The 72,089-nt window shown below is 36.1% G+C and overlaps 1 long non-coding RNA gene across 1 annotated transcript; it reads left to right on the forward strand.

The window, feature by feature from the left end:
* The first annotated feature begins 29,459 nt into the window (after positions 1-29,459).
* Positions 29,460-37,269, forward strand: LOC131035142 (uncharacterized). The gene is made up of 3 exons (XR_009103916.2): positions 29,460-29,948; positions 30,135-30,205; positions 36,889-37,269. It is a non-coding gene; the product is annotated as an uncharacterized LOC131035142 (long non-coding RNA).
* Positions 37,270-72,089: the final 34,820 nt, after the last annotated feature.

Raw genomic sequence — 72,089 nt, forward strand, 5'->3', positions numbered from 1 at the left:
TCGCTCTGCACTTTCTATCAGGTCATCGGGGAAACTTCACAACCGAACTTTCAAAGGCCAATGACAACTTAGCATGGGAGTCGGTCTTATCGGGTTATCTGTGTAGGGTGAAAAGCCCTCTTGCCGATCTTCGATACTCCATCTAGCGAATGTGCTCCAAGCCAATTCTTTCTCATTGGGACATCGGGGTAGCTTGAAATGATTCCTCCCGATACCTGATAACAACTTTCCAAACACCAATGATTTTTTTGGGTCATCGGGGTAAGTGTGAACCACTCTTATCGATACTTGATACAACCACTCCAAACTCTGGGGACCTCATCGAGGTAAGACTTGCCAATCGGGGTAGGTCTTGCCAATAAGGAAAATTTCAGAAAACTGCAATTAAACAACCATACCAATGGACTAGATCTAGTCCTTATGTATTTACATGACCACTAGAAGGTCTCACAAGCCAAAATTGGTTAAGGGCATTTCAACCCTTAGGTTCTCCTACACCATACTCTGCCCAAAACAAAGAAGTCAAGTGACTGCACTCAGAAGCAAGGAAAGATGGATTCCCGACTTAACAAAGTCTGATTCAGGGACCCAGGTTGCTTTAGAAACAGGTTTATGCTTCCACTTGACCAAATGTTTCATGTAGACCTATTGTCTAGTCTTCTTGAGAACGCAGGAATCCAACACTTTCTCAGCATGAGGCATGGAAGAAGAAAGTAATGGTAGGTTGGCAATTGACTGTTGAACATCTAAAACTCGTGAATCCACCTCATTGAAAATGGGAGACAAAGCAATATCTGATGGCAAATCAATCTTATAGGCATTAGAGCCATACTTGGATAAAAATTTACATGGGCCTATTCAACTCATTTGTAGCTTTCTAGGAACCCATTTCTGAAGTCAAGCCTTGTTCAAATGTACTATCACCAAATCTCCAACTAAAAATTGCACATCTCTCTGTGTGGTATCAACTCTGGCTTTAACTTTTTGTGAAGAATCTTGGAGAGCCCCCCTGACTTGGTCATGAACCTCCTTCATAGATTGAGCGACATCATTAGCTTGACCACTTTTGTGCGATAGATTACCAAGATATTGCAATTCCATAACACCTCGTGGGTGCATACCATACACTATCTCAAAAGGACTCTTCCCAGTACACCTGTTGACACTGTCATTGTACACAAACTCTGCCTGATGAAGAACCTAATCCCAACTATATCCATATTCTTCTGTCAAGCACCTTTTGCAACAACTATGCATCTGCGAAGAATTGCAGGGCCACCTAGAATTAATTAACCTACCACTCGATAGTTGCTATTCGAATAGTTCATTAATATGTTTATTAATTAACTTGCTAGCCCTTCACAAAGATAGTAATGTCCGGAAATGCAATACAACATCATTTTCACTGTTTTTCCTATTTTCAAATAAATGAGCAGGGTGTGCCCCATTATTGAAATTTTTAGTTATGTGCCCTACTTTTTAAAATTTTGAAACTATCAGGATACATAAAATGTTTTTAAATTTTTACCTATTCATGGTTATTATCTAAATATTCTTTAAAAACAAATATCAATGTTTAAATGATATTTACTTCAAATTATTTACATGTGTTGAAATTAAAATGTCTCAACCTTAAAATCGAAACATGTTTCCCAATCGTTCCTACCATGCAATACAAAAGCGTAGTGCCTTGCATGGTTGGATGTGCTCTTAGATGCATGAAACAAATCCATTATCAGATACTTGGACGTGTTCTTGGATGCATGAAACAAATCCATTATGATATGAAAAGTTGTAAGTTGAAATGCATGAGGAATTCAAATAGTAATTTTCATATCCATAGTAAAATTTATAGGGTGATCATAAGCTAGAAAATAAATTTACAATTGCTTTTACCAGTTCCCCTCTCCTTTGAGAGCCTGTTGATAGGAATACAACCCTCTTTGGTACCATGGTCTATAGCCTAAGGTCTTGAAATATTTGACATGCCATGGTGCTTAACCAACAACCACTGTGATTTTTTGGTTTTCTAAAATGTAATTAAGAATTTAATTAGTAATGTAACTGGAAAAAGACTTACATGCAGGAATCTTAACAAATTAAATTTATCATTTGATCTTCCAGCTAAAATTACATGCAGGAATCTTAACAAATTAAATTTACAATTCACAAAATAGGAGGTGATATACTTTTAGCAAAGTGAAAGATGATTTCTTTTTAGCAGAGTTTTTAGGTTAAATTTTAAAAATTGTGTTTTCTTCAAAATTTTGACCAAATTATCCAAATTTTGGAAACGTTTTTGCTTATTGATTATATTCTTTTATTTAAGAAATGACTGCCACACAGATATTTTACCAGTAATCACTTCGGCAAATTGGCCTATGCAAAGTTTTAAGGAGGGCTCAAATGGCATTGTATGGGAAGAAAATTTAATACAACTTCAAAAAGAAGCTTGTAGTTTCGAGATAATAAATAAAATGAAAAAAACTTGAATGAAATTTTATCAACAAATAGATTAAATTGATTTTTTTTTATTTTTTTCATTATTTGTTGCATATTAAATTAGTTTTATAAAGTATTTGAGGAAGAACTAGTTTCAATATGTCTAAACTGCAATCAAGATAATTAAGTAACAGATGCAATTTATGCTTATTTTAAATTAATATCATCATGATCACAGTTGTTAATTATGTATAATTTTGGTATATCTTTTTATTTCAATGTCCATTTATTAATATTTATTAGCCTATAGGCTATCTATGTGGGCTTTTGCCTATCAAAGTGTTAGCGTTTCGACATTCATTTGTTTTTCGGCAACTTTTTGATCAAGCCCCGTTTCCCCGACTGATAAAAAGACAGGTTGAAGCACATTCTCTATTGATGCATTGGAGTGTGATGTGGAAGTGTCAGTCTTCTAACGATCATTTTATTTCAGGCAACTTTCTGGCTAAGCCCCATTTTACGGGTGAAGAAAAGACATGTGTTTGAGTGTGATGTGGCGGTGAAGTGACATGCCAACTACCACATCCTATATGGATGGTTTTGTTGGGGACGTGAAGAGCCTGCATTAAATGTGGCTAAAGATTTCGTTGTTTAAAGCGTGTTTCATGTCTTTGGCCAATGTGTCTGTGACTTCCATTATCACAAAATGAAGTTCACAATTAATTTGGGTTTTCATTCTTTGCATTTTAAATTCACTTGTCATAAAAATGAAGTTGACAATTAATTTTGGTTTTCATTGTTTGGATATCCTTTGTGCTTCTCAGTTTCTTTTATTGTGGTTCTCAACTTCTTCTCTGCGTTTTGTTCAAGGGGTGTTACTGGAGAAGTGGGGTAATTGTATCTTTCATCTTTCACCTGGACAACCAAGGTAGCTCTAACTATGATTTATCTTATTAGTTGGTGATTAAAAGTTCATTGTGTGGGTTCTTATTTTGTGTTTGCATTTTGAATATGTTTTAGTTGTACTGACTTTATAAGTTTGTTGTGTTTCTACTCTAAACATCACCATTATAAAAAAAGATAGAATATATTTATTGGATTTGATTGCATGCATTTTACTCATGTCTCTTTGTTACTCTGACACTTAATAAATTTATGGTTTAAATTGTTTGCATTTTTAGGGTTTCATTATCGTTGTTTTACTTGTGATTTTGGGTTATCCATTGACTAATTTAGGGTTTATTGTGTGCATTATGTGCATTTTAGATGTGTATTGGTTACTCTACCAGTTAATAAATTTAGGGTTTCCATTGTCCTTGTTTTCATTCTGTGTCTTGATTATTCTATTTGTTATTTAGCCCCCATTGCTTTGCCACTTAACAAATTTAGGGTTATTATTGTTTGTGTTTGCATTGTTCGTGTATATTACTATGCCACTTAATTAAATAGGGTTTGTGAATTTGAATAAACATATTTGGGCCGAAAAGGAAAAATTTAGACAAGTAGATGCGAATGATGCAATTTTTTTTGCTGAGTTGGGCATGTGAAAGGCGACCTCACTGACGTGGGAGGCTCGATACATGTTTTTGGTGGAGGAGGGGTCCCTCCTCCCCGAGGTTTGATCTTTATTTTCTCTGCTTTTATACTTATGCAACTTTAGTAGCATTTCCTTTCATTGCATTTAATTTTTGTTTCACCTGAAGCTTCATTACCTTGTCCATCAGTCCTGCGCTCGACTCCTTATGGAGTCGAAGTCTGATGGTGCATTAAATGCACCTCATTTAACCTAGCCAAACCCTGTTCCCGCTCCACCTCCGCATCCATCTCCACAACACAAGAAATATTTCTCTGAGACAGTGGCAAGCTCTGCGAATGGAGTGGCAAATGATGTAAATTTTTTTACAACACCCGGAAATGGACAACCCAATCCAGAAGGTAAGGATTCTAACTTTAATCTGGAATTTTGCTCCATTTCTCCCAATGAAGCCATGGTTAAAGAAATAGCTTTAGAAAAAGATAGGTTAAAATATTCTGCTATATTCTTTGCCTTTGTTGATTTGGAAAAGTTCCCTCCTCATAAGTTCATGGATGACTGGTTCTACAATTTCTGGAATTTAAAGCTAGGGTTTAGAATTTCGTTTTGTAGGCAAATACAAAAAGGACTCTTTGTTATTTTCTTCAACAATCATGAAACACAGGTCGAAGTCCTTAAGAAATAATATTGGGTTGTTGGTAGAACATCATATCTGGCCCTTGGATGGACACCTGAAGTGATAAACAAAGAAATATTGGCATTATCATGCCCTAGATGGATTGTACTAAAAAAATGTTCCCCCATTTCTGTGGCATTTTTTTACACCAAATGATGGAACCCATCGGTAAAATTATTCGCATGGATGAGTCCACTAGACTCATCCTGCACCTTGACGCTAGAATACTAATCTCAATAAAACCAGGAGTTGATATCTCAGCTACCCTGCATCTTAACATTGAAGGGGAAAATTTCTCCTTCCCTATAGAGGTGCTCAGTGGATTAAATGCTTGCTTTTTTGTGTAAAAAGGAAGGACACCATCATAAGGAATGTTGGATAACTAATAGGAAGAAGTCCAGATATGAGGCAAATCATGCAAAATCCTTTTCTAATAATGTCTCTACCAACCCTAAATTGGCTGAATCTTCGGTTTTGAATGTCACTATTGATGACAATGGTGCAAAAGCTAATCTTTCTAATTTTTTTGCCAACCCTAAAATGGTTGAATCCTCGACCCCTAATGCCCCTGTTGATAAGTCAAAAAATAACTTTGTCACCAACCACAATATAGGGCATCCTACCATTGAACAAACCAAATTAGGTTCACCTTACCATGATCTCCCTAAATCTGCCTCATCGACCATTGTGGCTGACCCGAAGCTTGGGCACCCTCGCAATGATCAAGCCATTCTAGGGGCTTCTAACCTTAAGCTTTCTTACTTTTCTCCCCCGACCATTCTGGCTGAAAACTTCAATAAGACCTTGATCTTCTTTGCTATGGAGATGATTGAAACATCAAAGAATGATAGCTTCCAATTGGTTACCCACAAAAGAGGAGACCTAAAAATGCCCAACAACTTTCTATTGATAAAATTAGATCTGTCAACCAGAGCATGATCATTAGGAATGAACCCTTCCCTATGGATGATGTTCAGTCGTCTTCTTTCCAAAACCTGAGTAATTCATTGGTCAAAACTATGATTAAGAACTTTGAAGGTTCTGATCGAGGCACCAGTGATTGCAATACTAGTAATGGCCCTACAAGGATGTCTCTCATATCTCATACCCCTAAGATATCTGTTGGGAAGGATTCTTGTTCAGGATGTCCCCCTAGTATCGTCACCACTACTCCCTTGACCATGAACCTATCTCCTAAATTGTTTAAAGAAATCGATGATAACTGCGTGATTGAAGTTATTCCTACTAACATTGTGGATATTAATAATACTTCAGGCTCCTCGCTCCCATGTTTTCCTGGGGCACAACTATCTTGGATGAGTAGTAGGGAAGTTGCAACTCATTTAGCTATTACTTCAGGAACTGAACATGAGTACCAACTTGAATCTAGTGAGGAAGAGGATGGTCTCATTGAGAACACTTCCAATTGCAAACAAAAAGGAAGACCTAAAGGGGCCAAAAATAAGGGTTCATTGAATAAAAAGAAGATGGGAGAGCAGAATGGTCTCCCAAGCGGTAACTTTTAACTATCTTGTTCCCCATGAAGTGCATCTTAGAACGTTAGAGGTCTGGACACACCAGACAGAAAACAGGTTCTTAAAAGGTTCCTTGACTCTCATAGGGACACATATTTTTTAATGTTGTAGGAGCTGAAAGTTGTCAACTTCGCTCTTGAGGTCACTCTTAACTTCATCTAGAAAGATGCTATCAAAATATGCTCAGACCACGCCAGAGCTAAGGGTGGGGTTGGCCTGCTTATTAATCCTAAATGGACTAATCACATAACTAACAAAGGGACCTCCCCGTGTAACAGAGCCATCTGGATTTTTGTTGACCTAAAAGGCACTCTTTTTGGCATTTGTTCTATATATGCTCCAAATGATTACAAGGATAGGATTACTCTCTGGACTTGGTTAGGGAACCTTCCTGATATACCCTGGATCATTGTTGGAGACTTTAATATGATTGAGAACAAGGATGATAAAATCAAGGGAATTCTATTTGAATGGAAGAGCTCTGAAAAGTTACATTGGGATAGAATGAAACACCAAAAATTTCTATTTGATCCTTTGGAGGGTACTAAAAATGATACTTCTGGCTTGGTACACCTGGTGCAACTACTAAAAGGGTGCTAATAGGATTTATTCTAGACTTGATCGCTTCTATTCCAACAAAGATTGCTTTTCCTTCTTGCTAAATGATTATGGTAATATTGTGGCTTTGTGTCCCATGACATTATCTGATCACCATCCCATAGTTGCTTACCTTAGCATTAGGAATTCCTTGGCTAATTACAGGACCAATAATAAAAAGTTTATTCTCAACACTAGCCTGTTGAAGGATCGAGATGCCTTGGTGGCTATAAATCTAGTTAGGTTGCTTAATATCCAATACAAACACCTCTCCTCCCACATTGACAAATAGAATTACAATGTTAATTCTTGGCAAAAAACCCTCCAGACTATTGGCCAAAAGAAATCCAAGGAATACAAGTTTTTAGAAAAAAAATTACCTAATCACCCGCATAAAGTTGATCAGGATGTCCAAGGCAACCCCTCCTCCATTTACCTTGCTACCCAAGTTTCCCAATCTCATGATTCCCTTAGGAAGCATCAACAGGTTAAAATCTGGGGGGCCATGATTAGGGCTCACACCCAATGGCTGAAATTTGGGGATAAAGGATCAAAGTTCTTTTTCAACTTGCTCAAACATAAATAAACTCAAGAAAAAATTGACAGTCTTGTTATGGATAACGAAGAAATTGTTGACCTGAATAATATTAGAGATGATTTTGAGATGTTTTATAAAGCCCTCTTCACCTCAGAGGATAAGGACTCGGCTAGAGACATGAGACATAAATATATATCTATCATCTCCTATAGAATCTTTGAACAAGACTCCCTCCTTCTTAAACAAAAAATTTCTCTGGAAGAGATTAAATATTCCATCAAAGCCCTTAAAAATGAAAAAACTTCGGGTCTAGATGGAATCGCTATTGAGTTTTACAAAGCCAACCTTTATTGGATTGTTAAGGACCTACAGGACATATACTCTAAAGCCTTTGACACTAGTACTCTGGGTGAATCCATTAATAAAGACATTATTTAACTTATTCCCAAGGATGGTGATAAGGCCCTCATTAAAAATTGGAGGCCCATCACCCTTCTGAATGTCTCCTACAAAATTCTTGCTAAAACCTTGTCCCACCGGCTTGAGAAAATCCTTCCTAAGTTCATATGCCCTATCCAATTCGGATTCATTAAAGGGAGATACATCCTTGAAAACCTTATAACTAGCTGGGAGGCCATGGAATGGTCTAAAATTTTTGGACAAGACTCTGCTATGTTCTTGTTAGACTTTGAGAAATCCTATGATAGAGTTGAGTGGGAATTCATCATTATGATGCTTGAAGCCTTTGGTTTCCCTGTTGAGTTTTGTAAATATGTCAAACTCCTTCTCAAAGATGCGTCTAGCCACATTGAAATCAATGGGACTCTTTCCCGACCTATTAAGCTTACTAGATCTATTAGGCAGGGTTGTGCCCTTGCCCCTGCCATGTTTGTTATTGCCTCAGATGCCTTATTCTATCTATTAAGAGATGACTTCCTATCGCCGAGTGTCCATGGTGTCCAAATCCATATTACTCAGTTGGGAAGATGAGCCCCCTGATTGGCTTAAACAGTTTGGTTATCAATGGGGAGGCCCCAACAAAATTGTTCGGTACCTTGGTATTCCCTTCTCCATTTCCCCCTCCCTTAAGGACATGTGGCTTTGGGTGAGGGAAAAGATCGATAAAAAACTTAATAGGTGGAATAATAGACACCTCTCCTTGGCTAGTAGATTACAAGTTTGCCAAAAATATTCTCTCCTCTTATAGTATCTACTACTCCTCAGCTTGGATGTTTAGTAATTATCAAATCCTTGACTTACAAAAGGCTATTAGACAGTTCCTCTGGTTTGATGGCAAAGGAAAAAAAAAATTGCATGTTGTTAAGTGGAAGTGGTGTCACATTGACAAAAATCTTGGTGGCCTTGGTTTGAAAGATCTTAAAATCCAAGGTATTGCCCTCACTGCAAAATGGATATTCCATGCGTTGGAGGGACAAGAACCTTGTAAGATCCTAGTTAGAAACAATATTCAGAATGTGGTTCCTAAGAAAGCTAAGTTGTGGAAGGGTCTTCCCTTTAGTGACCTTGTGGTTGGCACCTTCCTAATATTGGTCCAAGGTACTTGTGTCTTCAAATCTATCTAGAAAGCATGGGAGCATGTTAGGAGGCTTATTGTTAATACTAATGTTAACAACAATAATTTCTTGCATGGGGAAAAGTCAATTTGGTGGAACCTCTACCATACTTCTAAACCTCTAGCACTTACTCAAGGTTGTTCTACCAAATGTTTGGACAGCAAAGGCATAAAATACCTTATGGACATTCTTGAATGTAATGACTTAATAAGTTGGGAGGACCTCAGCTCTAAATTTGATCTTCCTGCTTCCCAAAAATGAACCTATAGCATGATCAAAAGCGCTTGTGTTGTCCTCTCCTTGCCTATTATTTCCCATGTGGATTCTCACATGTTTCTTTTCTTCAAGTGGTAGGATGACTCTCTCCTGACTAAAGTCAAGGCCAGCTCTATATACAATTTACTCACCTATGATGACTCCGCTGTTAAACATGCTAATATGATCTGATACTCTAATTTGAACAAATCTTCCTGGCAAAATTTTTTTGGCAGATTGTGGAAGAGCCCTATCCCTCCCAAAATCCAAAGCTTCAAATGGAAACTTATCTTAAATAGACTTCCAAATAAGAAGGTTACCAAGAGTATTGAACTCTTCTCTATCTGTAGAGTCCTCGAGACCAGTAGACAAATGTTTTTTGATTGCTCTGTGGCTAAAGAGGTCTGGTTAATTTTTGGTATATATATTCTTGTGACTGTGGATGTTTTATTTATTATTTCTGGTACTATCCATGGGCTCAAAAAAGATGCTAATTTATTTTGGTTTATTCTTTCAGCTCATACTCTGGTATATTTGGAAAATTAGAAATGAAGAAAATTTTTAGGGTAATGACAAAATCTTTACTGAGTCTTTCCGTAGGCTCACTTTTTATAATATTGTTGTGCAGATATGTTTTAATATGAATGTTGAAAGGAACAAGCTCCTTCGATTCCTTAGAGATGGCTACGACACTATGTTCATTTACGAGATGAAGGATGGCTATGAATGGAGAAGGATTTCGAAGAACCAGGCTGCCTTTGAACATGCTCTTTCCAAGCTACCGAAGGAGATAAAGAGAAACAAAGGACCCTCCTATGCTCATGTGGAGATGCTATTGCAGCTTTAGGTCCGCAAGAAGGTCGTCTGGATGGAGGGAGCGTAAGGTTGGACTGCATGGGTAGAGTCTCATGATGAGATCTTTCAATGAGCTATTTTTACTACAACACTATATCTTTTTTTATTATGTATGATACCTATGGATATTTGTGGTATAGCCGAGGTAGGCGTGTGATGTAACTATTTTGGCTCGGGCTTAACACTCTGACTCTCTTTTTTGGTTGAAGCCTGGCCTCCCCAGATGTACACTTTTCTTTAACTAACGATTTTAAATACAAAAAAAAAGGGTTTGTGTTGTTTTTGTTTTCATCCTATGTCTTCATTATTTATTTATTTTTGGGTAATTTAGAGGTTTCATTGTCTAAATTTCCTTTCCCTACTTCCATTGGTGTGTTGCTTAATTAATTGATGAATTTTCCTTGTCTATGTTTTACATATATATTATTTTAGATGTGTATCTATTCAGACACTTAATACATTTAGGGGTTTTATTGTCTGCTTTAATATGCTTTGTATGTGCACTATTGTGTGGGTTATTTAATTTTAGGGTTTTCATTTCAACTTCATCTTCATTCTATGTCTCAATTACTTTGTTGATTAGTTGGATTCGGTTATTCTACCACTTAACAAATTTAGGGATTTCATTGTTTGTGATTAATGTAACGCCCCATGAGGGAACCCAGATGACAACAAATAAAGGCAACAAAGAGACATAATTTTTTTTACTTTTTTATTTTTTTTATTTTTTTAAACACATTAGTAAGAACCATGATTCTCATTAACTAACATTACTAAAAATAATAATCAATGCTCCAATGAACATATAATCTTAAGTTACTAGAATTATTCGCAATGAAGTAAACATCAATAACTCATAAAGTAGCAGAGAAGATAATAGAACTTATCATTTACATGTTTTACACCTAAGTCCTCCTAGGTTCCCCAACATTGTTACTAGCAACAACCATCACAATAAAGGATTGCATTTCTTTTCCCAATAAATCTACTATATAAGGATAAACATATTTTTAGCCTAAGTGAGCAGTATCATGATCATTACATAGATCATTTTTTCCTTGTAGGGAAATGGGTTGAACAAGCCTTAATTTTTGAAGGTAGTATTTCTCAAGATCAGACCATTATCATAATTCTTTACTATTATAAAATGATTATATTCCCGTTATATGTCCATTTAAATTTGAAAAGATCTGGTTTCAAGTAGAAGGTCTTAGAGATCTTATTAATCAATGGTGGAAGAATGCTCACGTTAGGGAAGGTAACAAAACTTTTATCTTTTTTAATAAAATGCAATTTGTGAAGTTCAGCTTGAAGGGATGGAATGGAGTGCACTTCAAAGAGATTTTTGTTGAGAATTTTCTTATATAAAAAAGATTGGAAGATCTCACAAGAAGTTTATTAAAGATGGTAGAAGATAATATTAAAAGAAAATAGTAAGAAAAGAAAGATTTTAATTTAAAACATAATTATTCTATCATTATTAAAATTTTAATAAGATAAATAATTATAGATTAAATTATAATAATTTTTAATTACTATAAAAAGACATAAATAATTAAAATAAATTTTAAACTTAATGAAAAATTAACTCCTAATAAATGATTTTAAAATTTATATATTTTATTTTTTATTATAAAAGATCTCTTTTTTAAAATTAATAAAATTTAAGCGATTAATTCTATAGTCTTCATTCTTCTCCCCAATTTTAAACCATTGATTTCAATAAGTAGGTGGTTCACTTCATATAGGGAATGTTTCGACATAATAATTATAATATAATACAAATTTTATAGTGAAAAAACATATTTTTCTCAAGAGCATAATCTTTATTTAGTCTAAAAAAAATATACAATTATAATTATAATATTAAATTAATCTCAAATATAATTACTAATTTATAGTATATTATTATATTTTTTTGTATTTATGTAATATTAGTTATAATTAGTTTTAATAAAATAGCTATTAATAACTATAAAAGTGAAAATAGACATTTTTTTTAATAACTTAAAGAAAAATATTTAAATTTATGACTAAAAGTTATTAAATTATTTTATATATATTAAAATGATAAAAATATTTATGATTTTCAAAAATTATTAAAAAAAAAGAATGATTTCAAAATATATATATAGAATATAAGTATAAAGAATAATATAATAATTAGGTTTATTTTTTTAATAGAAATATTTGTATTTAATTTCATTTAAACTAAATGAAATCCTTATAATTGGTTTTATTATCTATATTTTGAGATAAAAAATAATTATTAAAATTTATATTTTTATTTAGAAAAAATATTTTATTTACAATATTATAAATGATTAAAAATTTCAAAAAATAATTTAAAACAGACATTTCAGTTTTTAAAATTAAAAAAATGCAAAAAAAACCTAAAAGATCTATCATCCCTAAAAATAATAATCACTTTTGATTGGTGCGTACTAATTGAATAAATCAGTTTCAGTGAATGCAATATTATTGCCTAAGGTTAGTACTAATAACAATGATTCAAAACATAGTCAATAGGTATTCTCCATATTTTCAACTCTCCTGCTCTGCAAGTTTTCAAATTTCAAACCCCTACCATTCATGGTGGACTCTGTTGGTGGGGATCTTCTCCCACCGCCTATGAACCCCGTTTTGGACTCTGCGATGCTGACACTATCTATCACATCCTCTCTTGGTCCCATAGTGGATCCTCCCTCCAGTCCGGCTGTGATTCAGCTTGACAGTTCTTCTTCGATGAGCTATCTGGCCATGCCCGTTGTTTCTAATCCTAAACCCAACGTGCCAGTTGTTCATGATAAACAAAATATCATGAAACCTCCTACTGTTAACACGAATCTCAAAGGCTGGAAAAATGTGTTGGTCAGAAGCACCAAGACTGTGGACCCCGACATCATCTCCGTCTACTTGCAAACTAAGGAGGGAACGTCTTTAGAGCTCCCTAATGTTGTTTTGGACCATATTTTGCAGAACATGGCTAATAATCTGGTGGGTAAATTATTCTCCTTGCACACCATGGTGGAGATGGTTAGAAAATGGGTCAAGGACAAATGGAAACTGAAAGGGATTTCTTATGTTAGTGCCATGCATGTAGCCCTCTTCCTCCTCAAATTCACTATTGAGGAGGATGACACTCTTGTCCTCTCTGGATGCCAGTCCTATGATCGAAACAATCTATCGCTTTGGCGTTGGAAGGTTGGTTTTGACCCAGCGACTGACTTACAGAAAACTGCTATGGTATGGGTTCGGCTCCTGTGGCTCCCCATTGAATACTGGGATGAGTTCATCTGTAAATGGACTGGGAATTTCTTTGCTCATTTTGTTGGTGTTGATGAATTCACTAGAACCAAATCGCACCTGGTCTATGCTCGTTTATGTGTTTAAGCTATTGTGAGCATGAATATCCCCAACTTTATAACCCTCAAATCCAGGCTTGGTAGCTAGACTCAAGCCCTAGTTTATGAAAATGCCACCCTCTTCTGCCAAAAATGCCCCAAATCTAGGCATATTATTTCTCAATGTAAAGCTCCATCTCCCTTGCCTCTTAAGCTTAAGGGGTCGACCTAGTTGAAGACCATGTGCCAAATGCTCCTCCTATTCATCAAGACCCAATTGCGGGGTGGTACAGGAGAACCTAAGGGTTGAAATGGCCTTAACCAATTTTGGCTTGTGATCTTCAACCTTCCAGTAGTCATGTAAATACATAAGGATTGGCTCTAGTCTATTTGTATGGTTGTTTAATTGCAGTTTTTAAAATTTCTCTTATCGGCAAGACCTACCCTCGATCGGCAAGTGTTACCCCGATGAGTTCACCAGAGTTTGGAGTCGTTGTATCCGGTATCAGAAGGAGTAGTTTCACGTTACCGCGATGATTAACTTGACCTGTATTTGGACAATGATCACGGATGATCCAACAGTTGTTGCTATACCACGATGGGAAGATGATCGCCAGATAATCCTCACAACTTGGCAAGAAAGCACGTGCAAAAAGAGACGAGTTAACGACTGTGCAGGTTGAAGGTGGATCAACAGTGGTCGCTATACCACAATGGAGAGATGCACGAAAGTTATTCCCCGTGACTTGGCGACCAAGTGGTGGGACCTGATAAGAGAGCAGCTCAGGCGAGTTAATGGGTAAGCAAGTTCGGGATGATCGAATGATTGTCGCTATACCGCATGATGAAGATACTCGCTAGTTATCCCCCATGACATAGCGACTGGTGAGGTGGCGGTCCAGTGGTAGGTTAGGTGGTGCCTCGCTGGATGCACGGACAAACTAGGAAATAACACCATGGCAAAAGAGAGAGTAGTTCAACGGAGATAAAGATCGAGCAGATCAAGGAAGATTGGACGATCGGGATGTCATCGGCTATCGGAGGAGTCGTCTACTAGTTCATCGGGATATCGAAGCAACGCATTTGTGGTCTAACCGATGATCAAAGGAGTAGAGATCGATTGCGGGTGTGCACTCGAACCGAAGTCCAAAAGGTAAACACTTGGACACAAAAGATGGTCTTGTCGGTGTTTATGAATACGAACTGACCCGACTTCTTGGTGCATGTGGGATATTGTGTTTCTCATGAATGTAGACTATCGCAGACGGTTAAATTTCAAACCACTGGTGCAGTTGCAAATGGAAACGGTTGGTAACAAGATTTATCTCGTCTAATAGGAGGAGTTCCAAACATAGGATGTATGTATAAAAAGACCCAACAGGCATGTGTAAGGGGCTAATGGTTAATCGTGGATCATTGATCATTGTTTATTGATTGCCTCATAGAACAAATTTTGTTTTTCTGAAATGCAATAGAGAAGTCCATTTTCTAGTTTTCAATTAGAGTTTCATTTCTATTCATTTCACATAAGCTATTAATGTAATTGTTTCATTTCTCTGTTTTGTAAGTTGCTAGTTTGAACTCGTGAATAAATTCAGGTTCTGTAAATAAAGCTTTCCTTTTTTAGTTTTTGTTCCCTGTTTGCAATAATCAAATGGCTCTGACTTGAAACTCCACAAGATCTTTGGAGATTGTCAAGCAGAGCCAGAAATGTACAATAGGTTTTCATTTGGAAGAGACCAAGAAATGGCCATCACCATTTCTACATACTAAGCCTAGGAAAGCTTGGTGATAGTCCGACGAGGTATCAGTAATTTGAAGGAGATAACTTGTAGGGGAAGAAAACTAGTGAGAACTAGGAAAAGATCCAGAAGGCTACAAGACAAAAAATGAGACATTGTGTAACCATAGGGAAAAGTTTGCTAAACCAAACAAGATGGGTGGTTTTGCAAAAAGAGAGTGAATGTGTGTGTGTCCTAAATCCCTTCAAGGATTTAGTGAACAAGATTACTTTGTGAACTTGAGGAAGGTGAGATAAGCAAACAAATGGTAGGGAAGCCCTTAGATGTCTAGAGGGGTAGACTTGGAACCCGGAAAGGGATAGAAGCAAACCATCAAAGAAACCAAATTGATGGCAAACTAGGTTACCATCCCTATCATATTGGTATCAGAGCAAGGTTAGACTTGGGATGAAAGTAGTTGATGTTAGGCACTGAATAATTAGGAGAAAATAGTCTCAGAATGGTGACCAATGCAGAGTTAGCCAAGAAAGTAGAAGATCAGGAGGAAGACAATAGACTCCTGAAAGAAAGATTGCTACAATTGGAGAGCAAACTAGACGCGGTTGAGGATAAAACTGAGAAGGTAACAATCCAAGTCAGTGAAGGGAAGGGTAAAGAATCAATGGAAGAGGATAGGATACCTACCCCAGACCCTGTCCTACCTGAAGAACCTTTCCTTAAAGCAATTAAAGCCTTAGGAGGAAAATCCCTAGAAGGAGTGCCACTTTTTTATGGCAAAATGGAGCCTGAAGTAGTTATGGAATGGATTGAAGGATTGGAGAATCACTTTGAGTGTGATAGAATTAGTGAAGCCCAAAAGGTGAAGGTAGCCAAGTCTAGATAGAGAGGAGGAGCCTTAACTTGGTGGAAATTTATCCAAGAAGAAAGGAAAAAAGAGGGTAAGAACCAAATAGCCAGTTGGAACAAAATGCTAGCCAAGGTAAGGGAAGCCTATATCCCTGAAGATTAAGAGATCCAACTACACCAAAGGAGACAAAACCTGAGACAAAACCTGAGACAAAGAGACTTGGATGTGAGCAACTACATTGAGGAATTTTAGAAGTTGTGTCTGAGATCCAAGGAAGTAGAGGATGAGAGCATCAAGGTAGCCAGATACTTGAATGGCTTGAGATGGAATATTGAAGAGGAGTTGAGTTTGTTATGTCCTAACACTGCGCACAAGTACTATCAATTGGCACTGAAGGTGGAGGAAAAGAGTAAAAAAAACAAAGAACAAAGCAACAGAGGAAGAGGCAAAGGAAAAGATGGTAGAGGCCAAAGAGGCAATTTTGGTGGAAGAGGAATAGATCAAAGGTCCCAAGGAGAGTCCAAACTTATAGAGAAAAATTTGGATTCACATAGCAAGAGAAGCTTAAGAGGAAGGGGATCATCTAGCAACCTAGGAAGAGGTAGATCTTTTGGACCGGGAAGAGGGTCCCACTTCTCCACCATGAAGTGTTACAATTACCAAAAGTTGGGTCACCCTGCCTATAGATGTCCAAAGAAATCCTCTTCATCTCAAGGAAGTGAATGAAGAGTGACATATGCGCAAGAAGATGTAGAAAGAATCAAGACACAAGGTGTGAGCTTAGCTCCTAAAGATGGAGAAAATTTAATGATGAGAAGAGCCTTGATTAAGGAACTAATCAAAGAAGAACCAACTCAAAGAAGAGCTTTGTTTAGAATCAAATGCAAGGTCCTTGGTAAGGTTTATAGAGTGGTGATAGACTCAGGGTCTAATGACAACATTATGTCAGAAGAAGCAGTAAGTAAACTGAAGTTGGAAAGGATTCCACATAGTAATCCATATAGGGTCACTTGTCTCAACAAGGAGAAACATGTGGTAGTGAATGAACAAACATGGGTTGAGTTCAACATAGGTAGTTATAAGGATAAAGTCTTGTGTGACATCCTGCCTATGGATGCTTGCCATCTACTTCTTGGTAGACCATGGCAGTTTGACAGAAAGGCCATTCACAACGAAGAGAAGAACTCTTATTCTTTTCAAAAGGATGGAGTTACATACCATATTCAGTCCCTAAGTGATGAAGGAGAGAGAAGAAAAACTAAAGGTCCAAATGTGTTACTAGTAGGTGAAAAGGAGTTCATCAACACTCTCAAGGAAGGAGAAGGAGTGGGGTTTGCTCTTATAGTGAAACCAAAGGAAGCAAGGCTAGAAAAGAAGGTTCAAATATCTCATGAAGTGCAACAGATACTAGACAATTTCAAAGAGATCATAAGTGATGGAGCACCAGCAACCCTGCCACCTATTAGAGCAATAAGCCATCAGATTGATTTAATTCTAGGATCATCATTACCCAACAAAGAAGCCTATAAGATGACTCCCGAATAGAACAAGGAAGTGGATAGACAATTTCAAGAATTGTTGGACCAAGGGTTGATAAAAAAGAGCATAAGTCCTTGTGTCGTACCTACAGTGTTAGCACCCAAGAAAGGAGGAACGTGGAGGCTATGCACAGATTCAAGAGCCATAAATAGAATCACTATGAAGTACAAATTTACTATCCCAAGAATTGAAGACTTGATGGATTGCTTGGGAGGTACATAGTACTTCACTAATATTGATCTCAAGAGTGGATACCACCATATTAGGATAAATGAAGGTGATGAATGGAAAACAACCTTCAAAACCAATGAAGGACTTTATGCGTGGCTTTTTATGCCATTCGATCTTAGTCATGCTCCCAGTACATTCATGAGACTCATGAATGAAGTGCTAAAAGATTTTATTGGTAAATTTGTTGTTGTATACCTAGACAATATCTTGATTTTCAGTAGAATTAAAGAGGAACATCTAGAGCATCTTAGTATTGTATTGTAAAAATTGTATGATGGGAAACTAATAGTAAACTTGGAGAAGTGTGAGTTTATGAAGCAGGAACTTGTCTATCTTGGATTTGTAGTTTCAGGAGGAGATTTGAAGATGGGCACATCAAAGGTGGAAGCCATCACAAATTGGCCAACACCAAAGACAACAAGTGGAGTAAGAAGTTTTAATGGCTTGGCATAGTTCTATAGGAAGTTTATTAGAGGGTTCAGTGAGATTTGTGCACCCATGCTGGATACCATCAAAGGAGGAGTTAAGACTAAGTTTCAGTGGACCAATGCAGTTAACAAAGGGTTTGAAATTTTGAAACAAAAGGCAGCTACACAACCAGTACTCATTCTTCCTAGTTTTGATAAGTTGTTCACAATTGAATGTGATGCAAGTAACATAGCAGTTGGTGTTGTTTTGAGTCAAGAGAATAGACTTGTAGCTTTCTTTAGTGAGAAGCTCAATGATGCCAAGAAGAAGTATTCATCCTATGATCTCTAGTTGTATGCTCTTGTCCAAGCTCTTAGGAAGTGGAGGCACTACTTGTTACCTAAGGAGTTTTTTGTTTACACAAATAATCAAGCTTTAAGTTTTTTGAATTCACAAGATAAGTTGAGTCATAGGCACGTTAAATGGGTTGAGTATTTGCAATCATATACTTTTTCTATTAAGCATAAGAAAGGATAGTGTAACAAAGTAGCAGATTCTTTGAGTAGAAGGATACTAACAGTGCAAGAAGTGCAGATTCAGAGTATTGGAGTTGATTACTTCAAGGATTTGTACCCCAATGATGAAGATTTTGCAGCCATTTACAAGGTTTGCTAAGAATTTCTGAATCACTTTCATAGTGAATATGTTGACTTTACTTTGCAGAATGGTTTGTTGTTTAAAGGTGGATAGCTGTGTGTTCCCAAAGGATCGATGAGGGAAAATTTGATCCAATAAAATCACAATGGATGTTTGAGTGGTCATTTTGGCCTTAATAAGACATTGGAACTTGTGCAAATATTCTACTATTAGCCCAAAATGTAGAGGGATATCCGAAGGTATGTTGAGTAGTGTATGGTTTGTCATAAAGCTAAAGGTACAACTACTAATGCTGGTCTTTATGAGTCATTACCTATTCCTATATGGCCATGTGAATGTGTAAGGATGGATTTTGTGGTTGGATTACCCAAAACAAAGCTTGGTTGTGATAGCATTTTTGTTGTTGTTGACAAATTTAGTAAGATGACACATTTTGTTCCTTGTAAAACTACCCATGATGCTAGTCACATTGCACACTTCTTTTTCAAAGAGGTTATAAGAATCCATGGTTTTCCGGTTAGTATTGTTTCAGATAGAGATGTCAAATTCCTTGGACATTTTTGGAAAACTCTTTGAAAAAGACTAGGAACTAACTTGTCTTTTGGTTCAGCTTATCATCCCCAAACGGATGGTCAAACAGAGGTGGTCAATAGGACACTTGGAAACCTTTTAAGGTGTTTGACAAAAGAATATGGACAAAGTTGGGATCAGGTTCTTCACCAGGCGGAGTTTTCCTACAATGACAGTGTCAACAAATCTAGTAGGAAGAGTCCCTTTCAGGCAGTGTATGGTATGCATCCACGAGGTGTTATGGAATTACGAGATCTTGGTAATCTGTCACATAGAAGTGGTCAAGCTGATGATGTCACTCAATCTATGAAGGAGGTTCATGACCAAGTCAGGCGAGCTCTCTAAGATTCTTCACAAAAAGTTAAAGCCCGAGTTGATACCACCTGGTGAGATGTGCAATTTTCAATTGGAGATTTGGTGATGGTACATTTGAACAAGGGTCGACTTTAGAAAGGGGTTCCCAACAAGCTACAAATGAGGAGAATAGGCCCTTGTAAATTTTTAGCCAAATATGGCTCTAATGCCTATAAGATTGATTTTCCATCTAATATTGCTTTGTCTCCCATTTTCAATGTCGCAAATTTGGTTGTCTACAAGGGACAACTTCCCAAGGAGGATGCACGATTTTCAGATGTTCAATAGTCACTTGCCAATCTGCCATTACTTTCTCCTTCCACAGCTCAGGTTGAGAAAGTGTTGGATTCCCGCTTTCTCAAGAAGACTAGACAATAGGTCTACATGGAACATTTGGTCAAGTGGATGCATAAACCTGATTTTGAAGCGACCTGGGTCCCTGAATCAGACTTTGTTAAGTTGGGAATTGATCTTTCCTTGTTGTCGAGTGCAGTCACTTGACTTCTTTGTTTTGGGGGGAGTATGGTGGAGGAGTACCTAAGGGTTGAAATTCCCTTAACCAATTTTGGCTTGTGAAACCTTTCAGTGGTCATGTAAATACTTAAGGACTGGCTCTAGTCCATTTGTATGGTTGTTTAATTGTAGTTTTTAAAATTTCTCTTATCGACAAGACCTACCCCCGATTGACAAGTCTTACCTCGATGCGTTCGCTAGAGTTTGGAGTGGTTGTGTCGGGTATCGAAAGGAGCGGTTTCACGTTACACCAATGAATAACTTGACCTGTATTCAGATGGTGATCGCGGATGATCCAACGAATGTCACTATACTGTGATGGCAAGATGATCGCCAGATAATCCTCACGACTTGGCGAAAAAGCATGTGCAAAAAGAGGCAAGTTAATGACCATGCAGGTTGAAGGTGGATCAATGACGGTCGCTATACCGCAACGGAGAGATGCACTAAAGTTATTCCCCATGACTTGGCGATCAAGTGGTGGGACCCAACAAGAGAGAAACTCAGGCGAGTTAACAGGTGAGAAAGTCTAGGATGATCGAATGATTGTCGCTATACCACATGATGAAGATACTCGCTAGTTATCCCCCACAACATAGCAACTGGTGAGGTGGCGGTCCAGTGGCAGGTTAGGTGGCACCCAGCTGGATGCACGGACAAACCAGGAAGTAACACCATGGAAAAAGAGAGGGTAGTTCAGCTGAGATAAAGATTGAGCAGAGCAAGGAAGATCGGATGATCGAGATGTCATTGACTATTGGAGGAGTCATCTACTAGTTCATCGGGAGATCGGAGCAACGCGTTTGTGGTCTTATCGATGGTCAAAGGAGTAGAGACTGACTGCGGGCGTGCACTCGAACTAGAGTCCAAAAGGTAAACACTTGGACACTAAAGATGGTCTTGTCGGTGTCTATGAATACGAACTGACCCGACTTCTTGGTGCATGTGGGATATTGTGTTTCTCATGAATGCAGACTGTTGCAGACAGTTAAATTTCAAGCCGTTGGTGCAGTTGCAAATGGAAACGATTGGTAACAAGATTTATCTCATCCAATAGGAGGAGTTCCAGACAAAGGATGTATGTATAAAAAGACCCAACGGGCATCTGTAAGGGGCTAATGGTTAATCATGGATCATTGATCGTTGTTTGTCGATTGCCTCAGAGAACACATTTTGTTTTTTTCTGAAATGCAATAGAGAAGTCCATTTTCTCGTTTTCAATTAGAGTTTCATTTATGTTCATTTCACGTAAGATGTTAATGTAATTGTTTCATTTCTCTGGTCTGTGAGTTGCTGGTTTGAACCCGTGAATAAATTCGGGATCTGTAAATAAAGCTTTCCTTTTTCAGTTTTTGTTCTTGTTTGCAATAATAAAATGGCACTGACTTGAAACTCAACAAGATCTTTGGAGATTGTCAAGCAGAGCCAGAAATGTACAGTAGGTTTTCATTTGAGAGAGACCAGGAAATGGCAATCACCATTTCTACACATTGAGCCTAGGCGAGCTTGGTGATAGTCCGGCTAGGTATCAGTAATTTGAAGGAGATAAATTGTAGGGGAAGGAAACTACTGAGAACTAGGAAAAGATCCAAAAGTCTACAAGCCTGAAAACGAGACATTGTGTAACCATAGGGAAAAGTTTGCTAAACCAAACAAGATGGGTTGTTTTGCAAAAAGATAGTGAATGTGTGTGTGTCCTAAACCCCTACAAGGATTTACTGAATAAGATTACTTTGTGAGCTTGAGGAAGGTGAGATAAGAAAAAAAATGGTAGGGAAGCCCTTAGAAGTCGAGAGGGGTAGACTTGGAACCCAGAAAGGGATAGAAGCAAACCATCAAAGAAACCAAATTAATGGCAAACTAGGTTACCCTCCCTATCATGGGGCTTGTTGTGACTCCTCCTCCTAGCTCGTACCTGCCTCCCCTGCAGTCGAGGATCTGGTTATGGAAGAATACCCCTTTGTTGAGAGTATTATTAGCCTTCTCAAATCTCCTGCAAAGCATGTGAACGAAGCCTCTAAAACAGCCCTGAAGGAACAATGCATCTTCTCGATGACCAATTCAGTTTCATTGGTTGATCAATTGGAAGATGACAAGATTGCGAGGGACCCCACTCTCACCTTGGAGACATCTTGCTCCCCGATGGTGTTTCTCACTCCGAACTATGGTATCCTCTCCCCTGGTGCTCCTAGTGCGTCATCCAGTGGTTGCATGACTCCTGTTGACAAGGGCTAGATTACTCAAAGATGCAAGATGAGGAATGCAAAGCCTGATGTGGGGACGAACCTTAAAGTGGGCCGACCATTGCAGAGAATATCGAGACAAAAGGAAGTAGAAAGGGATATTGCCAATGGCAGATAGTGGACCTTGGAGACGTCCATAAAAGGTAAGAAATGAAGGTCCTTTCATGGAAAATGAGGGGCCTCAAAAATCCCCAAAAGAAATATGCTCTTAAGAAGTGTATTTTAGAAAATATAATTATGGTCCTTCTCCAAGAAGTTAAGATGTCTATATCTTCCTTTTCCTTTGTTGCAGGGAAAATTTGGCCTGGTGCTAAGTTTGTTATTAGTGATGCTACTGGAGCCTCTGGTGGCTTGGTTACCATGTGGGACCCCTCCCATTTTTCTGGTAGTCTTCTCTCCTCCTCGACCAACCTTTTGGTCTCTAAACTCTCTTCCCCGACGGACTCCTGCCTTCTCGTTAATGTTTATCCCCCCAATGTTAGATCGGGAAGACTAAATATCTGGAACGCCATAACTTCTCTAATACAAAATAATGCTAATGCCCATTTGTTGATTGCGGGTGATTTCAACTCTCCTTTGATCCCCTCTGAGAAGTTGGGAGCCCCCCTAGAGTACTCTGACAACATGACTGATATTGCCGACTTCATTGGTAGGAATGGGTTGATGGATGTGGAACTAACTGGGCAAAAATTCACTTGGTCCAAACTTATGAAGGGAAAGGATCTTATTCAAGTCAGACTTGACAAATTTCTCATCTCGCGCAATTGGGTTGGTCCCTCCTTGAAGCTCACTGCCCTACCCAAAACGATCTATGACCAAAACCCCCTGCTCGTCTGGAATACCACAAATCGCTGCAAGGAAAAATCATCCTTTTCGGTATGAAATTATGTGGAACTCTCATCCAGAGTTCAAGGATTGCATTAAAAGATGGCGGAGCACCTGCATCCCTAGCATGCCTATGTTCTAGATTGCCTAGAAGCTTGATTTGGTCAAAAGAAATGTTTGGGGTTGGAATAAATACACATTCAGGGATATCTTCAGGCAAAAAAAGGAGCTCAATAGTAAATTGACTGCTATCCAAGAGTGCATCGATCAAGGTGACTCCCTTGAAGCTACCCATATGGAGGAGGCTGCTCTATGTAGAAAATGGAAGGAAAACTCCCACAAAGAAGAACTCTACTGGAAACAAAAATCCAGGGTTCAATGGCTCAAAGAGGGTGACAAGAATATGAATTTCTTTCACATATTTGCTATTATCCACAGGCATAGAAACCACATCTCCTCTATCTTGGATGATAACAATCAAGAGGTCAATGATGAGGATAATTTGAGTAGATTGATTACCAACTATTTTGCCACTTTGTTTAGGGAAGATGGTGACTCTGGGGCCCCTGCCGGGGAGGATCTTCTCAACTGCCTCCCACCACCCCTCTCGATGGATTTTTTCAGATCAGTAAGGCTTCTCAACAAACTCAATTATACCTTCATTGCCCTTGTCCCTAAAACTCAGGAGTCATCTAGTCTCAAGGACTTCTGCCCTATCAGTCTCTGCAACACTATTATAAAATCTTTAGCAAAATTCTTGTTAATAAGCTCAAACCTTTCTTGGATCCTCTGACTATCCCCTGCCAAAAGGGTTTTATCCCGGGGAGAGAGATTCTTGATGCAGTCATCTCTACTAATGAGAATATTCACTCCATGGATAAGTGTCCTCAGCCGGGGATGGTGCTCAAGCTTGACATCTCCAAGGCTTATGATAGAGTCAACTAGAACTTCCTTTTCAAAGTTCTCAAAGCTATGGGTTTTGGAGATAAACTTATCAAACTTATTGGGGAATGCATATCTATGGTCACCTACTCTATGCTTCTCAACGAGAGCCCCTTGGAGATGTTCAGGGCCTCCAAAGGACTGCGACAAGGGGATCCTCTCTCCCCTTACCTTTTCATCATCCTTGCTGAAGTGTTGGCTTCTAACTTGAACTCCATGGTTCGCAGGGGAGCTCTCCTGTGCATCAAACCTACCTCTACGACGCTTCCTAATGTTTTGCAGTAGTTCGTCAACGACACTATTCTTTTTGGTATCTCCTCTATGTGGGAAGCCAAGGCTTGGAAATCCTTTCTCAACTCCTATGCTTTGGCCTCTGGCCAACACATTAACTATGAGAAGAGTAACATTTACTTCTTTCACACTCATGTCCAACTCCAAGATAAAGTTTGCAAAATCCTTGGTTGTCAAATGGCCTCCCTCCCTGGCACCTACTTGGGCCTCCCCTTGATTGTTAAAGATGTCTCTAATTCCTTTTGGATCTCTATCCTCGAAAGAATGCAGAAGAAGCTGGCTAGTTGGAAAGCTAGATTCCTTAGTAGTGCTAGGAAATTGCAATTGCTCTCCTCCTCCCTCCAGGGGATCCCTGTGTATTTCCTCTTCCTTTTTAAGATTTCTGCGACTATGGCTGCTAAGTTGGAGAATATCCAAAAGAATTTCCTTTGGATGGGAATGAAAGAAAAGAAGAGGCTCACCTTGGTGGGCTGGGACAAAGTTTGTCTTTCGAAGGCCATGGGCAGGTTGGGAACTTGCAAGATCTCAAGGTTCAATAAGGCCCTTATGACCAAAATTGCCTGGAAGCTTTTGAATAAGGATACGGATTGGAGCAAGATCATCAGGGCCAAATACCTTGGTAATTGGGACTTTTCCTCTATTTTGAAAGAGGAGGGCCTTCCGAGGGGTTCCAAAATGTGGGATAACATCTTGAGCTATCGGGACACTTTATCTCATGGCTTGAGGTGGCTTATTGGAAATGGAAGGAATATTCTCTTCTGGGAGGATTGTTGGTTGGGAGAGAAACCCCTTTCTTCTTCCCCCTCCCTTGAAAGGCTCCAGGATACTACCAAAAGCTTCTTTGGAGAAAGGGTCAGTGATTATTTCAACAATTGCAATTGGAGGGCCTTGGAGGACTGATGCATTGATCATCCCTTCCTCCTCTTTGTTGCTAGAGAGCTCTAGAAGCTTTTGGTTGGTACGTTCCTCCCCCTTTTTCCCAAGGAAGATAGATTCATTTGGAAGTGGGACCCTTCTGGAGACTTCTCTATTAGAACTGCCTACACTAGCTTGCTAAGAGAACCTGCTTACACCTCTATTTGGAAAGAGGTCTAGAATCCCCAACTCATCCCCAAGGTTAATTTCTTTTGGTGGACTACTCTCCTCAACAAATTTTTGACCCAAGATAATTTGGTCAAGTGGAGATTCCAATTCCCTAACAGATGCATCCTCTGCAAAAATGGTGAGGAAAGTCTTGCTCATCTCTTCCTCTATTGTGCCTTTACTTAGGAGCTCTGGGGGATGGTCTACATCAAGCTCAATATTCCTTGGATTATGAATGATAAATTGTTAAATTTGTCCCAGGAGTTTCGGGCCCCCTCTTTCAACCCCCTTATCCAACAACTGTGGAAGCAGATCCCTCCTCATGTGAGCTGGAGTATTTAGAAGGAAAGGAATGACAGGATATTCAGAGACAAAGAGGCCTTTGTGGAAACTATGTTTTCTCGATTCCTTAAGTTGATTCTTGAGAATATCTTTGTTTCTAAAACCCGAATGACGTCCAAGCCCCCCTCTAACTAGGAATGGGAAATTGCTAGATGTTGGAACATTCCCTCCTCGTTCTCTCTTGTTGACTACTCTAAGAGACTCCTAAGGAAAAGCACGGTCTGGTTCCCTCCGACTATATATTTCAAACTCAATTTTGATGGGGTTGCCAGGGGGTCTGGCTACTGGTGGAGAGGTTATCAGATCCCATTTGGGGGCCCTTGTTGTTGCTTATGTAGGTAACCTGAATGGGCATTCCTCTAATCAGGCTAAAGCTATGGCCTTAGCTTGGGGAATTCGTGTCGCCCTCACCATGGGAATCAGGATTATGGACATTGAGGGTGACTCCAAGCTCATCATTGATGTTGTCAAAGGGCAGAATAAGCTTAATTGGACCATTGAGGGAACCATCAGGGACGCCCTGAGGCTCATCTCTGAGCTTGACTCATTTAAAATCATGCATGCCTTTAGGGAAGGCAATAGAGTGGTAGATGCTCTGGCAGCCATTGGACTAAATCTCTCAAGGTTGAGATGTTGGAGGAGTCACAATTCCCTCCTGGACCATGTTAACTTCCTTCTTCACGAAGAGAAATAAAAAATTCTTATTAATGATTGAGTTGTTGCCAAGTGTTTTCCCTACCCTCCTCTCTTCCCTTGGGGTAGTCTGGAGGTGTTGGTTTCATAATTCAAATTATGAGAATATCCCTTCGATCTTTTCTGATGTGGTTGTGACTCAATCGACCAATCTGGTGGTGATGGACGTGTTGCTTTGTTGGTAATTCCTTTGGGCTTACAAGGTCATGATGAGGTACGATTGGATTGTCAATGTGATGGTTGTCGTTGGTATTTGCTAGCTCTTCATGCCTTGTAACCAGGAAATCATTTCTAAAAGTGATTTCAATTTTTCCCATTCACCAAACTTCATGTCTCATTTATTGACGTTGGGCTTGCATACTTCCCGTTATCTTTTCTCGGCTTACTTCTCGAAAGGTCTCTGCAACTTTCTTTGCGAATTTTTTTTTCATAACTAAAGAAGATTTGTTGGCGGAGGATATGAGGGGTGACAGAGTTAGATGCAAACTAGATAATCTGGATGATTTTAGAAATGACCCCCTGGTCTGGAATTTCTATGTTGAAGGAGGGGTTGTCAATTTTTTAGAATGTCTATAGGGCCACGATGAGCATCTCTCGGTTGCTTTTGCCTCCTCCTGGTCTAGAAGGCGTGTCTCAGTGGGCGACATTTTCTTTGATGTATCTGAGGAGACTATTGCCTAGGCTACGAAGTTGACCCTTGACGGTCGATGCTGAAAGCGTACTGACCATGTTGCCAATAGCGAAGGTTTGAAACGATTCTTCCGCAACCGCGAAGAACTTGTCAAACTCCAGGGTGGGTTTGCTTGAGAGGAGCTCAAACACCCGTGGAACATGATTTGCCTTATGATCATGAAGTACTTCACTCTCAAGGGCAAGAACAAGGTATTCTACTACTATCATTTGCCCCTTCTCAATCATTTCCGCAATAATAATTTGCTTTGTCTGCCTTTTATTTACTGCACTCTATTGAAAGCTCTGTTAAAGACACCATGGATCCCAAACATGGGGATAAGTCACCCTACCTCCTTCACCAAGGCCTCATTTATAGGGTGTATAAATTCCATGAGGCCCTTTGCCCCCCCGGAACCTCTCGCTCTCTCAACCCCCAATGCCTACTCCTCAGCAGCTTGTCGCCCTATCTATGACCTTCCCTAGATTTTTCTAGTATCCTTCATGAAGGCTTTGCTACAACCACCATGTCTCTGTCTGCTTATGCCTCTGCTGTTTCTTTATTTGTGGTCTCCCCCAGTTTGAATTTGTCAGCCTCTCCCAGTGCTTCCCACTCCCTGTCCAAGGGAAAAGGAAAAACCCCTGTTAAATGCAAACGTATTGTCTTTGATGACAATTCATCCTCTGAGGATGCTGAGAATGACAAACCTTCCCACAATTCATCCTCTGAGGATGCTGAGAATGACAATCCTTCCCCTGATTCTGAGGTTAAAAGGAGATCCTCCAGACTGGCTTCCAAAAGCCGCAAGAACAAGACCTTGGTGATCGAAAATATTGACTCGGAGGAGGACCCCATTGGGGACAAGGAGGGAGAGGACCCTAATACTACTATGGGGGACACTAATGAGGATGTTGTGGATGTGGATATGACTAGGGACCCCATGGTTCCAACCACTGTTGGTGCCGCTGAAACGGGCAATTTTGGGATGCAAACCCAGGACCCTATTGATGTTAAGGATACATCCCCTATGAACATGGGCTTTGAGGGTGCCATGGGTGAGGAAATTTCTGATAACAAAGCCTTGGACTTTGGTAACTTGGACCTCGATTTAAAGATGGCAGAACGGGTGATGCAATCTCTCCCCCTAATGGGCCTGGGTAATGACATTGACAACCCCCCTGCTGAAGATGTGCCCAAGGAGATGGAAAAGACTACGTATGACATGGCTGTTGTGAACCCCCAAGGTGTCCCTAGTCTACAAAAAATGGAAAAGTTGCGCACAGTCGTGTTGGACATCACGGAGAGGATTGAAAACCTGGGCCCCATGCTTGAATTGCAAGCTATCATGGATGATGTCAACCGACTCAAGAGCAAGATGGAGGCCTGGGATGCCTAAATGATGGGCCTTAACAAATTTCATTTGTAGGTGTTACATAGCTCGACACTCACCCTCTCTCTGCTCAAGGAACGTACTGCAGACACGGAGGAGGATAAGTAAGAGGCTAGGGACCTTTACAAGTTCTTGTCCAATGAATGGAACAGTGCCATGGATGCCATTGGGGTGCGTAAGTACCCCTGTAGCTTGTTTTTGTGTTTTCTACTGCTGTTTCTGATTTCTAAAGACTTGGCCTCTTTTTGTTGTTAGTTGTTGTTAATGTTGTTATAGTGTCGTTTCTGCACTGTGGTTTCGTTAATAGTTATGCTATGTAAAGGGTCAGTGCCCTTGTTCTCACTGCTTTATTAATAAAAAACAATGATTCAATAATTAAAAATTAAAATAAATATTTTTATTACAACTCAAAATTATAATAATTTAAAATCAAAAAAAATATTTTTATTATAAGTAATGCCACTATATGACACTTGTTGTAAGATAGTCAAAAGAAATAATAAATGTTAAAAATAATAGTAATGGAAGAGGAGTCAATGCCATGCGATTAATTTCTATATGTAATCACCTTGACAAATAAATCACTTATCACTGAATTTTATAATTTTTTTTTGGGTTCAAACATGCCATTAAAACTAAATCTTAATTTTTCCAACTCACTTGTAACTAAATTATCAAAATAAAAAAAAAAAAAAATTGTTCAAACATGTCACCAAAAATCACACCCAGCAACAAAAAAAACACAATGATTAGAATTGAGAGCGGAGCGTTGGAGCCTAATGCCAACCTAGATGATTAGAATTGAGAGCTCAGTTTTTGTTTACACAACACACAGCTTTAATAAATTTTGTAGAATCGGCTTGAACGTTGGAAGAGCTTGTCGTTGGAACATTGGAGCCTAGCCGTTGGGAGATTGATGCTTGAACGTTGGAGCCTAAGGCCAGCTGGACTAGCCGTTGGAGATTCATGCATTTGAAGGCATGGTCTATAAAATCAGGGCAAGAGAGGGTAAGAGGATTTGTGGTAGGGACTGGTAGTGGGACTGAGATTCATACATTTGAAGCCATGGCCTATAAAATCAGGGCAAGAGAGGTAGAGATTCATACATTTGAAGCCATGCTCTGTAAAATCAGGGCAAGAGAGGGATAGAGGATTTGTGGCAGTGGGACTGAGCTTTGCATTTACATTGGAGTGTTGGGTCATTGGACAGAAGGTGCTTACGGAATTATTTGTCTCTTTGAAAGATTTAGAAACTGAGGTGTGTTAAAGTTTGTTAGCTCTATCCTCTCTTTCTCAATTTGCTAAACATTTTCCTTTCATGTAGTAAGGCATAGTTACCCTGCTTTCTTCAAATGTTGGTCAGTCATAATTTTGTAGGTTTTTCTTTTTCCCATCCCCTGTCTCTCATTTGTTTGAATAAAATGTTCCTTGTTTTGATTTACAGTCCCAACGTGCGACGAAACTCTCGGTTCATGGTTAAAAGGGCTTGACAGTGAGCTGGTTGTGATCGATCAGGTATGTCTCATGAGTCCAGACGACTTCTTTTTTAAAATTTAGCTATTTAGCTATTTAGCTATTTTGTAGAACCTGTTATTATTCTGTTCTTTATAAATTTAAATAGATTTTTCTTTTGTTAAATGAGCCAGTACTTACTAGTTTGATTTATATTTTTACTACTCTGTTAAATAAGCCTTCTCAAATAGGGTCACTCTATTCCATTGAATGCCCTTCTATGATGTAAAACCTTATTATATCATAAATAGGGCTTTATAGAACTCAAGGTTTACATAATTAAATTGACCCCACTCGCTGGATGTTTCCTTTGGAGAGATGTCCACTGCACTTAGAAATAGGTGCTACAGTTTGCTTAGATTTTGTAGCCAACTTGCAAACCCATGGCTCTGAAATCTTGTTGGATAATTGGAGAATGAAATCTGATTTACCCTGGAGCTGCTAAGGTGGTTTGCTGGTGTCATGCTATCAATGTGAGAAGCTGATGAACTGAAACTTTGATGTAATCTCCCTAGGTTTTTCTAAGAACACTGTTTAGTTTTCGAAACTCGGGATTGCAACTTTAGCAAGCAGAGATGATAATTTGAGATCTTCCATTGAAGTAGGCTTTTGCCTGTGTTAGTGCTCTATGATATGAACATTCATGAGGTAATAATCATTTTAACATTGCTGTTTCTAATAATGAATCTAGTCCCTGTTTTCCCTAGGCTTCCCTTGCAGGTCCTATTTAAATTGAGCTACCTTGCAAGTTCGCTAGCAATTTTTGATACTGTTTTCCCTTTAACACACCCAAACCAAACTATTACAAATGGACTTGCTTGCCTACTTTATTTGCATTGATTCTTCAAATATAACTGTAGGCTCGGCTTATTATTTCTCAAGATAGCTGGCCTGTTTGTAACTTCCATAGATTTCTTCTATTAGTTCTAGTATTTTGGTCCTCTTGACCGGAAGGTTTTTTTAATATCTTCTCCATGGTTATTTTTCCAAGACGAAACCATGGCTTTCTCTATTTGAGTTTTAGTATTTCATTGTTTCTTAGACCCAATTTTTTTCTCAGGCGATTGGTTTCCCTCATTATTTCCTCCTTTCTCATGATTGGAAGGAACACCCATTTCTTCTCTTTTTGGTTTAATAAAGAGGAGATATGATGCCCTTTGCTGGGGCCTCCCAGTCATATAATATAGATGTACCTGATGAATCTTTGCGGTATTTGAGATAATTGCTGCAGGGTTATCGGCAACATGATTTTATGTTGGTGCATGATGCAAGACAACTCCTCGTCTTACAAATTCAAATTTCAAAATACAAACATAGTCTCGCTGTTACAAATAAACTCAACACAATTTTTACTTTATTCATCGAATGCGTCTCAATATGCAAATCGTTCTATATACAATTGGACAACATCGACCTCTCTCAATAGGCTCTTCTCAATCTGCACAGACAAACACCCTCTGCTCAATATTCTTATTCTCTACGCACTCTTTTCATCTCCTCAGCGCAGGTCTTAACTATTTTTGTTTTAATGACCCCTTATCTCTGCTTTCTCCCTTGCTACATACTATTCCCCTTTCATGTGCTGCACAGCCCCCCCCACACCACTTGGGTCGATGCCACTCCTATTGGCCACACACCTCCACATCGTCTCTCTATTCTGACTTATATTGCATTTCTACATCTTGGTAATTCAAAGCCTGTTTCATATGGTTAGATGGTGTTTTTTCTTCTTCCTTTGAAACTCTTTATTTCTTCCAATGCCTCTATCCTTACTCAGCTGGCTGTGTAGCTTCTTGACCTTTCAATTTTGCTTATTCGGTCGACTTTACTTTATTCTCCACATTGCCCCTTCGCCTTTCCTGCAATCAATTTTCAGCCACATGATGTTTGGGCAATGAATCAACTTCCACACCTACCAGCGACAGTTTCTAAGCCCTTTCAACAAGTCCATTTTGGCCGTTCATATCCTGCATTCATTGAAATTCATTTCAATGAGACAATCATTCAATCAGTTCACATGTCACGTAGATGGTTCCATATTTCTCATACGTGTCCATGAAACTACATTTCGAATGAACCATTCTGTGAAATGGATCACATGGCCTGTATTTGCTTCCACATTTTGAGCACATGTCTACCAGGGTAACTGCGATTATCATATCTGACAAGAATCCTCTTAGTCGTTATGCTTTGATGGATATCAAAACTCTGTTTCAAAACTCCCATTTTCGCTTTTTATTAAACTGTGACCGTTGGCTTTCCAGATCTCATATTTTCAACTCGATGGAATATGCATTGAAAACTTTCCCCAAAACATAATTCATTTGCCCTTTTGTTTGGACCTTAACCCAATATGTGGCGAAAAAACATCTTGACTCGGTTTAATGATTCCTGATAGAGTTGAAGTGATCCCAAGATTTCATTTTTGAACTCATCCCTATTCGCAATATGAGCTACTAACCCCATTATGCCAAAAAAGCAGATAATATCAATGGCAAGCTGAATAACTGAAAAAGAAAGATGCCAAAACCAAACTGAAGAAGATCGCTTATCCATCTTCTGTGCTTCTGCACCAGTGCACCACCATCAGTCTATGCCGAACTTTCATATAGCTGTTAGCAGAATTATATGTTCTGAAGGTTGACTTTCCCTTGGAAGAATAGTACAGTTTACATGGGGAAACTTTATTTGTAAATTTTCTTGTATAATTGCTGCTGTTATCTGCAAATGTTTTCCAACTTAAATCTAATAGAAAGACATACACTCCAAGAACATGCCTAGTTTTTCTTGTGCATCCTCCAACTTCTCACATGTCGTACCATGCTTTGTTTCCTTAAGATACCTGTCTAGTCATTCACTAAACAAACTTTGTAGAATTTACTCAAGCTTGGATAAACAGCCCGCAGTTCACAATTCTGAAAGTAAGGAATTTTTATGCCTTATAGAACCTTTCTTGTCTGATAAAGATCTTGTTGTGATATCTCATCTACAAGTCCTGACCTCAAAATATTCGACAATCTTGTGAGAGTTGCGGCCTAATGGTTCATTGTAAACGATTTGTCCTTTTTCATCAAAAGTAACTGAATCCATTGTAGGTAGAAATTATTATCGGTCACTGAAACTAACGATATAAGATAGTCTCAACTAAGATATTCTCTCACCTCATCAAATACTTCAAAGATGTCAATTCTAGGCTAATGAACAGTACATACAATAGTTCTTCCAGCATCAACAATACTACAGAGTTCACATGTCAATTGCAGCAGCTCTTGTAGTCCAGAAATGGGTTCATCCATGAAAATTGTAGAGGGAATTGCAGCAATCTCTACAGCAATTCAACCTTTTTCTTTGTTCAGTTGATAATCCAGTGACACAATGCATCCCTTAAGTTGTCCAACTCCACATACTCCATGACCTAATGAAAAAATGCCGTGTAGGCCTAACAATGCATCTCTTAAGTTGTCCAACTCCACATACTCCATGACCTAATGAAAAAATGCCGTGTAGGCCTACCAATGCATACCTTAAGTTGTCCAACTCCACATACTCCATGACCTCGTGAGCAAATGCCTGCAAATTGGAATCTGCACATTTAGTAACATGGCACCGTACAGTTACACTATCTCAACACTAAAAAGAACCTAGTTGCCTATGAAAATATGTAGTTGTGAACTTCACAGTTTTAGTTACTGTTGCAACATCTTTTGCAAGACAGAGATATGTCGAATGTATTAATGATTCCCAGACAGAAATGGGTCTCAACTCTCCAACATTGGAAGGGATCTTGGCCAACGAAATCCAACTGATATCTAATGTTTTAAATATTCAAGTTTAAACAAAGAGGAATGGATCTCACTTGCCAAACCCAAATATAAGAAAGCCAGCTGTGTAACATGGTTACCTAATTCATATTTTGCCATGACTGTAAGCTGTTGTACTCACTTGTAATTTCATATTCTGGGTATGCAACTAAAAGACGAATAGAGTTTAGCCATATGACCAACAAAAAATTCATTTCATTTGGAAACCCAATCTAGCAATATGACGACAATTAGGAGCTTTTTAATCTGCTGTAATTGCTGAATAATAATGTTTATCTTTCTTTTAGCATCCCGATTATAATACTATGATGAATCATTGATACTGAAATCCATGTGGACTCAAAAATAGATTGTGAAATTCCTATGAAGTTCAAAATGGATTGAGAATCTAATCTTGATTTTCTTGGATCATTTGCCTTTTCTTGAAGAGAAGTCATCCCCATTTCATCGTGTTGTAGTTGTGGAAAATATTTTTGGAACTATTTAAGTATGGAGCACTTAGCCTGATCTCCATACTACTTCACCTTGACTCGGAGTGTGGAGTATCGAAGAAGAGACTCTATGAAACTAAAGAGCAGAAAACAAGTGTCAATAGAAGCTCTTAATCTATGAAACTAAAGAGTAGAAAACAAGTGTCAATAGAAGCTCTTAATTATTTAAGAGACACTATGACTTTGAATACACTTACATCCTACAAAAGAAACAAAGAATTGTTTTGGGAGTGCACCACAACGTTTTTGAGGTTCAAAACAGTTTTGTTAACAAAATACAAATGCAAGATTATATCAGCACAATAAATAACATATTCAGCAGTAAAAGCCCCAATGCTTTTTATAGGATACACTAATAGCTTTTAATCTTTGTAAATGAGGTCACTCAGAAACATACATATACTTGGAGTTTTCCAGATGGCCTCAAATAGGTGATTGGTAGCAAACATTCTATTTTCTGTTACTAACTAATGGCATTTCCTTCTTCAAGCAACTTAAGGCAGCAAGATTCTCTCTCCTCTACTTGTTTATTATACTATCATGACAGAAGCCCAATGAAAAACTTTTCAAGTGACACATGAGAGAGATCAAATAAATAGGATCAGGCCTCCTAACTCAATAATTTACAGATATATATCCCAGAGGAAGCTTTAGGATCAAATTTATCCTTACAATATGTAAACAAGTATCAGGATCAAAGTTATCCTTACAACATGTAAACACGTATCAGGACAATAGATACATTGCCATACAATTTATCTGACTTAATCCAACTTGGATAGTTATTGAATAGATAAGTTCAATCAATCCTCTAAATGATGCTGACAACCGGGTTAAATCTGTAATTTAACAGTGAAAGTTTGGATCAGCTGCCTAAAGGGACAGTTTTATAGTTATGTCTTTACAAGTTACTATGTCTTCATCATGATACGGAAAAATCCCTTACCTGTCCACAATTTTTTTTTGTTGCTAAAATTAAGACAAATAGGAATCACCTGCCTCTATATAATACTAAGAGGTTAACACAAACCATAAGAGGGCATACTTCCTACTCAGATTATGCTTATAGCGTTGAGCAATTCTCATCAAACTAAACACTTCTCAAAAAATTATCCTACATATTCCTCCACTATTCCACACAACCTTGGATGAACTAGACTACAACATTGTATCCCAGTTCGCATGAAGTTGTTTTTAAACTCAAGTAGATTATTATGTGCAATTTAATTACATTGAGTAGCAAATATCAGATTTTCACAATCCCTAGAGATACTGCGAAATTGTTTCTGGATTAGATAGTATTAAAAAAAAATTGCATCAATTTTTCAGATCACACTCAGATGATTTGAAACGAGGATCACAGTATGTAGTTTAGGATCAGCCAGGAGATGCAAATCATGCAGATTATGAATAAGTAGCTATTTACATACCCCCTTCCTACCAATATGATGTCCCAATGTAGTCTGAAAACTGGCCATCTTTTCTGATAACAAGGAAGCTTCTAACCAGCTTCCAAGCATGATCATGCAAATTGGTGTGCTTATGCAGAGATGGAAATGGACATGTGATCATGCAAATTGGTGTGCTCCACGGCCCACTGGCCATTATGCCCCCCATGGTTTTAAGTTTTAACTAATGTCTTCTTTACTGTTTTTCACTTTTCCTTTTTTATATGATTTGTCATTTGATGACGAAAAGTAAGATGAATATGGCAAAATATGGCAATGCATGCACTAGATTAGATCTCTCACAAGCTATATATATGTTTTACTGAATATGCTTCTGGTTTTGTAATCTTTTGGTGGGCTGAGGTGTCCTGGCCAAAACAGAACACAAACCTACTCAGAAATCATAAGTTTCCCATGCAAAGTGCTTCATCTTATTGAGTCCCGTGATACAAAAAATTTGAGAAGGCAGTAATCTAGATCAGTTCCAAAACCAAAGGATGTCACAATTTAAAAAAAAAAAAAAATTTGCTTAGAATTTTGGTCAGCCATAGCTCTGTAAGTTTTTTTTCCATCCCCTGTTTCTCATTTGTTTGAATAAAATGTTTGAAACATTGGCATGCGGTATGAGTTCTACATATTGGCATGCGGTATGAGTTCAACGAGTATTATGCAGAGGAATACAAATTGCACCTCAATGTTCTTCAATGCTCTGCACCTCCCATTTTGATTGGCACATTACAACATACAGTCAATGAAAATACAATTTGCAGAACCCAGGTTCTAGACATGCATATGTTTGACTAGTATACCCATATCATGACTGGATAATATCAATTAGGCATTTGCAAAGTATTCAGATTATAACTGAATGGAATTAATTTTTTTCTTCTTCTTCAACTGAATGGAATTTTGCTGGAAAAATACAGACATTAGCGAAGGCCAATTTTCATCTCTTAATTTACATGTTTTGCATGAGTGACAATTTAAAAGGAGGTTTGGACAAGTGAGACATTGAAGGATTTGTGCACAATGATGAAAGTTGAAAAGGGATCAATGTATAATATTGTTTAATAATGGAGTGGAAGAATAAAACATGCAAATTGATTATTATCATTATTTATTGTAAACATTCCTCAACAATTATAATCAATAAAGATATACCATTTTTTTTCGAGGAGGGGTAGAAATATCCCTCCAAAAACTCTCAAAGATGGCCATGGACATCTTTGAGAGTCTTTCTTGCTTCTCTACTAGTATTATCTTGTTTCATTTTGTTTTTGATTGTTTTAAATTGGTCAAAAATATGATTGCTGTAATTTTTTTAAATGGTAATAAGTTTTATGTTAACTAAACACAATCTTAAAAGTTAATACAAATAATTTGTTTATTTTCAATTAAAATGATTACTTTACATAAATGTCCATCAAAATTCAACATTATACATTTTTTTTTATAATTGACAAATACTCTTTATATATGATTATATTTGAAACTACACCATAAAGTAATCATGTATTTTTTTTTTAAATACACTTCTAATATACCACATGTTTAGTTATATTTGAATCTACAGAATAAAATAATCATTTTATTTTTAAATATAGTATAAAAATACACTTTCTTTAATATAGCACATGTTTAGTTAAAGTTTATAAGGAAATAAGCAATCATAGTATTAATTTGATTTTATGTGAATATTATGTTTTGAAGTGAGCAATATGTCTTGAAGTGAGTCTACACTAGTATGTATATTTTATTGATATATAACTAGTATGTATATTTTATTGATATATATATTAAAGGTTAGGAATAGAAATATATATTCTTTCAATTATAGTAATGTAATCTTTAATTGTAAAATGCTTATCATAAATATAGAGTATGTTTGTTTATTATAATTATATTTTTTCATTTGATTTTTTGAATTAACTAGTTTGTATGTGTAATATTTGGTTAAAATTGCATGGCATACATGTATGGTGTTGCATCAAATGTGAATCACTATTGGCAGTTCATATGTAAGTTAGACATATGCATGTAATTGATTAATATAAAATGTAAAATGGTCTAGTACATATTACATGGTTAAATGTTATGTGATGTAAATAAGGTTGTTATTCATTAAAGTTGTATGGTGTGCTTATGTGAATTAAACTTTGACATTTATGCAAATGATGTCTATAGTATACATTTGCGAATTAAATTTGTATGATGCATATTGTGTGCTCATGTGCATTAGGATTGAATGGTATTTATATCATTGAGTTATATGTGATTGATTTGTATGATAGTACATGAAGATGATTCATGTTATTGTTGTGTTATGTGTCCAATGTGTATTCTCTCTATGTTGTGCTCATAAACTTACTTTTTATTAAAGTTGAATGGTGATCTAATGTGAATTAGGCTTTGTATACATATTTTTATTATGTAATATTTATGTTATGATTGCGTCATATATGTAAATTGAATTTGTAACGTGTATTTTCTCTGTGGTGTGTACATAAACTTAATTTTTATTAAAGTTGTATGGTGACCTAATGTGAATTAGGCTTTTACATGTAAGTAATTGACTTGTATACATATTCTTCTTTATATAAAATTTATGCTATGCTTGCATCACATGTGTAAGTTGATTTTGTATGGTGTATGTTGTGTGCTTGTGTGCATTAGAATTGGATAGTATCTGTATCATTGGGTTATATCTAATTGATTTTTATTTCATACATGCAATACAAATCTGAGTTACACGTGATGTAATCATAACATAAAATTAATTTAAACAAGAACATGTATACAAGTCAATTGCATATATGCCAATTCATATTAAGGCCGTATTGTGTGGAATGTGTATGTGCATATGTTTTTTATGTTTGTGTTGCACCAAGTGTGTATATAGAATACTTTTTATTAAATTTGTGTGGTGACTTAATATGAATTAGGCTTTGGCATTTATGCAATTGAATTTTAGATATTTTCTTGTTTAGACATATTAAGGCTATCTTGTGTGGAATGTGTATGTGCATATATTTTTTACGTTTGTGTTGCACCAAGTGTGTATATAGAATACTTTTTATTAAATTTGTGTGGTGACATTTTCTTGTTTATACAAAATTTATGTTATGATAACATCACATGAAAATTGAATTTATATGGTGTATGTTGTATGCATTAGGATTGAATGGTATTTATATTATTGAGTTGGATTTACATTATTGTGATTGATTTGTATTTCATACATACCATACAATTTCAATTTACACATGAGATATAATCATAACATAAATTTATATAAACTAAAATGTATATACAAGTCAATTGCATAAATGTCAATCCATGTTAAGGTTGTATCGTGTGACCCATGTGTATATAACACTACTTTTTGGTAAAATTATATAGTGAACTAATATGAATTAGTCTTTGACATTTATACAATTGGCTAGTATACATATTATTGTTTATATAAAATTTATGTTATGATTACATCACATGTGTAAACTAAACGAGTATGGTATATATTGAAAACAAATCATATGTTGTTGTTGCATAAAGCTACCCTTTATTAAAATTGTATGACCCTATGGTGGATAGGCTTTGAAATTTATGCAATTTGATTCAAACACATATTCTTTCTTATATACAATTTGTGTTGATTACATCACTTTTAAATTGAATTTGTATGATGTATTTGGAATAGAAATCAATCACATATAACTCAATGATATAAATACCATTCAAACCTAATGCACACAAACATATGGCCTCCATACAAATTCATCTAAAATATGATGTAATCATAATATAAATTTTATATAAACAAGAAATTATACAAGTTAGTTGCATAAATGCAAAATCCTAATTTATAGGTCACCATGCAACTTTAATAAAATGTAGCTTTTATATGCATTGATGTGACACTCACATAAAAATATAATGCACATGTAAATATTAGTCACACAATATAACATTAAAATGAATTGACATTTATGCATTTGTTTTGTATACATATTCTTTTTTATATTAAATTTATATTATGATTATATCATGTGTAATTTGAATTTGTATGGTTTATATGAAATACAAACGAATCACATCCAAAACTCAATGATATAAATACCTTTCGATCCTAATGCACGACATACCATTCAAATTTAATTTACATGTGATAAAATTGTACCATAATTTTTATATAAACAAGGTATGTAAAATTTATGGTATGATTATATCACATGTAAATTGAAATTGTATAGTATATATGAAAAACAAAACAATCACATATAACTACTCAATGATATAAATACCTTTCAATCTTAACACACACAACATACACCATACAAATTCAATTTAAATGTGATACAATCATACCATAAATTTTATATAAACAAGAATATGTAAACAAGTCATTTGCATAAAAGTCAGAGCCTAATACATATTGGGTCACCATAGAACTTCAATAAAAAGTAGCTTTATGTGCACATTGGATGCAACACCAACATAAAAAAATATTAAGCACACATGCATATTGAGCACCCAATATGATCTTAATACGAATTGACATGTACGTAATGTTGTGATTACATGTGCAAATAGAAGTTGTGTGGTGTATGTCATGTGCTTGTGCATTATAATTGAATGGTATTTATATCATTACGTTGTTTTTGATTGATTTGTATTTTTAATCTTATATACACCATAGAAATTCAATTTGCACATGCAATGTAATCAATACTTTTTTTTAATAGACAAGAATATATATACAAGTCAATTATATAAATGTCAAAGCTTAATTCATGGTTAGGGTTTAGAGTTTTAGGGTTAGTATTTACGTCATGGTTAGGGCTTATCATTGAGGGTTATGGTTATGTAGGGTTTAGGGTTAGGTTTTAGAGTTTAGGGTTCATGGGTAGGGGGTTTAGGGTTTAGGGTACATATTTTAGGGTTTAGGGTTAGGGTTTAGAGTTTTAGAGTTGAGGGTTAGGGTTTGGGGTTTTAGGGTCGGGGTTAGAGTTTACATTTATTTTTAGGGTTAGAGTATAGAGTTTTAGGGTTTAGGGTTCAGAGTAGAGAGGTTTACATTAGGGTTAGGGTTTAGAGTTTTAGGGTTTACAAATTTAGGGTTTACGATTTAGAGTTTAAAAATTAGGGTTTAGGTTTTATAGTTCAGGGTTAGGGTTTTAAGTTTAGGGTTTAGGGTTTATAGTTCAGGGTTAAGGTTTCAAGTTTAGGGTTTAGGGTATAGAGTTTTAGAGTTGAGGGTTCATGGGTAGGGGGTTTAGGGTTTAGGGTACATATTTTAGGGTTTAGGGTTAGGGTTTAGAGTTTTAGAGTTGAGGGTTAGGGTTTGGGGTTTTAGGGTCGGGGTTAGAGTTTACATTTATTTTTAGGGTTAGAGTATAGAGTTTTAGGGTTTAGGGTTGAGGGTTAGGGTTAGGGTTTAGAGTAGAGAGGTTTACATTAGGGTTAGGGTTTAGAGTTTTAGGGTTTACAAATTTAGGGTTTACGATTTAGAGTTTAAAAATTAGGGTTTAGGTTTTATAGTTCAGGGTTAGGGTTTTAAGTTTAGGGTTTAGGGTTTATAGTTCAGGGTTAAGGTTTCAAGTTTAGGGTTTAGGGTATAGTTTTAGGGTTTAGAGTTTTAGGATGAGGGTTAGGGTTTACCCTTTTTAGCATTTAGGGTTAGGGTTTAAGGGTACAGTTTTAGGGTTTAGGGTTAGGGTTTAGAGTTTTAGGATAAGGGTTAGGGTTAGGGTTTAAAGTTTATTGTAAATAATGATGTAGACCCTAATCATAATTGTAGACCCTAACCCCAATCATAAAACCCTAAACCCTTCCCTAACCTTATATGTAAACCCTATCCTCAACCCTAACCCTAAATGCTAAAAAGCCTAAACCAACCCTAGAATTCTAAATCCTAAACATCCTACCCTAAACTCAAAACCTCAACCTTAAACTCTACATAAACTATAACCCTGAATTAAACCCTAAACCCTAACCCTCACCCTAAAACTCTAAACCCTAAATTGTAACAATCTAAATACTAACCCTAACCCTAAACCCTAAAGATAAATGTAAACTCTAACCCTAAACCATAACCCTCAACCCTAAAACTTTAAACCCTAACCCTCACCCTAAACCTTAAAAATATAAACTCTAACGCTAAAACTCCCCCCAACTCTAACCATATATATAAACCCTAACCTTATATATAAATCCTAATCCTAAAATTTAGGGCTAAGGTTAGGGTTAGAGTTTATATTTTTAAGGCTAGGGTTATAATTTTAGGGCTAAGGTTAGGGTTTAGGGTTTACATCATGGTTATGGTATGGTTAGGGTTTAGAGTTTTACGGTTTAGGGTTAGGGTTTAGAGTTTTAATATTAGGGTTTAGGGTTTATAGTTCAGAGTTAGGGTTTGGGTTTAGAGTTTTAGGATGAGGTTTAGGGTTTAGGGTTGGGTTAATGTTTACACTTTGTAGCATTTAGGGTTAGGGTTAGGGTTAAGAGTTTTAGGATGAGGCTTAGGGTTTAGGGTTGGGTTAATGTTTACACTTTTTAGCATTTAGGGTTAGGGTTGGGGTTTAGGGTTGAGGATAGGATTTACAAATAGGGTTAGGGTTAGGGTTTAGGGTTTAGTGTAAACCATGATGTAAACCCTAATTATAATCGTAAACCCTAACCCCAATCATAAACCCTAAACCATAACCCTACCCTAACCTTATATGTAAACCCTAACTCTACCTTAAATGCTAAAAAGCCTAAACATTAAACCAATTCTAAAACACTAAATCCTAAACATCCTACCCTAAACTCAAAACCCTAACCCTAAACACTACGGAAACTATAACCCTCAATTATAAACACTAAACCATAAAAATCTAAATATGCCCTAAATCGTAAAGCTCTATACCCTAACCCTAAACCCTAAAGATAAATGTAAACTCTAATCCTAAACCCTAAAACTTTAAACCCTAACCCTCACCCTAAACCTTAAAAATATAAACTCTAACCCTAACTCTAAACCCTAAAATTCCCCCCAACCCTAAAATTCCCCCCAACTCTAACCATATATATAAACCATAACCTTATATATAAACCCTAATCCTAAACTCTAAATCCTAACCCTCACCCTAAATTCTAAAAAACTCAACCCTACCCTAACCATATACCCTAAAACCTAAACTTAAACACTAAAAATTTGAACCCTTACCCTAAAAATCTAAATCCTCAAGCTAATCCTAAACCCTAGAATTCTATTCCCTAACCCTAAACATCAATATAAACTCTAACCTTGATCCTAAACCTTAAACCCTAACTAAGATTAGGGTTGAGTTTTAGGGTTAAGCTAGGGTTTAGGGTTAGGGTTTAGTGTTTACGGTCAGGGGGTTTAGTGTTTATGGTTAGGGTTTATAATTTTAGGGCTAAGGTTAGGGTTGAGGGTTGAGGACAAAATTGTAAGCCCTAACTGCCACCTTCAACCTTAACCCCAACCAGGATGTAAACCATAATCATAACCCTCAACCCTCAACCCTAACCCTAACCATGACATAACCCTCAACCCTATAACACTCTCCTTAACCCTAACCCTAAATCATAAACCCTAAAATTTTGAACTGTAACCCTAAACCCTAACCCTAACCCGAACTAAATCCTAAACCCTAAAACTCTAAAACTCAACCCTAAACACAACCCTAATCGTAACCCTAAATCCTATACTTTATGTAAACCATAACCTAAATCCTAAACCCATATGTTATACCATATATGTAAACCCTAACCCTCACCTTAAAACTCTAAACCCTAAACCCTAAAACTCTAACCCCTAACCCTAAAACTCTAAACCTTGAACATAAATGTAAACACTAACCCTAAACCCTAAACCCTAACCCTAACCCTAACCATGTTGTAAACCATAACCATAACCCTTAACCCTAAAACTCTAAACCCTAACCCTAACGCTAACCCTACTCTACTCTAAACCCTAAAGCATAGATGTAAACGCTAACCCTAAACCCTATATATGTAAACCCTAACCGACACCCGAAGCCCTTAGCCTAAACCCTATACCCTATTTCATGGTGTTGTAGTTGTGGAAAATATTTTTGGAACTATTTAAGTATGGAGCACTTAGCCTAATCTCCATACTACTTCACCTTGACTCGGAGTGTTGAGTATCGAAGAAGAGACTCTATGAAACTAAAGAGAAGAAAACAAGTGTCAATAGAAGCTCTTAATCTATGAAACTAAAGAGCAGAAAACAAGTGTCAATAGAAGCTCTTAATTATTTAAGAGACACTATGACGTTGAATACAGCTAGATCCTACAAAAGAAACAAAGAATTGTTTTGGGAGTGCACTCCAACGTTTTAGAGGTTCAAAACAACTTTGTTAACAAAATACAAATGCAAGATTATATTAGCACAATAAATAACATATTTAGCAATAAAAGCCCCAATGCTTTTTATAGGATACACATACACATACTTGGAGTTTCCCAAGATGGCCTCAAATTGGTGATTGGTAGCAAACATTCTATTTTTTGTTACTAACCAATGGCATTTTCTTCTTCAAGCAACTTAAGGCAACAAGATTCTCTCTCCTCTACTTGTTTATTATACTATCATGACAGAAGCCCAATGAAAAACCTTTCAAGTGACACATGAGAGAGATCAAATAAACAGGATCAGGCCTCCTAACTCAACCGATTTACAGATATATATCTGCACTTTGTGTATATTCCAGAAGAAGCTTTAGGATCAAGTTTATCCTTACAATATGTAAACAAGTATCAGGATCAAAGTTATCCTTACAACATGTAAACACGTATCATGACAATAGATACATTGCCATACAATTTATTTGACTTAATCCAACTTGGATAGTTATTGAATAGATAAGTTCAATCAATCCTCTAAATGATACTGACAACTGGGTTAAATTTGTAATTTAACAGTGAAAGTTTGGATCAGCTGCCTAAAGGGATAGTTTTATAGTTATGTCTTTACAAGTTACTATGTCTTCATCATGATATGGAAAAATCCCTTACCTGTCCACAAATTTTTTGTTGTTGCTAAAAATAAGACAAATAGGAATCACCTGCCTCTATATAATACTAATAGGTTAACACAAATCATAAGAGGGCATACTTCCTACTCAGATTATGCTTATAGCTTTGAGTAGTCCTCATCAAACTAAACACTTCTCAAAAAATTATCCTACCGATTCCTCCACTATTCGACACAACCTTGGATGAATTGGACTACAACATTGTATCCCAGTTCGCATGAAGTTGTTTTTAAACTCAAGTAGATTATTGATGTGCAATTTAATCACATTGAGTAGTAAATTCGTAAATTGGAAGAAGATATTTGAATGAAGTTTAATGATATCAGATTTTCACAATCCCTAGAGATACTATGAAATTGTTTCTAGATTAGATAGTATTAAAAAAAAATTACATCAATTTTTCAGATCACACTCAGATGATTTGAAATGAGGATCACAGTATGTAGTTTAGGATCAGCCAGGAGATGCAAATTAGCAGATTATGAATAAGTAGCTATTTACATAACCCCCTTCCTAACAATATGATGTCCAAATGTAGTTTGAAAACTAGCCATCTTTTTTGATAACAAAGAAGCTTCTAACCAACTTCCAAGCATGATCATGCAAATTGGTGTGCTTATGCAGAGATGGAAATGGACATGTGATCATGCAAATTGGTGTGCTCCACGGCCCACTAGCCATTATGTCCCCCATGGTTTTAAGTTTTAACTAATGTCTTCTTTACCCTTTTTTACTTTTCCTTTTTTATATGGTTTGTCATACAACTTGCCATCTGAACCAATCATCTATTGAGTCATGTTCATGCCAAGAATATCCTAGTCATCAAATTTCTTCTAATCATCAACATCATCTCTCTTTGATCAATCATCCTCAAGGACTTAACACTGTTACTACTTATCAAGTTGCCATTAGTTTTTATATTCAAAGTCATACTATATATTCTAGTCAGTTAGCACTATCGAATCATACAGTCGGTATAAACAGAGAAGTCGGTATGCATAGTCTAGTTGGTTAAAGAAGAAAGTAGTCACAAAAAACACTATACACGGAGTTGTCTACCGAGTATCTTTTTATGGCTACCGAGCAGCGAAGTTAACACACTGAGTTGATATTGACCGAGTGAAACGTGTTACCAGATACATTGAACCTGGACATGCATATGAAAACGCGTTACAAGAATCGAGGCACATCTAACTGTTATTACATTGGAAATTGCACTAGAAGATTGTGTATGATTACAAGGTCAATCTAACCAATGATATATTTTGTTTAGTTATTCATTCGAGGAATCTTGTTTATAAGATCGAAGCAATGAATTGGATCACCATTTTAAGAGATCTATTTATACAGCATAGATTAAGAGCAAGGTGTGTGCATATATGTATGAAGGAAGACTGTTACAGAGACACAGAGGTGACCGAGAAGGTTTTCAGAGAACAGTCGAAGAATAGAGTAAATAGAAGGGTTTACCAAGTTACTATATACCGAGGTATGCTATAAGCAAGGTAATCTTATTCTAAGCACATAGAATCTGCTATAACATTTTAGATGTAAAGTTGTAGATGTTTGTAATGATTTTATTGTAATATTGTGAAGTTGAAAGAGAAACCTTTAACAGGGTAAAAGACTCTAACCAAGTCTATAAATTGTAAAGCCTCTAACCAGGTGCAGCATTCAGAATAATGTTGTGAAATCCTTTAGCAAGGTAGATCTAACAGATCTTGTTACTCCTAACAGGGTAAGCTATCAGAAATAGCTAAACATGTAGCTCTAACCGAGCATCTTTATTATTGCAGTAGTGAAGTTGTGGGTGCCATCCCCAACGCAGTTTTTCTCTCTAACCAAGAGTTTCTGCATAACCAAAATATATGTGTTATGGAGTGAATCATGTATGATTGTTATCTGTTTGTTTTAACTTTATTTTATGTTACTGCACTATTCTATTTATGCATAACAGTAAGGTTATTATTAAGGAAAAGTTTTGGAGTACTGATTCACCCCTCCCCTCTCAGTACATTAGCTTTCCATATTGGGCCTAACAATTGGTATCAGAGCTTGAATCTTGGAAAAGGGTTTAACTACCTAAAGAGAAAGATCTTATCAATGGAAGACTATAAACAATCTCGGAGGATTGTGTATCTGCAAGAAGAGCTGGATCATGCAAATCAAGTGATTGCAGACATGCAAAGGCAAATGCAAAAATCTCTGAAAGTAAGAAGAAGATTATCTGACGACTTGTAGGATTCTCAAGAGTTAGTGGAACAAATTGAGACATCATCTTAGAATAGTATATCTGAAGAGACTAAAGAAATGATTGGAGTATTGAAAGAAAAGAACAAAGCTTTGGCTGATCAAATAAAAGCAATGAAAAGAGAACATGAACATTTCAGTACACAGATGACTGAAAATCTAGATGCATTGAGGACAACTGAGGATAAAACAAGAGATCTACAAAGAGAGAAATAACAATTTGAAGTCTCAGTATCTGATAAGAATGATGAAATCATAAGGTTAACTGGGATTCAACAAAATATGACAGATCAACTAGGTTATGCACATCATGAAGCAATTCTGAAGAATGATGAGAATCAAGCATTGAAACTTGAAGTATCAAGATTGATCAATGAACTTCAAACAGAGAAGAAATCCAAAGAAACATTGAAAAAGAGTTATGATGCATCAAAGATGTTGGATGAGCAACTGAATACAAGAAGACCCAACAAAGATGCAGGACTCAGTTACAAAGGAAAAGAATCAACCGAGAAAGGAACTCATACTACCGAGAGAGGAGAATCATCAAAGCAAGTTGGAAACAGGAATAACATCAAAAGGAAGAAGCCTATTTGCTACTACTGTGGAAATCAAGGTCACACTGCCAACAAATGTCAGATCAGAAAAGGTAAGCAACCAACTATCTCTAAGTCAAATGAGTATTGTTACAATTGCAATAAATATGGTCACACATCTAATCAATGTAGGACAAAGTCTATTAACAACTATCAGAAGGCAAAATTCAAAGGGTTTTGTAAAAACTGCAATAGATATGGACATAGTACCGAGAAATGCTGGTTTAAGCAAAAAAATCACATGTGGTCTGCACACCAAGCAAACACTAGTGGTTACCGAACTTACACAAATCCTTACCGACAATATGCAGCAGTACCATGGGATTACAATACAAGGATATGGTGCGAATGTTGTGGAAGATATGGACATATTAGTGTCAACTATTTTATAAGGTTTGGAATGAACAACTGAAGATCATGGAGAAATCCTGGTATGGCATGTTCTCATTGTCATAAAGCTGGACATTTAGCTGGAGATTGCAGAGATCAACCTAGAAGAGACATTGAAGAGATAAAAGAAAAATTTAAGATGATTTGGAAAAAGAAGGAAATCATTTCAGATGAAGAAAGCACCTTACCTACCAAGTTAGGTGCACCTATTCCAAATTAATCAGAAAAAGTATGAAGGGACTGCATTCTCTAAAGGTTAAATCATAATAGTTCCTATTCTATTATGTACAAAATTCAAAATCTGCATAGTTAAGATGCATTAGTAAGTTTGAAATTCTATCAAAAAGTACTTTACAGGAAACCTGTCAAGTCGGTGTATACAGGAAGCCTGTCAAGTCGATAAATGAAGGAAATTTGGTTACTCTGTTAAAACAAAAAAAAAAGGGAGTAAATCGGTTAAAGGTAAACCGAGTGCATTTAATGTTTTGACCTAACCTGCATGAAGCCCGATAAGGTATTTTGTGTACTTAAAGGTATTTTCATGGTCATTCTCATTCACCAAGTTTACAAGAGAGCAGAGCAGAGCGAATCAAGGCGATCAAACTTCATTCAGAGCGAATTTCAAGGTATTTACATCAAATCTCATCACACTGTTAAGCTGGTTTCCGATCTTGTAAAATTGCTATTATCTACCGAGTGTGAAGCGTCAGTTGTTTGTAAACCATCAAACCTTAAGGATAGTTTGCTAAGTTTTTACCTGGAATCTACAATGGCGCCCAAGATCCAAGATCCCGTAGTTGTCAAGAATATGGAGAAGCCCTTGCTGAAGTACTCTTTGACTCCTAAAGTCGCCTCTAAACCGAATGACAAAACTGCATTCTCACTCATCCCTGATCGAGTCTTGTTAGTCGAAGATGTTAGATTCTTCACCAAATGCCGTGTTGAAGAACTCGGTCATGTTGAGATCAGTGACATATATGATGAACTTTGTACCGATGGCAAAATGGATAGCAAGTACAAGCATATCAAAATCAAGGGATTAACTGAAGCCCTAGCCTATCCCCGTGTGTTCAAACCCCAATGGGTTAAGTTTGTTTTAAGCAGAGTCCATGATGATTTTATGTGGCTAGAGGAGCAACCATTCAAAATCACTAAGGAAATCATTCATGTGATCACCGGGTATCCTATCTATGATCATGCACGAGCACAAAAAATGATATCATAGAAGGAGTTAATCAATCTAACTGGAGTAGAATCTGATTACCAAGGACTGAAATTGAACAATGTCACTGATGCAAAACTTAAGTTTGCAATTAGAGTATTGGTTATTGTTTCTTCCAATCAGTAAGGGAAAACAGTGTACCATGTGCAACGGTTGACTTAGCCTACAAAATAGTGAAAAAGGGAATGAAAGTAGACTTGTGTGAAGTGCTATTGAAGAACTTGTTTGAGAACCTAAACACAATAAGGAAGCCGAAGAAGAAAAACTCGGCAAACACACTGAAGTTTGGTTCACTTCTTGTATGCATGTTTTTTTACTTTGAGAAGTTCTTTCCCTCAGTCGGTAAAGTAGTTTGGGAGATACACCGACCTATCACCCATCAAATCAATGATTATATCAAGAAATTGGGAGATAATTTTAATGATATCATGGATGACTATTTCAACAAATTTCAAGAGAAGATGCACAACAGGTACAGGATTCCACCACAGCTGGTAGAGAAATATAAGGATGATATATGTTTTGAGATAGACACTGATTACTGTTATATGAATGCTGTTGAACCAAGGACTCAATCCTTGCCACTAATGGGTTATGAGATTGACTATGATATTACACAACAGCAAATTGATGCCTATCTTTCATTGCCAAGGCATGCTACTGAACTAAGATATGGAACTTATGAAGAAGTTAAAGAAAAGGTGAAAATGAGCATTGTAGTACCTAAAGCTACAAGAAAGGCTACAAAGATGATAAAGGTTTTATCTGAGAAATTCAGAGAAGCATCCTCTTCTACACCTGTCAAAGGCACTCTTGCCATTACCGAAGAGGAATCAGAAGCTCAACAGGCAGCAATAACATTAAGTACCGAGTTGCCTAAGGGTAAAGTTTTGAAAAGAAAGAAACAAGACATTACAAAGGCCCTACCGACTCCACCAACAAAGAGACCCAACACTAGAGCATCAGCTGCATCACCGAGTAAGAAACAAAAGAGTGTTACTGTTCCCAAGGTAACCAAGACCTATAAGAAATCTACTCGGAGACTCATTTTGGCAAAAGGGTCTAGTGATATAGAATCCGATGTTGCAAACAAATTTCAGATTGTAAAAAGCAAGAAGGTAAATATTCATAGTGTTGAAAAGTTTTGTGCCAATCTTAAAGAATATGGTGGATTTGCAGGATTTAGATATGTCAAGTATGAGACTAGGAATAATGATGAGAAGCGATAAATTGAAGAAGCTGTCATCTACACACTTCTAAAGTTTCGGCTAGCTCCATTAGAACTAGTAAAGTCACTTCCGAGTGAATTATACTTACATATTGATAACATATGGAAATATGCAATGGACTCAGAGAAACAAATAAGAGAAAGAAGTCCAGTCCATCTATTTCCTGATATGTCTGTAGCAGAAATAAAGGAGCATTTGACAACATACAATTCTAAATTTCTTGTCAAACAGAGAGCCTTAAAATTGATGAATGGGCTATACATTGATGTAGAAAATGAGACAAAAGCCAAATGGCTGGATATCTTCAAACGAAAGGATGTCGGTGAACAATCTCAAATTGAAATTGTTGATGTCACCAAGCAAGATCCTGATGTCACCGAGCAAGGTCCTGATGCTACCAAGCAAGATCCGACTAACACTATTCAAATTGATGAAGATGTCATGGATGTAGAAGCACCGGAGCAGGAAATGATAGAAGGCACTACCTATGCAAAACTTGTATCTAGTGAATCTGTCTTAGAACAAGTTCAGCCTTATCTGCCGGTCAAGCCACCTGTCTCTACCGAAGCTCCTAAGGATACAGATCAAGGCACCGAAGGTCACAAGTCTGAAGCAGCAGAAGATACAACTAAAGATTAGAAGTTTCAAGCACCGTCAAGCACTGAAAATGTTACAGCTGAGACCCCTAGTATCGAGACACCCAAGGACACTACAACGGCTACAGGAACCAACCAAAGTGTTGCATCTATCGAGCAACCTATCGAGGGTCAGCAAGCCTCACAAGCACTTGTCTTAGTACAACCAACTAAAGGTAAAGAGAAGAAGGTGAGAAAGCATAGTTTCAAAATTGATTTAACTAAACCGATAGTGTTGCCCAATGTGGATATCTCAAAATTAAAAGGGCAAGCACTTATTGATTTCGGTGAACTATGCAAAGCAAATGTCGAACAAAAAAAGCAACTGGCCATTCAAAAGAAGAATAAAGTACTACAAAAGGTGAAGACACTACTAACAGATATGCTACCTTCAGCAACAGTGTCAACCGATGCAGCCATCCACATTCAATTGGATGAACTCCTTACTCAAATAGAAACATCTGGAGTTGATGCATCTGAGTACTTAAGCAAGCTAAAAGATAAAGAGCTTACTGCAAAGATGATAGAAGAGGTACAAAAAGATCTCGCATTAGGAAAAGTAAAGCTTGTCAAATTCATTGTTGAGTTGTCCCCTCAACTCAAGCATATTCTTTATTTATTTCAGAAACTTTGTACATTTTCCTTATTCATTAAAGATATCAAGAATAAAACTGATGCAATTGAGAAAGAGATCACTGATCTCTCAACTAAGTTGACCACTGAGCCTAATTCAGTTCAAATTTTTTATACCAAGCTTCAACAGCTCATGGCTCAATAGTTAGAACTCAGAAATGAAGAGCATAAGATCAAGATGGATATAATGACCTTCCAGACATTATTCCTTCCTCATCTCTCATCAGTTCAAGAGCACATTAACCGAGCTACACCTATCTACTACACAAGAGGGAAGCACTCTTGATGGCTTAATATCACTATTGGTTGATATTCAAGCACAAAATTCTTTAATGGAAAGTGTAAAGGATGCACTCTCAGTCGCACTCACCGACGCCCAGAACAAGTATAAATCTATTTTTGATCAGTTACCGCCCCTGGATGGAAATTAAGTTTTTGATGTTTGTCAAAAAAGGGGAGTAATACTACCTAGGATACTACATAAGGGGAGTAATATACTATATTTGGAGAGTGATACAGTTTTGAGTATTGTATACAGGGGAGTATACCGAGCAGAGTACGTAGAGCTAGCAGAGCACACAAGCAAAGAACAGAAATGAGCGTCCAAAATCTGAGTAATATACAGAATAATGATAAGGGGAGTATATCTGCATATACTATTTTATTGACTATTGTATATATTGTCAAGTGTAGTCATTTTGCAAAGTATATAGATTTTTGAGTTATGACTTTGAAAGTAGTTTTTGTCAAACATCTCAACTAATGTCAAAAGGGGAGATTGTTACTACTTATCAAGTTGCCATTAGTTTTTATATTCAAAGTCATACTATATATTCTAGTTGGTTAGCACTACCGAATCATGTAGTCAGTATAAACAGAGAAGTCGGTATGCACAGTCTAGTTGGTTAAAGAAGAAAGCAGTAATAGAACACAATATACATTGAGTTGTCTACCGAGTATCTTTTTATGGCTACCGAGCAGCAAAGTTAACACACCGAGTTGATATTCACCAAGTGAAACGTGTTACCAGATACATTGAACCTAGACATGCATATGAAAACGTGTTACAAGAATCAAGGCACACCTAACTGTTATTACATTGGAAATTGCACTAGAAGATTGTGTATGATTACAAGGTCAATCTAACCAATGATATATTTTGTTTAGTTATTCATTTGAGGAATCTTGTTTGTAAGATCGAAGCAATGAATTGGATCGCCGTTTTAAGAGATCTATTTATACAACATGGATTAAGAGCAAGGTGTGTGCATATATGTATGAAGGAAGACTGTTAGAGAGACACAGAGGTCACCGAGAAGGTTTTCAAAGAATAGTTGAAGAACAGAGTAAACAGAAGGGTTTACCGAGTTACTATATGGGTTACCGAGGTATGCTATAAGCAAGGTAATCTTATTATGAGCACATAGAATCTGCTATAACATTTCAGATGTAAAGTTGCAGATGTTTGTAATGATTTTATTGTAATATTGTGAAGTTGAAAGTGAAACCTTTAACAGGGTAAAAGACTCTAACCAAGTCTATAAATTGTAAAGCCTCTAACCAGGTGCAACATTCAGAATAATGTTTTGAAATCCTTTAGCAAGGTAGATCTAACAGATCTTGTTACTCCTAACAGGGTAAGCTATCAAAAATAGCTAAACATGTAGCTCTAACCAAGCATCTTTATTATTGCAGTAGTGAAGTTGTGGGTGCCATCCCCACCATAGTTTTTCTCTCTAACCAAGAGTTTCTACGTAACCAAAATATATGTGTTATGGAGTGAATCATGTATGATTGTTATTTGTTTGTTTTAACTTTATTTTATGTTACTGCACTATTCTGTTTATGCATAACAGTAAGGTTATTATTAAAGAAAAGTTTTGGAGTACTGATTCACCCCTCCCCTCTTAGTACATTAGCTTTCCATATTGGGCCTAACAAACACATCAACTGATCACAAATCAATCATCTTCAATCATCAAATCTATTCTCAAATCCAAATCAGATCATCCTTTAATCCAATTTCATCTCACATTAAGGTTTTATGCCTTGTGAAGTTTTATTTAGACCTCATCCATAATCAATCAACATTTGGCTTTGTGCTTGAAGAAGAATCTTCTCCAAATACCTTTTCCCTATCCTTTGAGTCGATCAAGACTCTTATCTCACGTCTTTATTTTTCGTAGGGTCATTAGTCAACCCTTAGTAGAAAGACTTTAATCATCATCCCAAGGTCTAAATTTTACCTAGCTTGGTCATTACGTTGCTTGTGGTTTCATCAACATCTCCCACCTAAAATCCTCATCCAAGGACTAAGGTGCAATCTTAACCAAATCAAGTCCTAATCCAAGGACCAATCCAATCAAAATCCAATCAAATTCGACGCATCATCATTCGAAGCCAAGTCATAATCTTCATATTCATCCAATTCCCATCTAATCCTTCATTTTAAACATGGATACCCAAAATTTCAAACCTTGGTATGAGTAGATGCTCATGGAAGTTCACGAACCACCTCAACCTACCTACCAAGTCAATCCCATAATCTCTCATCCACCTGTCATACCTTCATCCATTCCACCTCAACACATTGCACATAATCCCAATCCGTATCATATCTCTTATCCTTCCTCTACCTTTGACAAGGGAAATCCATCTTATTCCCCATTCGTATCTCCAAGTTAGCTAAGTTTATGTTGTCAATTTGAGTTTGATAGATCATTCATAACACCCAAACTCTACTCAATTTTCCACTCATCCATTACTTAGTCAAAATCTCTCATCCATTCCATCTAATCATCTTGTGCACAATCTTGGAGAGCCATTCACATTCAACAAAGGAGCCAATCCAATCAAGTCAAGGAAGGGCACATCTTTGGCTTCATCAAAAGCTTAGTCCAAAGGAGAAGGTATAAAATTGCAAGGTATAAACACTTTGTTTGTGTTTTCATATGGTTTGTTGATATTTTTCGTGTTTTTAATATGCTTGAATGCTTTGTTTGCATACTAACCACCTAAATCCACGTTGCTGTTTTTTCCCCTCTTTATTCTGGCATGCTCGGTGGGACAGACCCAAGTCCCTAAAATTTAACCTTTTTCTAGTTTTTGTGAGATTTTTTGTCGCAGGTATCAGAACAACGTGAGTGTTTGCAAATCAGCATGAGCGCCACAGGTTCAGCGCGAGTGACAGGGGTTTTAGCATGTGCGCAAGCGCTTTAGTGCGAGCGTTCAAGATTTAAATTTTTAAATCGCCTTTTGTACAGGTTCCCAGAACAGCGCGACCGCCACTGAAACAACACGTCTGACAACTGCAGTTTCACATTTCTTTTCAGTTTAATATTTTAGTTTATTTCCTGTTTTTATTATCTGATTAATAGCAGAAAATACTTAAAAAGGAAAAAATTCAGAAAAAGAGCAAAAAGTTTGTTAGTTAGCATAATTTTTACAATCTTTTATTCCAAATTTCTAGTTCAGCACGAGTGCCCAAGGAATAGCGTGGGCGCTTTAGTGATTTCGCACTCATTTTCAAATTTTCAAATTTCCGGCTTTCTGTCTGTTATTTTTTGTTGCTAACCTATTTCAACAAGTACACTCGCATTTTAGCGAATCCGACTTTACATTAGCACGACCACAGGTATATTTCTACAGCCCTTTGTCTACTGATCAAAATTTTCAGGTTTTTGCAGGTTTTTCGATTAGTCCAAGACATCATCCTAGACTACTAACAATTGTTTTGCAGCTCGCTTGCCAAAGAATGCATTGATTAAAAAACTACTAATCATTTTGTTTTGTAGGTTGCCAAGGAGATACAAACAAATCTTGTGTCTTTCTTTTTTTAGGCACCTAGATTTAATTAGGAAGGTAAAAGAACTAAAGTGCTTGATTTTGTTTGGGGAAAAGTGTGAAAGTAGGAGAGTATGCTCTTGTCTATCTAGACAATCAAAAATCTTGACCTTTGGCACTTTTTCTAGTTTGTTGTATTATTTCCTTTAGCGGGCCTGCCCTCCCGATTTTCTTAGGCACTGGTGAGAGGGGAACAACTTCAGTGAGTACGGCCGGACCTAGGCATTCCGACTCACTATAATAAATAGGCCTCTTGAGAAATTTTTTTTTTGGAGGACGGAGCTATTTGGGAGTTCACTCTCATATTGGGCATTTTGTAGGGCCTTTAAGTCTCAATCACGCTTGCATGACTATATATTTCTCAGTACTTTGTAGGGCTATAGGCCTCAATCGTGCTTGCGTGACTACAAGGAGTAGTCGTCGAACGGAAATCCATATTAAAAACTCTAGGATTAGAGACCATTTGATTCACCTCCCAAAGGTGGATAATCTTTGTGCAGGGGAGATAGTAACTCCTTGAAGAGACTTGCCATATCGTGGCCCCATTAGCGTTTGGAGTTGGCTAATACGACGTTGGGAATCTATTACGTGAGACCTAACGACCGTATTTTGATTAGCTATTGGGTGTGTACCTCAGTCAACAAGCAAAGGTTTTCCTCCTCAGTCAATTCCTTAGGGTAGCTTGATATGCTTGATGTGCTTATTTGAATTAATGTCCAATCTATTTTCTTTGTCTTCTTGCCAAGAGTAGAATTAGTCAACATCCTAGTCATTATTACCAAATTCAAATCTAGTCTACATCATATTCAAGGTCATGTCGTAGTCACACAAAAAAATTTAACCAACATCAATCAAGTCCAAGTCTTCCAAACAAATCCCAAACTACGTTGGAGCTCCGTCCATCTCATGTTTCATAAGCCCAAGCCATATAAGCATCCCAAGAAGTCAATCCACTGACCTATCAAGATGAAGAAGCTCACACAAGCACAACTTATTAGACGTCAAAAGTTTTGGTACACAAATCGCAAACTCTTGCTTGAACATAGGAGCTTTTTGCACCATTACCATGATTACATCCATGGTCATAGCAATGAGTTTGATGCTAGTGATGAGTTAAGAGTCTATGCCCTCCATCAAGGTTCAGGTTTGTCTTTTAACACCAACTATTGTCAAAATCAGGGTGGTCGCATCCCTTCATACAACTTGTCATCTGAACCAATCATCTATCGAGTCATTTTCACGCCAACAATAGCCTAGTCATCAAATTTCTTCTAATCATCACAATCATCTCTCTTTGATCAATCATACTCAAGTACTTAACACATCAATTGATCACAAATCAATCATCTTCAATCATCAAATCAATTCTCAAATCCAAATCAAATCATCCTTTAATCTAATTTAGTCTCACGTTAAGGTTTTATGCCTTGTGAAGTTTTATTTAGACCTCATCCTTAATCAATCAGTCATTTGGCTTTGTGCTTGAAGAAGAATCCTCTCCAAGTACCTTTGCCCTATCCTTTGAGTCGATCAAGACTCTTATCTCACATCTTTATTTTGCTTAGGGTCATTAGTCAACCCTTAGTAGAAGAAGGACTTTGATCATCATCCCAAGGTCTAAATTTTACCCAGCTTGGTCATTACCTTGCTTGTGGTTTCATCAACATCTCCCACCTAAAATCCTCATCCAAGGACTAAGGTGCAATCTTAATCAAATCAAGTCTAATCCAAGGACCAATCCAATTAAATCAAGTCCAATCCAATCAAAATCCAATCAAATTCGACCCATCATCATTCGAAGCCAAATCCTAATCCTCATATTCATCCAATTCCCATCTATTTCTTGATTCTAAACATGGATACCCAGAATTTCAAAGCTTAGTATGAGCATATGCTCATGGAAGTTCACAAACCACCTCAACCTGCCTACCAAGTCAATCCCATGATCTCTCATCCACCTATCATACCTTCATCCATCCCACCTCAACACATTGCACATAATCCCAATCTATATCATATCTCTTATCCTTCCTCTACCTTTGTCAAGGGAAATCCATCTTATTCCCCATTCATATCTCTAAGTTAGCTAAGTTTATGTTCTCAAATTGAGTTTGAAAAATCATCCATAGCACCCAAACTCTACTCAATTTTCTACTCATCCATCACTTAGTCAAAATCCCTCATCCATTCGACCTAATCATCTTGTGCACAATCTTGGAGAGCCAGCCATCCACATTCAACAAAGGAGCCAATCCAATCAAGTCAAGGAAGGGCGCATCTTTGGCTTCGTCAAAGGGTCAATCCAAAGGAGAAGGTATAAACTTGCAAGGTATAAACACTTTGTTTGTGTTTCATATGGTTTGTTGATGTTTTGATGTTTTTAATTTGTTTGAATGCTTTTTTTGCATATTAACCACCTAAATCCACCTTGTTGGTTTTTCCCTTCTTCATTCAATTCATATTTAATCTTTTTTAATTAATATAATATTAAAATTTAATGTAATTGTTTTTTCATTTTTTATGTGAAAAATATATCTCCAAACATTACTTTATGGATTTTCGTTTTTTTCTTTCCCTTTCAAAGATTTTAGTTTCATGCCTTATATTTCCTTGCTCATAATATGCATCAATCTAAGCTTGAAATGATACATAATTTGATTAAAATATTTTTTAATATTTTCTTGTGCACCTAATCATGAACCTAGGACATTCTTTGGATGCTAATTTAGAATATGGTCGGTTCCAAAATGTATGACACACTTTGAAAAAGAAGAAATTAACAAGTCAATGCATCTTTCGGGTGCTGACCCTTAACATAGCCAAAGACTATCAACAACACGTTAACAAGCAGGACCTTTAAAACAATAGTCCACGGGTAGTGAGAGAAACCATGGGAGCAAGTCCCCGAACAACAAGGTCAGATAGGCGGACTAAGGCCTGTAAAACCATAAACAACCCAGACCCAACTCAAGGAGAGGTTTGGGGGAGGGGGGAGGACTTATCTTCTCCTTGCGACAAACCACAATCCAAGTGATACTATCATTAGGACCGAAAAGAGAGAGATCGAGCAGAGAGGACCTTGCAGGGTTGCAATTAGTAGCGGAAGTAGAGTGTTGCTATAGGACCGCAACAAGCTGGTGCAAAGGAATAGCATCAGGAGCAGAATCAGTAGGAGTAGAACAAGGCTGTGAATCTTCAAGGACAGAATTTGGAGCTACAACAGTACCAACAACAACATCAACAGTAAGAGGTATGTCATCCCGGGAGGAGCACTCATCATCGTGAGAGGAGCCAACTGAATCGGAATCAGAAGCGTAGATTAAATGTCATTAACCGAAAGCGTAGATTAAATATCATCATGAGAGGAAGAGCATATCATCCCAAAAGGAGCACTCATTATCATGAGAGAAACCAACCGAATGCATCTTTTTGTTACAAATAACCATCTTCATAATTTTTATTGTCATTAAAGTGTAAACAATTAAGATGCATAGTAATCAACAAAAATTAATGATCAAAATGTGGATGGTCATGATCTCCTTGATTGCTATGATGAGTCATGCCAAGAGTCGTCAGGTAATATTGTATCAAGAATTGTAAATGATAGATAAACCCAGATTAAGGGCAGCAGCAACAGAGGATGTCAAGGAAGCATCCACAGGTCTCATAACAGCAGAAGCAAATACACTGCAGGGAAAAAAAGGATTTAAAATAGATTGGTTTTGTAAGAGTGACATATGCTTCAGTTCAAAACATATCCATTCCATCATATTTACTGAAATACAATTCTAACCTCCTCCTATATGGAAATCAGACCCTAATTACCTGCTGATAAAGTAGTTGCTCCGCTCAAATCTACTGACAGGAAACAATATAAGGTCAATGAATGTGACAGTCGCATGCTTTGTGCAATTCCAACGACTTAAGAAATGATAAAACATCACATGGGTGGTTGAATGCTTGCATTTGACGTATTTGATCAGAAATTTTACATTATAGTGGTTGGACTGATTAGCTTCTTATGAAACATGTCAATCTGATGGATAGGTGGGTCATATTAGACCCCCCCCCACAAAAAAAATAAAAAAATAATCCAGACAATGATGTGGGCAATCCTGAATTTATAATGGGAAGGCACAAAGGGATTACCAGAGGTGGGTTGCAAAGATGCATTAGATCCATTCCACAAAGGAGCCTCAGGCACACTAACTGCAGCAGCAACCTTCGAACAGGAAACCACAACAGGGAATCAGCCACAGATCCATCCAACCCAATACCCCGCCCTTTCAAACATGCCTCCAACAAGATAATAAGGAGAAGCTCATCTTCATCATCACCATCAACAGTGGCACCACCGTCATCAGAACAATCATAGCCCCAAATGTCCATAGCATCATCAAACACAGCTTCCACACCAACCAAATGTCTATAGCATCATTCCCTTTGTTGTACCTTCTAAGATGTGTGATTTATATTGGGAAGGCACGTGTGATAGAAGTATAATTCTACAGTATTATATGAAGAATAGACAATTCATTCAAGCTAGCTCTTCAATCAAATCTAGAAAAAAATGGAGGTTTTTTTATTTATTTGGCTTTAATTTATTATTAAAAAAACATTTATTTAATAATTATATTAAAAAATTATATCAGAGTCTTATTTCAGAGTTTAGTATAGTAAGTACCAATATTTGTTTTATGAATAACTTCTTTCAGATTAGATTGTGAAGAACTCTTCAAAGAAGTTAGGACTTTATGAGAGATTTCATGAAGGTGTTTCTCATTTGTGATTTATATATTTTTATTATAAATTTTTTAAGAATTTGTAAGAGTGTTGACAAATTTAAGTTATTTTTGAAGTGAGATTTTATTGGACTTTAGATTTTATGACAGTGTTATGGTTTTTAATTGAAAACTTGGAAACAGGCTATGCATCCTGGTAGTTCCTTTACAGTAGTCTGATGTACTTCCACACCAGTTATATATGCTGCAGCACCGCCCACTGTTGCACCAAAAGTTCCCTGCTGGGCTGCAAGTTTGATCTCCATTCACCATAACTACCAGCAACACTAACAAGATATAAAGTCCTACTCTTAATCTGCTCTCTGCCATCTTTTATTTCTCTGCAATATCAATTATTCCATGACACTAATAATAAGATTATCATAATGCTCTCTTCTTTCTGTAATAGTAAGAATATCATACTAGTAATTTTAGTTAGTGAGACAATCTGCTGTGGTTAATTAAATAATTAGAAGAAAGAAAATTTTTGTAATGTAATATCTCCGTATCAAAATCGGGCAAGCAGAGACTCACTTTTTTGACATAGGCCTGCTAAAAATCAACAATGGCAGATGTGCAGAGGATTCTAAGAGCACTTTCTGATGATATGTAATTGTAAAGAGCACGCGTACAGCCTCGTCAGCAGTGTCATCTGCAGTATTGGACGACTCGACGTGGAAGCCAGGGGCTTGAGGGAAATTTGACCCTGAGACCTCCTACACAGCAGGTGCACAACTTTGTGGTTGTGTTACGGGGACAACCCCTGAAGTTTTATTTCTTATGTACAATATTTTTTTTTTCACACAAGGAGTAAAAATTTATTAATCATAGAAGAAAATTATAAAATAGAAATGGCGAATGACCCAACAAAGAACAACAAATTAATTAGCCTTATCCTCCCTAGCTAATTGCTCGGACATATAAGATAATTCTAAAGGTAAATCCCCTCTCCCCAAACCTTTCTAACCCTGCAAATGTTCAGAAGCGCATTTGGCTTGACAATCTTCAAATGTTCAAGCTGAAGATCTACCAAATAGTCATAGCTAAATGTCAATTAGCAACATCCAATCATTTCTCATTCAACATACTCACCAACACTTGTGAATCAGATTCACAAATGATCCATTTCCATCCAAAAGCACATCCTCTCTCGATAGCATACAAGATGGAAAGAGCCTTCATGAAGTTATTCATGTGAAACCCTTTATATATGGAAAAGTAAATCTAAAAATTACCACCACCAACATCAATATGCCCAGAATTCCCCTTAGAAGATCCATTAGTATTTATCTTCAAAACTCCTTGAGGAGGAGGAAGTCATCGTCCCACACTATCAATCTTTCACTTCGGTTGTCGACATTACGCAATAGTAGCAGTAGCAGTCCACTAAGTGGAGAAGCTCAACCTTCTAGAAATATCGACATCACTAGGATCCATTGCACCAAAAAACTCACACTTAGCCGAATTAACAGTTTCTTGAAGTGTGTAAACAATTTCACTCCACAATCGTTGGACAACCAACTTCACACCTTGAAAAATCCTACAATTCGTTTTCAACCAAAGATGTCATAAAATGAAAGTAGGCTCGATAGCCTCTAGAGTCTATTGGAAGAAAAAGGGTCTTGATATGAGTCTGGCCCAACCAACCCCAAAAGTGAGCCAAAGAGAAGACATGCAAACAAGCTTGATTCCAAATTCTCCACCACATATGCCAATTTTCCTGAGGTAAAGTACATTGAAAGAAAAGATGAGGCATCGATTCTTCACTTTGAAGACACATCACACCAATGGATAGACCCTGGAAACCACAAATAATAAAATTTATTTTTTCATTGATAGACATTTTATGTGGGCTTTCATGAGCGGAATTAAGTATTTTTAATGATTCAGTTCTATTTACCAAGCTTAAATCCTTGTCAGCCACTCCTCTTGCATTTAGAGTAGGAACAACTTTAATATTCAACACTAATTGGTGGAAAACATACTCTAGCATGCTCCCTTTTGGTTGTCAATGATCCCTAAGCATTTGTACCCAATCTCTAGTTTATTGTGCTTTTCCATGGCCAAATACATAGTTGCACTTACATCTTATTCTTTTCTTACATTACAGTGGATACATGTTGATCAAGGATAAATTTAGTATGTCTCGCGCTTGTAATTTTTTCAGTGTATACTTACAAATTTGAAAAATTTAATGAATTTTGGAAAGTCGTCTATCAAGGGCATGAATGTAGTCGGTCATTCATGGATGGGATTTTAAAAAAAAAAAGGGCGTTTATGAAAATTTAAATGAACATTTTAAAATAAGTGGTCTCATGAATATAGTGCAATTAAGTTTAAAATTTTAAGTAATTAAAGTTAGATCTATGGAGGGTTCAAGTCTATTTTTAAAGAATTGGTCTTCTCATGGATTATATTATATTGTATATTCAATATAAAAGAGTAATTAAATATTTATTAAAAAAAAAATTGTGGGAATTTTTAAAACTCATATGATTGACAAGTAATAGAAACAAGTTTAAGCTGGTGGGACTAGAATGCATATGTTCAAATATTCAAACTAAAAAGTAAGGGCTACTATTATTATGGAAAAAAATCCAGTAATCCTATAGCATATTTGTTTTTTGCTTTATGAAATCCCTGCCCCTTAAAATAGACCCTAAAGATTCCTAATAAGACCTCAGCCTTAATTACTTAAACTGATTCATTTGAGAAAGATCCATGAAAGGATAAATTACTTTTGGTATACCTATCCTTTGGTGGACACTCCACATGATTGTTAGCTTTTATCAAGGCTATGTCCATTTTCCTTTAATCGGATCAATTCAATCAAATTAACGGCAAGTGTGAGTCAAAATGAAAGGAAAATGACCAAATATTGAGCTACTACCCTTGGTAAGGACAACTTTTAAAAGCTTAGCTAGACAAAGAGGTACCAACAACCTAGGAGAGATTCCACTAAGATAATTTTACATCCCCAATAGAATTTTAAGAAATGTATAACTTACCCTATCTATATATTTACAAAATCCCAATTAAGAATATAATTTATTTTAGAAAAATTCTTCTTGAAAAAATTATAGCTCAAGGGAGTTTCAATCTTCACTTTTTGTCTTAAATATATAAAGAAAACTTACCATTTAGTAATAGAAATTTCGAAAATGTATTCATACTTGATGATACTAAAACTTGATAATCTAAGTTTGATGATTGAGTTGTATTAGCAAGGATGAACTTCAAAATCTATGGTGCTATATATAACATGATCTTATCATGAACTTATGAAACACAACATTCTTGATTTTCATGTATAAATTATTTGACATTAGACATGCGATACTTAGAAATGCCTTTAAGAGGTTGTTAATGCCGGGGTGTGAAAATATATTGGTCATCTTCCCTCTTACTCCTTAGCCACTTTTCCTTGGTTTACTATTGTTCATAAAATTTGAAGACACATATGATGCAATATACCTACATGAAGCTTGATGCAATATTAGTTCTTAGATAATCATTCAAACCTAGGATCTACTATATTTTTTGTCCTTTCTCTTTTGAATGCATAACATTCAATGGTTTTTAATAATTGTGATCTGCTTTTTAAATATCCTTTTTGTTTTATATGGTACTAGGGTTCTGGGACATATCCTTAAATATGAATATGTAAAACCTAATTTAGATGATTTGATGAACATTTTGAATGGTATAATGATCAAATTAAATATTTTTTAGCATTATGATGTATGAATTTATTTTTTGAAAATGATGCGATGAACAAGGTCATATTGTTGAAGTAGATTAAGGTACCCATGTACTTGAAGATGGAAAATAATATATTTGTGAAGCAAGAAGTGAAGGAAATGATGAGGGAATGGGTGGAAGGAGAAGATGGAAGAAAGGAAAGGTGTTGATGTATGTAGCTAGGTTGGAGCCCTTCTAGGGTCGACCTAGCAAACCTAGCCTGTATTTGTGTCTAGCCCTAATTTGTACCTTGCAATTATGTTGGCCCCATAATGGGCGATAAACTTCTAATACACATATATAACATGTAATGTAAATAGGGCAGCCCCTATCACATGTAACTTGTAATTGCTTTCGGTGCCAAAATAAGATAATATTATTAAGGCCGACCTGAGGTGTCTAGGCGGACTTGACACATATATATACGACGACCCTTAAATCACACACACTAAGCGTTGACCGCCTAGTGTGGTGCATGTGGGCCCGCTCAACCTGTTCCATTCCCCATCCATATCTGTTTCCCTAAACATTTGCCAGTTACAGTCAGCGGTTAGTTGCTCAGCATATATCATATCAAATTTAAATTAGGTGTTCCTGCCGTGTAGATGATGGGATGTGCTTTATCATTCCCTAAAATGTTCATTGTTAATGAAACTGTGAGGGAAATTCTGGGAGGGATAAGTTTTTGTTTCAAACTTTTGGATTAAATTTTTTTATATTTGATTGTAAAGTAATTTAAAAGTTTATAATATAAGATTTGTTGCATAAATATTTAATATTAATAATTTATTTAATCTAAATATATAAATTAGATTTTGAAATGTATTTGATAGTGAATATATATTTTGGAAATGAAGAAGAGAATATTAAAAGAAAATATATAATAAATTATTTTTATTGAATATTTGAAAAAATATTTGAGACAAATTAAGTATAATATATGAATTTGGTTCAAATATACATTTGTGGTTTTAATATTCACGTCTACAATTTTAACTTGGATGCTATATTTTAACCTTTTTTATGGTTTTCAAAATTTTAATTGTGAAATACCTTTTGTAATCTTATTTAAAGAAACTATACATTTTTTAAATTAATAAAATATCCAAACATTTTAAATATATATATTTTCAACCCTTTTTTTTATATTATAATTATTTAAATGGGTATTTCTCACATGTTTTAACATGGATAGATTGATGCAATAAAAACATTTTTAAATATCACTTACACTATTGAAAATAAGGATGACCACAATTTGGCATTTATCAAAATAAATAGCAAGCGTGTTCTTATATAAGCACTCAAAATAAATTAATAAATTCATGTGAGACATTGATTTGAATTTCAAAATTTTGTCATGACTAATTTTTTAACAATTTAAAAAATTTATCCTTGTTATTTTATACTTTGAAATGTAAAAAGTTTTACCAATTTAAAGAGTACCCCCATGCTCGATAAATACTCTCATTATTAAAAGAATCTAAGATATCTTACATATGTTTATATTCATGAAGTGTAGGAATAGTTCACTTAGAGTAAGCAAAAATGTTTAATGCATGTAATAATCCTTCATCATGAAGTGTATGATTGACAGAATTAACCTCAACAGAGAGAGTGGATGATTGGGAAGTTGAACTTAATGAAGTATGTGCTTGTGGAGGCCCTAAACCAATGGAAAAGATAGAATGCTTTCCTAAACCTCTTGGAGTTGCTTGGGGTGGGCGATTTTGGCGATTGTCCAATGGGTGGACACTTCAATTACCTCTACTTCTGCTTCTACTTCATCTGCCTCTACTCCCTCATCATATCACAGTTATGAATTTCCAACAGTCATGGCCGGGTGACTTCAAGTTCTTCTTAGCTTCTTTACAGCAAGATATGATCGGGTTTGGTCTTCCACTTTTCTTTTTCTTAGTATTGGTAGACTTAGTTTTTGGCTAGTTGTTAATGTTTTTTGGATAATTTTTGGTTTATGCCCAAGTAGATCTATGGGAAGAATTTTGTATATATTAATCATGGACAAACTTTCATAGATAGTTTCAAACATTTATTATGTATTTATATTATGCTAATACAATATTTCCGGCCTCGACCCTTTGTTGATCATAATAATAAGATAATATAATACTAATATACAAATCTAGATAATCTACTAAAGATTCATCATTAGAAAGTGTATCTACTTGAGGATTGTTGTGTGCTAAAGATATATTGATTATATGGAGAATGATAAAGGGAAGTGAATGTTCCTCCATAAGTGGTGATATTCATTTTTAACTTTATGCAAAAGTTTCAATGGTTCGATCACATTCAAGAAGATAGATGGTGGAAGTCAATTTTAGAGAAGACAAACTAAAAACAATTATGTACCAAAACTATTAAAGATATAATCAGTGTTGAAAAAATTTAAAAGAAGAAAGCTCAAACATTCATATCAATAGCATAATATGAACATAGTTGCCTGCAAAAGTTCAAGACAATTGAAATAATTAAAACAAGACATGAATCTAGTAAAATATTCATCTCACAACTTAATAACAAGATTGAAAGTGACTTAAATGATATTTAATACCATAAAGATCATACACGCAATTTATTTTATGATACTTAATAACAAGTTTATATGAATATTTGTTACGCATGGTCCTCTCTACCATCTTCTCTAAGGGGTCACATAACTTCATATCTTAGTTTCGATTTATATTTCTTAACCTTATGTAAGACATTTTCAACACATTTAATCACATTTTTTATAGTTTATTTTATAGTAGAAGTGTGACATTCCAACTTCTTGTTAATTTTTTTTGAATAAATCATTAGTTAATTGTGATGATAACTCCTTGTGTTCAACCAAAAATAAAATAGGACATAAAACCAACTAATCGTACAATGGGAGTTGCACATGTCATTAAGGAATACTACATTACTTAAAGTTTTGAAATAAATAAATATATTTATAGAGAGGTCCAATTTATAATAAACTTAGAAAATAATTCAATCCTATATGGAATGTGTCTCATGGATGTTTCGTTGTAATATAGTTATATTTATTAAATTTAATTTAGATGTGTAGAGAACAAAAGGGCATCTCTTATTAGGTTTATGGTGATTAGGAGTCACAATTGGTGAAGATAGATGGTGGATGTCAATTTTAGAGAAGACAAACTAAAAACAATTATGTACCAAAACTATCAAAGACATAATCAGTGTTGAAAAAATTTAAAATAAGAAACCTCAAACATTCATGTCAATAGCATAATATGAACATAGATGCCTACAAAAGTTCAAGACAATTGAAATAATTAAACAAGACATGAATCTAGTAAAATATTCATCTCACAACTTAATAACAAGATTGAAAGTGACTTAAATGATATTTAATACCATGAAGATCATATACACAATTTATTTTATGATACTTAATAACAAATTTATATGAATATTTGTTAGGCATGGTCCTCTCTACCATCTTCTCTAAGGGGTCACATCGTGATTTACTAAGAAATATCAAGTGTTGGTAAAAATTTGAATTTGCCACCCTCTTGGATTAGGGAGCCTATTTACAATTAGTTCCAACAAACCACAACCCCACCACGCTTAATAGAAAATACCAAACATAAACTTTAATGGTTAGTTTGGAGAAATTTTATGCATTAAATTGTTTTGATTTTATCATATGACTATAACAAAGTATTTGCAAACCTTAAGGAGGTCATTCAAAGTGAAATGTATATTGTTGCTAGCATCACATTGATGTGTGAAGTGAGAAAATATAGTTAAAATATATTCAGTAGTTAAGAACTAAGCATTGTAGTCTCCACATGATTACTACATTTGCTTATGGAGCTATTGAAATAAATGGTTTTTTACTACTTATTATTATAAAGAGTAAATAAGTCATAGCAATTGCTTTATTCTCACAACAATATATTGTTATGACCATCAATAGCCTTCATTACTACTATGTGTGCATGATTGGAGTAATCCCTTGTCATTTCCCTTGGTATCCTTATGACTACTAGCTTTGTTATATCAAATTGCTCGATCCCATTTGTTAGGGACATAATTCATTTTATATAATGTTAGATCATAGTGGAAAATCATGTCTCCCGCATATTTTCTTTTATGCTCATTTTTAGGCTATCTCATCCCTTCAACAAAGTTAAATTTTACTTCCACCATCTCATAACATACCACTTTTATCATTCTCTAAATTATATATTTAAACCAAAAATTAAGAGTATAGGCATATGATGCAAAGCACATATGTTGTAAGGAACTTATTGTGATATCTTTTTTTCCATGTCTATTAGAGGATGAAGCCACCCTTAAAGAGCACACACTAAGCTTTGACGTTTGGTCAAAAGTTCTATTTCCATTTTCATTTTTTCATGTCACTAGATCATGGTTGCCACTATTGCGATTAAGCACTAACATTTTGGAAAATCTATCTCTCGCTTGACCAATAGTCACAACACCAAATTTAATGGTTATCTTAATTTTTACTTAATTGTGTCTATTTACCTATTTGGTGTAAGGATCCCTATTTGTCATTTTTATTAATTGGTTTTATTAATTGTGTCTACGTAAATATCTTTGATTTTAACATTTTTTTATATGATTTCCATATAATGTTAACTTATCCTTCTTCTAGGGTTGGTGATCACTTTGCCTAGTTATCAATTATCTGCTATACCCAGCCTTGCTTAGATCTTAGGGTTTCAAAATCATTCATATATTTTTGCTCTAACATAGGAATAGTGATATAGTGTAATATCTAACTGTACATTATTTTGAAAGGGTTTATACACTTTCCTTTCATATTCTTTGTAAAACTTTATCTCTAAGGATAAAACTTTATTATTAATAGGATGAACTAGATCTTGACTCTATATACTTGACTCTCTTGATGATACCATTAATGAATTTGATATATATTAATATATTTTATGATATTTGATTTCAATGTTCATGACCAAGACTTATAACATTCTATCACACTAATGGGGTTATACTATGGAAGTATTAAATGATTGTTTATGTTCTTACTCATCTTTTATAGATTACATTACTATGGTTCTTTTGTAGTAAATATTTTAATTTGGTTCATGATTTTTATAGATTACATTCCCATACTAGATGAATAGTGATAATGTTGTGCTTTTTTCTAATGATATATTATCTCTAAGTATATTTTAATTCATGATTTACCTATAGATGATGGGATATGGCCTACATATGATAATTTTTCTACAATTTGTAATTATTTATTTTCACATCCTTTAGTACCCTTGTTGATGATAATATTAATTGTGATAATAATGTGTACATGCTCAACGATGATCTACTATGTTAAATACAACTTGTAGGACATGTATTGATGACAAATCTCACCTCCAACTCATGACATTACTTATATATCATTGCATGATATCTAACATTATTTACTATATCACAAGACTATAGATTTTTTTTAATATTTGGGACTCCATAATTATGATTACTACCTTTTTGTTTCACATTCTATGGGTTATCGATTACATATTTTTCCTAGATATATCCTAATTATTATCTAGATGTATTACCTCACATTATACAAAATGGTGCTGAGATTTATAATGATTATTCTACTACTTTCTCATGCATCACGTGATTTCTTGTGCTCTAACAATGATTCATTAGCTCATTGTATTGATACTTAATAGCTTATACATGACTATATTATAAATCTTTGTAAGAAAATACACCAAGTGACCACAAATTTTCTATGGATAACTTCTCTGTATGTGATTTTCTTACTACCTATTATATACACAAATTATGACATATTATGGCAAACCTTATAAATGGTTTATTCCTTTTACTTTCTCTATACTTCATTTTCTAATTTAGCTCATACTCCATTAACTATTTTTCTAGCACTAGTTCATATAAGAGTAGAATGGACTTTGTAATGATATCTAGTTATTTATGTTTTGATCCATGAACATAGGCGAATTATAATTCATATTATAAACATAAATATCCTAAGCATAAAGGAATTGCATTCCAACATAAAACTGAATAATTTATTGATAAAGAGAACAAACACTTAAGATCACATATAATATAAAACATAAATACCCACGAAACATTAGAAATATTTTTATTTAATATCACTTGATAGTTTTTTATTTATCATTGCTTTCTTGCATGACCAATCTCTTGATTCCATCATATTGTTTCATTTCTTATTTTTCTCATCCTTCCAAAAAATTTCATGTTTCATCACTTTATCCTTTTATCTTTTTCTATTTACTTGACTTGTCACATCACATTTCCTTGTTGGATGCACTAGAATTGAACATAATTATATTATTCACTTGTAGTCATTATATACAGTCTTATCTTTATCACCTGTTTATGATCCATGTGTTCCCATTATTTGATCTAGCTTATAGCATCTACGATTCATTATTGGCATATTTTTTCAGAATAGAGAATTCCTATTATGATCTTACATTCTTGCATTATACTCTTAATAGTTTGATTCTACTTTGCGTCAAATGCTTATTCCTTGATCCTTGGTGTCTACATAGCTATATCCTCTGCCCAAGCCTTTCAAGACGCTGTGAAGTCCATCGAACTCGCGTAGATACACAGCCACTAGACCCTTCTCACAGTCATTTGACTGCACACGATGAGAAATTCTTTGTTAAACACTCTTCGGCACCTGCATCTACACCCTATTATCTCACTTCCACATACAACTATACCATAGTCATATATGAAGAAATTATTGTTCATTAGTCACCTCTGAAATCCGAAGCAGAGAGACAGAATAGTGATGGAAATGCAGACTTTTCTGTGAGTAGAGACGTGTGAAGCGTGATCCACACACAACTGCTGCGAGGTAAGATCTTGTAGCCACTCCATTCTTATCTGCGTCGATATAGCCTTCTCTGGAAAGAGGCAACATTTGAAACAGTGAATTGAAATCATAAGAGGGAAGGTCAATGAAATAAACCTCAACTTCTGGCATCTCTACGGGCGAGCAGAAGTACTAGTCCAATGTTGGGCGGGAGAGATTCAAAATTGAAATTCAAACTTAACCGTGGCATGCAGTCACCGTTACAGTGGAGAGTGTAGAGAGTCCAGAAAGTCAGAAGAGAGCCCGTGAAAACAAAATGGAAAATGGAAAGTTACTAAGTGCCCACATTGCCACCTAAGCGATCAAAGCTTAGTGTGTGCTCTTTAAGCCACCCCTATATATACAAGTCATTCATGCATCAAAGGATACACACATACACACCTTCATACAACGACCTCCTTCAATAGTGATCAACGAACATCATCTACAGTCAACAAATATCCTCTTAGGATAGCGAATTCTCTCCTAAGGACATCAAACTACCTTTTTGACACAGCGAACTTCTTCCAAGACAACGAATCCATTCAGAGGCTGCAATTCTTCTCATTATCAACGAATGGTGTTTATCTTCCTTGATCAACATTCAAGTGTTTTGCAGATACGTCCATAATACTGTTGTGCCCTAGTTTGAATCCATGACTCTAATATGCATATTCTGCTGGTCCAAGTGCTTCAAGTGTTGAAGCAAACTTGTAAAGATTTATACTAATTTTGCCTAATAAGATCTGAGATTATTGCTGGGTTTTTCACCTCTAAGAGGGAGGTTTCCCAAAAGTATTTTGGTATTCTTTGTGTGCATTGTTTTGGTTCTATGTTATTATCTAAATTGCTACAG

This window comes from Cryptomeria japonica, chromosome 6 (genome assembly GCF_030272615.1).
Source record: "Cryptomeria japonica chromosome 6, Sugi_1.0, whole genome shotgun sequence".
Classification (NCBI taxonomy): domain Eukaryota; kingdom Viridiplantae; phylum Streptophyta; class Pinopsida; order Cupressales; family Cupressaceae; genus Cryptomeria; species Cryptomeria japonica.